Source organism: Acomys russatus, chromosome 4 (assembly GCF_903995435.1).
Source record: "Acomys russatus chromosome 4, mAcoRus1.1, whole genome shotgun sequence".
Classification (NCBI taxonomy): Eukaryota; Metazoa; Chordata; class Mammalia; order Rodentia; family Muridae; genus Acomys; species Acomys russatus.
In genome coordinates, this window is record NC_067140.1 from 28,353,041 (window position 1) to 28,425,129 (window position 72,089).

At 39.9% G+C, this 72,089-nt stretch overlaps 5 protein-coding genes and 1 non-coding gene across 7 annotated transcripts; 2 read left to right on the forward strand and 4 right to left on the reverse strand.

Moving 5' to 3' along the window:
• Window positions 1-13,800: 13,800 nt before the first annotated feature.
• LOC127188553 (olfactory receptor 4C45-like) lies at window positions 13,801-23,953 on the forward strand. 2 transcript variants are annotated; one of them, XM_051144987.1, is made up of 2 exons: window positions 13,804-14,696; window positions 23,929-23,953. In XM_051144987.1, exons 1-2 carry the CDS (start codon window positions 13,804-13,806, stop codon window positions 23,951-23,953), a joined length of 918 nt encoding a protein of 305 aa, XP_051000944.1. The 2 variants fall into 2 exon arrangements, with proteins under 2 accessions (XP_051000945.1, XP_051000944.1); XM_051144988.1 differs by lacking the exon at window positions 23,929-23,953 and having other exon boundaries at window positions 13,801-14,733.
• Window positions 20,127-20,233, forward strand: LOC127188752 (U6 spliceosomal RNA). The gene has a single exon (XR_007830597.1). It is a non-coding gene; the product is annotated as a U6 spliceosomal RNA (small nuclear RNA).
• On the reverse strand, window positions 22,398-23,339 carry LOC127188309 (olfactory receptor 4C3-like). Its single transcript, XM_051144805.1, has one exon. It carries the CDS (start codon window positions 23,337-23,339, stop codon window positions 22,398-22,400), a length of 942 nt encoding a protein of 313 aa, XP_051000762.1.
• A 13,459-nt stretch (window positions 23,954-37,412) lies between the features above and the next one.
• Window positions 37,413-38,321, reverse strand: LOC127188554 (olfactory receptor 140). The gene has a single exon (XM_051144989.1). It carries the CDS (start codon window positions 38,319-38,321, stop codon window positions 37,413-37,415), a length of 909 nt encoding a protein of 302 aa, XP_051000946.1.
• A 12,764-nt stretch (window positions 38,322-51,085) lies between these two features.
• Window positions 51,086-52,015, reverse strand: LOC127188555 (olfactory receptor 4X1). The gene has a single exon (XM_051144991.1). It carries the CDS (start codon window positions 52,013-52,015, stop codon window positions 51,086-51,088), a length of 930 nt encoding a protein of 309 aa, XP_051000948.1.
• Window positions 52,016-67,330: 15,315 nt separating this feature from the next.
• LOC127188556 (olfactory receptor 4X2-like) lies at window positions 67,331-68,260 on the reverse strand. Its single transcript, XM_051144992.1, has one exon. It carries the CDS (start codon window positions 68,258-68,260, stop codon window positions 67,331-67,333), a length of 930 nt encoding a protein of 309 aa, XP_051000949.1.
• Between the last annotated feature and the right edge of the window lie 3,829 nt (window positions 68,261-72,089).

Here is a 72,089-nt window from a genome sequence, read left to right on the forward strand (position 1 = left end):
TTTTAATTTCTTATATTTTCTTAATACATTTATTTTAAAATTTTATAATATGCAATGGTAAATTTAACTTGTTAACTTGGCAAGGTTATGGGATACAATGTTTTAACACAACAATATATATATTTATAATACAGTAAGATAAGAATGAAAACCATCACATCAAAGTTGAAAAGAGAAAACAAGCAAAAGGAAAAGAGCCCCAAGGGGAAGACATAAGAATTAGAGTCCAGTCTGGGCACCATGTTACACACCTGTAACCTCAGCACTCTGGGAGGCAGAGGCAGGCAGATCTCTGTGAGTTAAAGGCCAGCTTCATCTACAAAGGGAGTCCAGGACAGCGAGGGCTGTACAGAGAAGCCCTGTCTTGAAAAACCAAAAAGAAAAAAGAGAAATCAAAGACCCACTTACTCACACATTCAAGAGTCCCATAAAAATACTAAACTGAAATATATGCAGAGGACCTGCGGCAGACACATGTGGGCTCTGTGCTTGCTGCTTCGGTGTCTATGAGTTCATATGAGTTTTCTTCTGTTGACTTAGAGGGTTTTGTTCTCCTAGTGCCCTCTCTGGCTCCTACACTCTTTCTGTCTCCTCTTCTGTGGGGTTCCCTGAGTTCTTGAGGGAAGGATTTGTGGAGACATCTCATTTAGAGCTGTGTATCCTAAATCTCGCTCTGTGTGTGTGTCTCTGTCTCTGTCTTTCTGTCTCTCTGTCTGTCTGCCTCTGTCTGTCTGTCTCTCTCTTTCTGTGTCCCTGTCTCTGTGTCCTTGTCTCACTCTGTTTCTGTCTCTGTTTCTGTCTGTCTCTGTCTCTGTCTCTGTCTCTCTCTCTCTCTCTCTGTGTGTGTGTGTGTGTGTTTGATGTTTGTCTGTATTTGCTCCCACCTACTTCAGGAAGAAGCCTCTCTGACGATGGCTGAATAAGGCACAGGTCTATGAGTATAGCAGAATGTCACCAGGAGTCATTGTTGCTTTTTTTTTTTAAAGACCAGTGGTGTGTTCTCCTTTAGGGTCTATACTCTGTCTAGATCCAAGGCTCAATAATGATCTCAGGTAGGAGCTCCACTTTGAGGAGCCTGCCTTGAACCCAATCAGAAGGTTGTTGGTTGTTCTCATAATGTTCATAATATTATTGCCCCAGTGGCCATCTTTTACCAATTCAGTCATTACCGTAGCTCACATGTTTCATGGATTCTGTTGCATCCCATTTGTCTATGAGTCTTTTTTATGGTAGTATCATTCTGTTGTTATCACTATCACGTATCCCTGGCTCTTTGATTTAGTCTGAGGTCAGATAGTAGGATGCTTCTGACTATGTTCTATCTGTTTAGAATTTTTTGGGCTTTCTATGACTTGTAGTGTTCCATGTGAATTTGAGGATTTTTCTTTTAGTTTTGTGATGAATGTCTTGGAAATTTTGATAGGGATTGGACTGAATATGTAGATTGAGTTTGAAGTCTACAATTTCAAAATACTCTGCCAATCTGGGTTTTTTTTTATTCCTTTTTTCAGTCTATTGGTGTTCTTTTATGGTGATCTTTTACCTCCTTAGTTAATCTTACTCTTAAATATTTTTAAATTGTGAATAGAATATACATTTTTCTTGATATCTTTCTCAGAAATCTCATTGCTGGTATGTATAAAAGCAATTGATTGGGGGACCTAAGATAGTGGTGCCCAGTGCACAAGGTATCTGGGTAGCAGAACTGCAGTGACTGAGGAGCAAGAGAGAGGACCTGCAGACTCCAAAACACCAGTGTCTGTCTTTCCCAAATGAAAGGAGACCCCATGAGCGCTGGAATAAGTGTTTCTGGCCTCTGGCAACCTGGCTATTCCTACTCTCCCAGGGCAAGCTCCCAGGTTCTAGGGGCAGCTTCTGGCCACCCAGCTATTCCCATCATTGCAAGGAAAGATCTCAGGATACAGGGAAATGGGATACAGAGAAAGGGTTCCAGCCTCCAGTCCACAGTTCTACCTGTGTCCCTGAAGAGACCTGCTTGACCCCAGGAGCACAGAGAATCTCACTCCAAGATGGTGGCACCCAGAATATACTGTATCTGGACTTGAGTTCAGAGACCATGGAGCAAGGGAGTAAGGGAATCAGGGCTGCTGATTCCAAGAGTTCTCCAGCTACAGAAGGACTCCTGGGTTTCTGAGGAGACCTGCAGGTTCTCAGGAGTATACAGGCTAGACACCGCACTCTAATTCCCAGCCTGTGGGACTAACTGGGAAATAGATACCAGAAGAGAACATTCAGCTATTCTCTGAGATCTAGCAGCCAGTCCACAACCATACCCACCACCCTGAGGAGGGCTGCTCCAGAAATATCTACCTTCTTGCCCGGGGTTCTTACTGCACCTCCAAGAAATCCAACCAGCACCAGGAATAACCAGCCAATGCCAGAGAAAACCAGATGGCTAAAGGCCAGCATAAGAACACAATTAACAAAAGCCAAGACAGTTGACAGCTATCCCACTGCAAGTAGCCCTGGATACCCCTATTACAACCAAAATACAAAAAAAAAAAAAAAAAAAAAAAGACCTTAAATCTATGCTTATGAAGATGATAAAGGCTTTTAAGAGGAAAAAATAAATCCCTTAAAGAAACTAAGGAAAATACAATAAAACAGATGGAAATGATTAAATCACTTAAAGAAATATAAGAAAATACAAACAAACAGGTGAAGGAAATGAATAAATGTGAAAAATGGAAATAGAGACAATAAAGAAGACACAAATTGAGGAAATCCTGGAGATGGAAAATTTAGGGAAGAAAACAGAAACTATAGAGGTAAGCATCACTAACAGAATACAAGTAATGGATGGAAGAATCTCAGGCATAGACAATACAATCAAAGAAATTGATACATCTGTAAAAGAAAATGTTAAATCTAAAAAGTCCCTGACACAAAGCATCTGAGAAACCAAGAACACTAGGGAAAAAACTAAGAATAACAGGAGTAGAAGAAAGAGAAGATCCCCAGTTCAAAGCCCAACAAATATATTTTTTTTAATTATTAAAGAAAATTTCCCAAACCTAAAGAAAGAGATGCCTATAAACATAGAAGAGGCCTACAGGAATACCAAATAGATTAGAACAGAAAAGAAAACCCTCCTGCCACATATAATAAAAAAACTAAATATAGACCTAAAAACATCTTAACCTCTAAACAACTAAGCTTCATTGTAAAACTAAGATGCATGGTCTTTTTAGGTCTAGATAGATGTTTTAAGTTGACAATGACAAGATGTGATGGAGATTGTTTTACATTCAAAATTTTAGAGGTACCAAGATAGGAAAGATGTTTTCTTCAAGGCTGTCAAATACAAATAGCCAAAACATTAAGAATGTAACATTTATATAATTCTTGATTATGTCATGATTCTTCTTTCTATAGGCAGTTTATTATATATATGTATAACATTATAAATGTATATGTAGAAAATAAAAAACTTTTAATTAATAAAAGATATTATTACATAAAAATCTAAATGAACAGAACAAAGAAAATATTAAAAGCTATAAGAGAGAAAAAAAGAGCCTAGTAACATATAAAGGCAAACCTATCACAATCACACTTGACTTCTTAACAGAGACTCTAAAAGCCAGAAGACATCCTGGGAAGACATCTTGAAGACCTTAAGAGATCACAGGTGTCAGCTCAGACTACTATACCCATAAAAACTTTCGATCACCATAGATGGAAAAAGTAGGTTTGTGAAAAATCAAAGCCTATATACTACAACCACCACCATCAAAATAACAGGAACAAACAATGATTAGTCATTAATACCTCTCAACTTCAAGGGACCTAATATCCCAATAAAAAGACACAAGCTAACATATTGCATGCATAAACAGGACCCATCATCTTTCTGAATACAAGAAAAATGCTTCAGCAACAAAGACATATATTACCTCAGAGTAAAGTGCTGGGAAAAGGTTTTCCAAGCAAACGGACCCAAGAAGCGAGCTGGAGTAGCCATTTTAAAATCTAATAAAATAGATTTTCAACCAAAATTAATCAAAAGAGATGTGGAAGGACACTTCATACTCATCAAAGGAAAAATGAAACTCAATTCTGAACATCTATTCCCAATTACAAGAGCACATACATTTGTAAAAGAAACATTACTAAACCTTAAATCATGTATCAATCCCTACACATTAGTAGTGGGAGACTTCAACCACCCACTATTAAAAAAGGAAAGGTCATTGAGACAGAAACTAAAAAGAGAAATAATGAATCTAAGAAATGTCATGAATCAAATGGACCTAATCAATGTGTACAGAACTTTTCACCCAAACACACACACACAAAATCTTTATTCTCAGCAACTCATAGAACCTTCTCCAAAATTGGCCATATAGTCAGTTATAAAGCAAGCCACAACTGATATAAGAAAATTAAAATGACCATTTGTATTTTATCAGATCACCATGGACTAAAGCTGGACTTCAACAGCAGAAACAACAGAAAGCCTACAAACTCATCCTTACTCAAAGATCACTGGGTCATGGAAAAAAATAAAGAAATTAATGACTTCTTAAAATTCAATGAAAAAGAAAAAACAGCATACTCAAACTTATGGTACACAATGAAGGCTGTGCTAAGAGGAAAGCTCATAGCACTAAGTGCCTTTATAAAGAAATTGGAGAATTCTCATATTAGCAACTTTAGAGTATACCTGAAAGTTCTAGGAAAAAAGGAAGCAGAGGAGTAGACAGCTGTAAATAAGCAAACTCAGGACTGAAATCATTAAATTTGAAGCAAAGAGAACAGCACAAAGAATCTATGAAACCAAGAGCTGGTTTGTTGAGAAAATGAACAAGATAGAAAAAGCTTTAGCCAAAATAACTAAAAAGCAGAGAGGCAATATCTAAGTCAACAAAATCAGAACTGAAAAGTGGACATAACAACAGACACTGGGGAAATCCAAAGATTCATTGGGTCTTACTTCAAAAGCCTCTACACCATGTTGGTAGTATAGTGTGAGCACAGTGCCTTCCAAAAGCCTGTACACCACAAAACTGGAAAATCTAAATGAAATGGACAATTTTCTAAATAGATTCCACTTACCAAAGTTGAATCAAGATCAGGTAAACAAGTTCAATAGTCCTATAGCCCCAAAGGAAATTCCGCCCCCCCCCAAAAAAAAGCCCAGGGCTAGATGGTTTCAGAGTAGAATTATACCAAACCTTTAAAGAAGAGCTGATAGAAATATTCCCCCAAATTATTCCACAAGATGAATTTCAGGCAGGACTTATAGTGGTGGGAGCAGAAAACCAAGACACCTACAAAACCTTCAAACAAAAATTTATCCTGCCTAAAAGATATATAGGGATAAAGATAGAGTAGAGACCAAGGGAATGATCAACCAATGCCTGCCCCAACCTGAGATCTACTCATAGGAAAAAGCCAATCTTGACACCATTAATGATAGCCTGCTATGTTTACAGAAAGGAGCCTAGTAAAACCATCCTCTGAGAGGCCCACCCAACAGCTAATCAAATCAAATACTGAGACTCAGAGCCAAGCAATAGATGGAGCTCGATTAGTCCTGTGGACCACTGTTGTGAAGGGGGCGGAGATAGAAGGACCTGGAAGGGACAAAAAGCTCCAAAGAAGACCAGCAGAGTGAACTGACCTAGACTCATGGGGCTTACACCATGGAAGCACCAACCAAAGAGCATGCGTGGACTAGACCTAGGCCCCTTACAGATACGTAACTAGGACAGTTTGATCTTCATGTTGGTCCCCTTGTAAGTTGAATAGGTGCTGTTGATGACATGGACACTGTTACTTGATTTCAGTCACTTCCCCCTAGTGGGACTTGCCTTGCCTGGCCTCAGTGGATGAGGATGAGCTCAGTCCTGATGTGACATGGTGTACTGGGGTGGGTTGGTGAAGGGGTTCCCCTTTCCTGAGGAGTGGGGGTGAGATAAGGAAAATACGATGAAGGGAGGGGATGGAAGGAGAGGCAGGAAGGAAGAAGCTACAATCAGAATGTAAAGTGAATATATAAATTAAAAATAGATTTTATAAAAGCAAAAAGCTATTGATTCCTTGAATGTTACTTTTATGTGTTCCTACTTTACTGAAAATGTTTATTAAATATATGAGATTCTATGCAATCTTCTAAATACAGTTTCTTGTCATCTGAATATGAGATCAAATTATCTTCTATTTTGTATATTAACATCTTCCTTTCCAATTTTTATTCTATGTATATGTTCCTCTTGTCTTATTGCTCTACCTAAGACTTAAGAACTGTCCTAGTTTGGTTCTCTATTACTGTGATAAATACCATGACAAAAAAAGAATTTGGGAAGAAAAATGTTCATCTCTTCATCACAATAAATTATTGAGGAAAGTCAGGACAGGACCTCAAGCAGGAGCCTAGAGACAAAAACTGAAGGCAGACCTGGTGGCACTCAGAGGAAGGACAGCAGGTTACCGAGAAGAGACTTGATACCCTATGAGCATATACAGGGGGAGGTAATCCCCCTCAGGAACATTCGTAGGGGAGGAGAATAAGGGGAAAATGGGAGGGAGGGAAGAATGGGAGGATACAAGGGATGGGATAACCATTGAGATGTAACAAGAGTAAATTAATAAAAAATAAATAAATAAATAAAAATAGAATACAGATTTTAAAAAAACACTGAAGGCAGAGACCATGAAGAAATTCTACTCACTAGCTCTTTCCTCACGGCTCACTCAGCTTGCTTTTTTTTATACAACCCAGGATCACTTACCCAGAGTGGCCCCACTCACAGTGGGTTTGGCTCTCTATATCAAATATTAATCAAGAAATCTCCCCGAAGACATACCTACAGGCCAATTTGATGGAGGTTCCCTCTTCTTGCATCTACCTTGTGTCAAGTTGACGAATAATAACCAACATAACCAGTACCTTGAATAAAAGTGGAGAGAGTGCCATGTAGAATTTTTTAAAATTTCATATCGTCCCCTTTGACAGTCAATTGTCTCATTTTCTGAGAGACTAGAATCCTAGTCAAAAATCTTTACTTACATATTAAGGCATAGTCCCTACTATTTCCTCCAGCAGTTTGAGAGTTTCAGAACTTCCACTGAAGTTCTTCATCACTTTGGAGTCTATTTGTCTGCAGAGTAAGAGATAAAAATCTAGTTTAATTCTTCTATATGTAGATATCCAGTTTTTCCTATACAGTTTGTTGAGGATGCTGTCTTTTATCTAATGGGTATTTGTTAATTGAATTCATAAGTTTCTTTTCCATGTGCTAAATTAGTTCCTTGTCTGCTCAATCAAGTCCTCTACATTTAAAAATTAGTACTCTGAGGAACTGGAAATGGGGGAAAATGCTGCAAAGCTGGGATCTGGACATGGCGTGCTGTCACTCAAAAGACATGGCTATTTTAATGTTCATGGTTATAAGCATGGAACGAGGAGATGATCCCAATGCCCTATCCCTAGCTGATATGCTAATGACACTTGATGGCTGTTGATGGAGGAAGAGTCGCTTTTCGTGAAGACATCAGGGGAATTGTCAGGTTGCTCATTCCTCAGTATATGAGCCCAAACATATACAAGAATGAACAGCATTAGTTTGACCCTGTGGATTATTTATTTTTTAATTTTCTAGAGAGATGAGAAATATATGAATGAGGGCAAGGAAAGCAAGAGGAATGAAATAGAGAATGAATATAATCAAAATGAATTTGATAGATGTATGGAATATTTAAATAAAAAAAACTAGTTAAGTACTCTGATAGCATTTTCTTCAAGTTCAGTTTTCTTTTTTTCTTTTTTTTTTTTTTTTCTGTTTGGTAATATTTATTAAGTAAATAAATGAAAGAGGAAAAACATTATCTGTACCTTTAACTTTAGTCATAATAATACTCTTGAATAAATAATTCTTTAAAGTGAGTTAACATTAAATGGATTTTCATTCACATATTAGCAGCTTTTCAATTTTAATATGAATGATAACTATACTTTTTTCATTCATTTTTTTTTCTTTTTCTTTTCAAGACAAGATCTCTATATTGTGCAGTATTGGCTGCTCTGGAACTTACTATATAGGCCAGGCTGGCCTTGGGACTCTCAGTGGTCAATTGCCTCTGCCCCCTGAGGTCTGGGATTGAAGATTTGTGCCACCATGCCTGGCATTATACAGTCAAGTTCAGTTTTCTAATCATCTTAGTCCTTACGTATTGTGGGAGCTGTTAGTTTGTGGAGTTGTTATAGTGGAGCGCTGTCTCGTGTGTTTTGTATATCTTTGTTGTACTTTATACATTTGTCTGAGCATATATATCCTCTAATTATATATTTTCTTCTTTTTCTCTCTGTGTTTTTGTTCTCTCATGTGAGTCTTCCTTGTGGGCTGTCCTCACTTGTATTTACATTCAAGAGAAAAGTTAACTGCAGTCATTACTATGATGTATGACAGAAGTGTTAGTATTAACTACAGGAAAGGACATTGTGCTCAAGATTGGTCTTGATATTTGTGGACATGAGTAATAAAGTCATGATAGGGGAAATACCCAGTATATTTAAGTCATGAAAGGAAGATAGTGTGTGGAAATGGAAACAGTAAGAGTGAAGGGAAAAGTAATAAGCTGGAAATAGGAAAATCAGTAAAGAAAACACTGTATAATAGATTTAGGAAAAGGCATTTTTCTAACAAGCTATACTTTACAACATATTAAACACTCAAAGTACAAATGTGTACATACCTAGTCTGTCTATCAATAGTTGCACCAAGTTCCACACAACCTTCTGTGTAGCTAGCTCTTCCACGTTGTCTTGGGAGATGTAGCCATGAGTCATGCAGCTGTTCCCTTTGGTGAATTTTCCCAAGATGAGGTCAGCTCCTGCTTAACTCCAGTCTCTTCTTACAGTATAGACCATTCCTATGATACCAAGGGTCCACAACTTTCTCTTATGGACTATGACAGAAGAGAAAACAGGTGGGCATTGGGACTCTCTCTTTTCAAATCCCCATATCTCTTATTCAGCACTTTCCAGAGATTGACTGAGGACTCTGGGTTGGGTTTCTACAGTGCTGGAACCCTGTAGCATTTTCCTCTTTTGCCTCTGGAAGAGCTGGCTCCAGTTGCTAGTCTTTGCCCCAAGCTGCTCGCTGGTCTGAGCTGGCAGCTGGATTCCTCTTCTTGGCCCTGCTGGCAGGTTCCCCCTACCATGTGGATTTTGTTTATTTCATTTTGCCTTGCTTTTGTATTATGTCACTCCTTTCATGGTTTTCCAATCTTATTCAGTTTCTCACCGGGGAAGTCTCTTCATTATTATTATTTCCTAGTTACTGACTCTCCTCTTCTTTGGCACACGCTGAGAAGCTACCAATCTGCCACCTTACCCAGAGGTCCTGTTTATTTGTTTGGAGTTTTAGTTTTTCTTTGGTTTATGTGGTGTAGTGTATTTATTTAATACAGGTACCTTATTAAATATTGGCCACATCTGCGAGCAGCTTAGTCTTCATGTGGGTCCCTAAGTAAAAGGAGCAGGGGTTGCCTCTGACATGGACCCTGTTGCTTGTTTTTTTAAATCACTTTTCCCTGCCTTGTCCAACCTCAGTGGAAGAGGATGCATTCAGTTCTGATTTGACTTGATGTGGTGGGATGGATAGGTAGTGGGGGAGCTCCCCTTTTCTGAGTAGGGGAGGGAAGAATAAGAGAAGAAGAAGAAAGGGTGGGGCTTAGAGGAGAGTAGGGTGGCAGCTGTGGTCAGAATGTAAAGTGAAAAATAAAAAAGAAGAAGAAATAGCAGCCTTATTCATAATAGCCAGAACCTTGAAACAGCCTAAATGTCCCTCAGTTGAAGAATGGGTGAAGAAACTGTGGTACGTTTACACTATGGAATACTACGCAGCTATTAAAAACAAGAAAATTCCAAAATTTGTGGACAAATGGATGGGACTAGAAATGATCATAATGAGTGAGTTAACCCGGAAGCAGAAAGACTCACATGGTATATACTCACTTATAATTGGGCATTAGCCCAAAAGGCACCTCCCATGAAAGTCTTCACTTACCAGGAGGTTGGGATAGATGTGAGGCCATCTTACTGAGACTCTAGATAAGAGAAATATAGGAGATGGGGAAATAGAAGGACACAGAGGGTCCTAGAAACCTACAAAAAGAACATCATGGTGGGTGGATTGGGGCCCAGGGGGTTCTGCTCAAACTATTGCACTAACCAAGGACAATACAATAGTAAACATTGAGCCCCTACTCTGATCTACCCAATGGACAGGACATTCTCCACAGAAGAGCAGGGACTGACTTTGACATGAGTTCTGGTGCTCCATATTTGACCACCTCCCCTTGGTGGGGAGGCCTGGTGGCACTCAAAGAAAGAATGAGCAGGCTACCAAGATGAGACTTGATAACCTATGACCATATAGTGGGGTAGGAGGTCCTCCTCGGTCATAGACCTAGGGGAGGGGAATAGGGTGAAAGCGAGAGGGAGGGAGGGAGGAATAGGAGGATACAAATGATGTGATAACAATTTAGTTGTAATCTGAATAAATTAATAAAATTAAAATAAAAAATTTAAAAAACAAAAATAAAAATAGGGCCACATAAAATGAATTTTGAAGTATTCTTCCTTCTTAATTTTGTAGAAGAGTTTAAGAAGTGCTATTACAGTCCTTCTGTAAGATTTTAGGAGATTTTAATAACTAAAGCCATCTGGGTCAGGGATTTTCTTTCATAGTAGCCTGCTTCAGTCTCAAAAAGACATGAAATTTAAGCACAAGCTCCAACACAAATGAATTAAACTCATTACTCTAAGTCAAAGATGGCATACAGAAACAAGGGCTGTATATGATGCTTAGTGTTAGATTTCTTGCCTAGCACGTACAAGAATCTATATTAAATCCACAACCCAAGTGTATCTCAGAAACTACCCACTGCTAATGATGTTGGTGGTGACCAAGTGGGAGTAAGCAATGGCCTTGGCAATGATTTCAAAAGAGGCAATTACCAACCCTCTGGGTACTTGCAAAGCCAAAACCTCGCCAGACCCTCCAGACCGTGCAAATCTATTTAAATATTTCTTTAGCATCAAAGAAGGAAGAATCAAAACAAAGGGTCAAAGTGTCAATGACTGGAACAGAGCATGGATCAGTATGATGAAGATTTGTCTGAGAGAAGCTGCTCTTAATATTTGTGGCTATCTAAGGAGATGGAGCTAAAGAGGAGCTTGAGTTGAGGGAGGATAGGAATCCACATTGGTCACAGACTCTTAGGAAGCAAAAATCATGTCCAAACGGGTAAGGGGGACTAATCTAACCAATCTGATTTTTTTGTCTTGTATGTACCAGAGTTGAATATACTAATGTTTTCTGATTTGTGTAATTTGCCTTTATTCTCACCATTGTTATCTATTAATGTGATGTGTGTGTGTTTGTGTGTGTTTGCGTGTGTGTGTGTGTGTGTGCGCGCGCGTGCGCACGTGTGTGTGTACACCCGTAAATCAATAAAGTAGGAATTAAATCCTAGGAATATCAAAGTTCCTAACTAGGCTATGTCATTTTTGGATAAAATGCTGGCAATAGGGCCAATAAATATATAAATAAATAAGTATAAATTAAGCCTTATGATGCATGCCTAAAATCCAAGTCTAGGAGGCAGAGGCTGATGGGTTTCTGTGAGTTCAAGGCCAGCCTGGTCCATAAAATGAGTCCAGGATAACCAAGGCTACACCGAGAAACCTTGACTCAAAAAACAAAATGAAAAAAAATGTCTAAGTTAGAGACTTGTCTAGAAAAATAAAAATTCCAGTTTTATACTGAACACTATGCTGGATGTGCCTAGACAGAGGGATCCACAAACAACCACAGCCCAGTACCTGAAAACTAAATCTTTTTTCCCCATAATTAAAGAGATTAACTTGATTTAGACAGTTTATTCTCACTGAAGTAGAATTTACAGTTGTATGTTTGACTTGAAGTTTTATATTTTGCTGTAAAGATGAATTAGGACACAATAGCATGAAAAAAACCATAAAAATACCATCAGTCATTTTACTTATTTAGGTGCTGCTGTGAACTTCCCTTTAAAATACTGTTTATGTCACATGGTTAATTCTACATGGTTGTTTGTAGTGACTTGAAGATTGTTCCCGTCTCATGATTTTAACACTCTTGCTTTGATGTGAGAATTTGCAAATTAAATTGACTTAGAATGATTAACTATATCACTATAGAAACCAGAAGCAGAGTGGAGTCAGCCTGGGATCAAACCAGATTGAAGACCAAGTGCTTCTTGATTCCTCTGTTCTCCTCACTCATACTATGGCTAAAAGTTTGTGTTGCTGACCTCTATATCCAGAGTTTTCTTTAAAACTGAGGTAGGCTGGCAGATTTTATGGTATTTTTTGGGTGGATATTAGCAAAAGAGATAGATTTTAAAAAAGTATAAAATACTACCAGCTCATTACTAACAACTCTAATTCATACTTGGAAAATCTGAATCTGGCTCATTTAAAAGCATATATCATATTGTCAATATTTCTTAAACTTGGCAATGAAATTATAAGTTCATCTTATTTTGAGTGAGTCTACTGTTAAAATGAAAAGTCTGGTATCTTAGCTAACCCTGTCATGTGTGTCTTACCAACAAGAAATTTGGGGTACCTTCATATCTAGTTTAATTTTAGTTTTAAAAATGTGGTTAGATTTATGGTTGTGAGCCTAGCCTTTAACGGCTGACCATGTCCCCTGGAGGGGGAGACCTGGTGGCACTCAGAGGAAGGACAGCAAGTAACCAAGAAGAGACTTGATACCCTATGAGAATATATAGGGGGACGTAATCCCTCTCAGGAACAGTCATAGGGGAGGGGAATAATGGGAAAATGGGGGGGGGGGGAGGAATGGGAGGATACAAGGGATGGGATGAACATTGAGATGTAACAAGAATAAATTAATAAAAAAAATAGTACTGTAAAAAAATGTGATTAGAGAGAAGAAATTTAGCTTGATATTTGATAAAAGTTCAGCCACAGGAAAAAAATTGTTCATGAAATTCTGGGGCATTTTATGGAGACTTTGTACCACTTACATGTAAATATCTAGATATGGAGAAAAGGAAAGTTAAGGAACTGGGTCACGAGAAAGAACCAAAGGCAGAACCTGAGTTTCTGGAATGCATTGTGCTCAGTAGGCTGTAGCCCATAGGGTTCTTTGGCAACAAGAAAGAAGACAGTACCATGCATAGCCTATCATTGTCTCTAAGAGCAGATGAAGTCATATGATAGAGAATTACAGATCATAAAGGGTAAATACTTCCTGTTCAGCACACTTGCCTTTTTAGTGTGTAGGGCACATTGTTGTTCATTCAATGCTACATTATTATCAAATATGTGTGTGTGTGTGTGTGTGTGTGTGTGTGTGTGTGTGTGTGTGTAAAATAAACAAATAGGACTTTAAAATAATTGATACTGATGATATCTACCCTCCAAAAACACAATGAAATCTCAGACTGGTGAGAAGACAATTTGGAAGTCATCTATGTTATCTACTATTATAATGATAGTTGGATTTTTATAGTATTTGTAAGGTCCTGTCACTTCTCCCAAAAAATCTTTTAATAATTATCCAAACTACTACTGTGTTTTACAACTACATGGGATGTGATGCTGTCAGCAGAGGTGAGCAGAAGTGCAGCTACATCGACCTCAGGAACCAGAAGTAATGAGATGATGGAGTGTTTCAGTGTTTCGTTTTGAATATCATCACTGAGACACGCTGTGGTTTCTTTGCAGGTGACCGTATGCACACAGCCTGAACTAAATTGATGGAAAGGATGAGGAATGTCACAGAATTCATCTTCCTGGGCCTGACCCAAGACCCAGATCTGCAGAAACTCTTATTTATTGTGTGCTTAATGATCTATCTGGTCACACTGGCAGGCAACACGCTCATCTCAGTCACCATCTTCGTCAGCCCAGCCCTGGCTACTCCCATGTACTTTTTTCTGTCCTACTTGTCCATTATAGATGGTTTCTACTCTTCTTCCATAGCACCCAAAATGATCTATGACTTAATCTCCGAGAAGAGCGTCATATCCTTCAATGGCTGCATGACTCAGCTTTTTGCTGAGCATTTTTTTGCTGCTGATGAAATCATCTTGTTGATTGCTATGGCCTATGATCGCTATGTAGCCATCTGCAAGCCCTTGCACTACATGACCATCATGAACCGACATGTGTGTGTATTCCTGGTGAGTTCTGCTGTAGTATTAGGATTCATCCATGGAGGAATACAAACGTTATTTGTAGCCCAGTTACCCTTCTGTGGTCCCAATATCATTGATCACTTTATGTGTGATTTAATACCACTCCTGAAGTTGGCCTGCACTGACACTCACACTCTAGGGCCACTGATTGCTGCCAACAGTGGGTCATTGTGTTTGCTTACCTTTTCTATGCTGGTTGCTTCCTATGTGGTCATCCTTCACTCCCTGAGGAACCACAGCTCAGAAGGGCGTCGCAAAGCACTGTCTACCTGTGCCTCTCATGTCACTGTTGTTGTCTTATTCTTTGTACCTTGTTCATACCTGTATCTAAGACCCATGACCTCCTTCCCCACTGACAAAGCTGTGACTGTGTTTTGCACCCTAGTGACACCTATGCTGAACCCTTTAATCTATACTCTCAGAAATGAGGAAGTCAAAAAGATTATGAAGAAGCTCTGGGGTCAAATCAGAAAAGCTGGTGACATGTAAACCTGTGATTTGTATATTTAGAAGCAATGTCTAACGTTGTTTCATAAATATTTGTTCTCCTTAATTGAATAAAATTCTTGATCTTTGTAAAATATGCAAGTTGTTGTGAGCATGGCCAACCACTCTATTTAGAACTCACTGTTCCTGCATAACTGTATTTTCATAGCCATCACCTAACTTCATCTTATGCTTCATCTGTCCCAACCTGCTTAGCCTCTGTGGCCACTATTCTACTCTCAACTTCAGTGAGATCAAATGCTTTGACTTCCACATATGAGTGAGAATATGTAGCATTATGCTTCCTGTGTCTACCTCACACCCATACACCACGTCCATCTGCATAACCTCATTGCCACAAATTCTAGGATCCTTTTTTTTTTTAATTTTTTATTAATTTATTCTTGTTACATCTCAATGGTTATCCCATCCCTTGTATCCTCCCATTCTTCCCTCCCTCCCATTTTCCCATTATTCCCCTCCCCTATGACTGTTCCTGAGGGGGATTACCTCCCCCTGTATATGCTCATAGGGTATCAAGTCTCTTCTTGGTAGCCTGCTGTCCTTCCTCTGAGTGCCACCAGGTCTCCCCCTCCAGGGGACATGGTCAAATATGAGGCACCAGAGTATGTGTGAAAGTCATATCCCACTCTCCACTCAACTGTGGAGAATGTTCTGCCCATTGGCTAGATCTGGGTAGGGGTTTAAAGTTTACCTCCTGTATTGTCCTTGGCTGGTGCCTTAGTTTGAGCGGGATGCCTGGGCCCAAATCTGCCTATCATAATGTTCTACTTGTAGGTTTCTAGGACCCTCTGGATCCTTCTACTTTGCTATTCTCCCATGCTTCTTTCATCTAGAGTCCCAATAGGATGTTCTCCCCTCTGTCCCAGTTTCCTGGTAAGTGAAGGCTTTTGTGGGACATGCCCCTTGGGCTAGTATGCAGATATAAGTGAGTATATACCATTTGATCCTTTCTGCTTCTGGGTTAACTCACTCATTATGATCATTTCTAGCTCAATCCATTTGTCCACAATTTCGGGAATTCCTTGTTTTTAATAGCTGAGTAGTGGATTTTTTATGTTAAGGTTAAGTAATATTTCTATGTAAACTTAAGCTACATCTTAATTGGAAGTATGTTATAAGTAGACTGGACTGACGCAAAAGACAGGTAGGAGAAATGCGAAGAGGTACAATTAAGCTAGGTATTCCCACAATGCTTAATTTCTTTAAGACAAGAAAAATAAGTAAATACCATCTAAATTCAACTTAAACTATATTCATCACTTACCAACGCATTAATAAAGTATACCTTTTAATATTTTTGTTAGGCACATAGCTATGAGAGTAAAATGTTCAAACAATTATTTTATTTAGTGTGAAAATATTAAATATTATGCAATGTATTGTGATCACATTCACCGTGCTTTCTGTTCAGATCCACCCCACCTTCTGATGTTCCTAACTTCATGTCCTTAGTTTAGTAGCTCACTGAGTCAAATTTGGCTGCCTATATGTATACATACACACACACACACACACACACACACACACACACACACACACACACATACATACATATACACACATGAGTGTGTGTGTGTGTATATATATATATTCACAGATATGGGGACATCCACTGGAGAGTGTTTGACTATCACAGTCACATCCTTAAAAAAGACATTGTCCTTTCCTTTCCAAGAAGCCATCAACTGTCAATAGCACATCAGCTAGGAGTTTGGGCTTATGAACCCCTCTCCCACCATTCTTGACTATTGACTGGTGTGGAATAGAACAGCACGAATATTATTGATGCTTTCATGCTTGACACTACAGTTAGAATAAGGGAGGAAAAATCATGCTCATCAAACATACTTTATCTTTTCCTCAGTTTAAGATGTTTTAAAATGTTCTATAAAACAACAACTTTTTACTCAATTACATGAGACTGCATTTTCACAGAATGGAAACGTTCTGCTAATGTCTTACAATTGTCCTAAAGTTTTGAACTTGCCTTTATTTATTCATCAGTTCATTTATTAATCCTGTTTGTTTTTATGTACATAGATGTATTTTCTACACTTATTTCTGTCATCACATCCGTACCTGGGGCTTTCAGAGGTCAGAGGAGAACATCAGGTCTCATGAGATTGGAGTTGTAGGTGATTTTAAGTGACCACGTGATTGCTGGCAATTGATCCCTGGTCCTCTGGAAATGCAGCCAGTGTTATTAGCCCCTGAGCCATCTCGCCAGCCTTAATTTCCTTTTCGAATCAACACATTGTGTAGGTAGGCTTGCTTTCACATCATGTGTGGCTAAATATGCTGGGGCATTGAGGAACAGGGTGGGAGGGAGTAGCCAGTAATTCACATCTCTACAAGTGCTGTTCTTTGAACGCAGTTCTTTCTTTCCCACCAGTTTGTACATAAGTGTGCTGCTTATGGCGTAGGAGAACTGCTCTCCTTAGATAAACAGCAGAAGGAAAGAAATATTCAAAATCTACACTCTATTTGCGAGACAAGGACTCAGTAGAAGAGAAAATGCTGTTTTGAGTAGTTTTTCAAGCCATAAGAGTGGTGTGCATAAATTTCAAATGTGACTATTCTATTTTCATTCACTCATATTTTTCACAAAAACTTAAAAGTGAGATTTTACTATATTTCAGGTAATAATACTTTCATTTCCCTATCTAACATGAGCCAAGCTCCAACTTCCACCAGCGGCTATTGCTCTCATATCTGCTCTCCTTTTACTGGACATAGCCTAAGGATAAATGCTCAAGTTTGGACAAGAATCCAGCATCAGAAAGGTTTACATGCCTAGGATGCTCTGTTCAACTGAACAATGAAGTAATTTATTCCCACCTTTTAGGCCAGCAGAGGCTTAAACTTTTTGGCTGTTGTCAATGTTACATTAAAGAAGCAATAATCAAAGAGCAGAAAGGAAAGCTGAAAATGGTCGAATAGTAAAGAAGCCATGGAGGAGATGTGTGGGAAGGACCAGCCAGAAAACTAACTTCAGACTGGATGAGTGCAGGTGTGCTTCAGTGTCTGGAGGCACGGGAAGTTCGTGGGCCTGGGAGCGGACTTGTGACAGAATTATCTTGGGCTTTCTAACAATTTCTTTTTTAGTTTATGTGTATGTGTTAGTGCCTGAATGTATGCATGTGTAATATGCATACATATGCTTTGGATCTCCTGTAACTGGAGTTACAGCCACTCTGAGTTGTCACATGGTTTCTAGGAACTGAACCCAGGTCCCTCTTGCGAGAGAAGTGCTCTAACTTCTGAGCCACCTCTCCAGTACCAAAATGCCTTGCTTTGAGAGAGAAGATAATCATCATTTTCTGATGATCAATAAACACCATTCTTATGAGCGCTGGACCTCTTTAATTTTATTTTCCATTTGTAATAATCATATATGAATATATTTACATGTGAAAAGACCTTCTCTGATTTTTTGTGTGTCTTTTTTTTTTTTTTTTTTTTTTTGAGACAGTGTTTTTCTGTGTAACCTTGGCTGTCCTAGACTTGCTTTGTAGACCAGGCTGGGCTCTAACTCACAGCGATCTGGCTGCCTCTGCCTCCTGAGTGCTGGGATTAAGAAAATACTATGGTGAATTTGATAGCACCCTTTCGATGTTTTTTGATATACACAAATATAAACCACAGGGAAAAAATGTTGGTATTCGGTGATTTCTTTACACACACACACACTTTGTTCATTTCTTTGCTCATTTTGTGTCTGTGTTTTATTTCACCAGAATCTATCTATGTAACCCAGGTCTCCCTCAAGCTCAAGGTCTTTCTATCTCTGTTCTATGGCGCTGGCATTACAGTCATGCACCATCACAGACTATCACATCTGTCTTCAACCTATTGTTCTACTCTATGCTGCTTCCCAGACCCCGTGTCTGGGTGGATGTAAACCTGATTTAATTTTCTTTTAATGGCCATAAAAATAATTCATCATATCTGTTGTATGTTATTGAGGCATTCTCCTGCTTTATTGTTTATGTCTTAGCATTCCCCTACTTGAATTTTACTGCCATGTTACAAATATATATATATATATGTATATATATATTATTTATTACAAAGAAATAATTCTGGGGTGAATATGCTTATATGTGGTTTTGCATGCACATGCATGAGGAGGTTTTCTTAAAAAAAAAAACTTGAGTAAATCAAACAGCTGGATGTCTATGTTTAACAGATACCATCAAATGACTTTCTGCACTGACTATATCACTAGCAGAGTGCTCACATTTGGCAGCACTGACATTGTCATGTGTAGTCTTAAGCTGAGAGTGGGCATCTTTGACAATGTATATATAAACTCTAAGTTTTTCTTCCCATATTTGGCTGACTATCTATTAGTTAACTTTAATTTTTTTTCCTTCGGTAATTATTCTTTGTGTTCCATTTGTTGGCTGCAAAATACATTGTAAATACCATAATCTGCTTTTGTATGTTATTATATTTGCTGGACAAGGTGGTGCATGCCTTTAATCCCAGCACTCAAGGAGGCACAGGCAAGAGGATCACTATGAGTTCAAGGCTAATCTGGTGTACAAAGTGAGTCCAGGACAGCCAAGACTACACAAAGAAACCCTGAAAAGAAAAATATTTTATATACTAAGTAGCCACATGTCTTAAGTTATTTTTATCTCATCTCAGAAATTTTTCTCTAGCCTAGACCATGAATGTACTCTCCTCAAACATCATCTTCTGATAAGGTTTCAGAAGAAATTCTCAAGTGTAGTATACTTTAATTGGGAATTTATTTTTATGGTCATATGAAACAAGAATATGGTTTTTTTTTTTTACCTTCTCTAAATGGCTCCACAGTCTCTTATAGGGTTAATTTTAAATTTCCATTTATGCATAATTTTACATGAACTCTCAGAATGCAAGGCTCCACTCATAAGCTTAATTTATAATTTAAAATTAAATATACAAAATGAAAAAACGTAAATTAAATATACATAAACACTGTACATGAAAATATGATAGCAAAAATTAAAATTAAAAGAAAATATGTGATATCACATCATATATAATTGATTTATATCATATATGACATATATTTCAAATCATATAATTATGTGAACAAGTAACAGACAACACGTACTTTGCCTTCATTCTCCCCAACTGCTAGTTTATTTGATATACAAGTTTGAGTGTAAAGCAAAGACTATGACTATTCTATGATAACCTTGTGCATTTATTAATAAATAAATAATAATAACAAATAAAAAATAATAATAAATAAATGGGAGCCAATTGTTTCTATTTTCCTTTATAATAGAAAATTCCTTATTATTTTATTCTATTATGGAATTTGAGGTTAGTGGGAAAATGCTTACCTAGCATATACACCAAAAATGAAAGATCTCGTGCTCGCTTCGGCAGCACGTGTACTAAAATTGGAAGGATACAGAGAAGGTTAGCATGGCCCCTGCACAAGGATAACATGCAAATTCTTGTATCGTGCCATATTTTTACTAAGGACAATACAAGCAGTAAACATCAAACCCCTACTCTGATCTAGCCAATGGACAGGACATTCTCCACAGTTGTGTGGAGAGCGGGGACTGACTCTGACATGAACTCTGGTGCCCCATATTTGACCACATCCCCTTGGTGGGGAGGCCTGGTGGCACTCAAAGAAAGAATAAGCAGGCTACCAAGATGAGACTTGATAGCCTATGACCATATAGTGGGGGAGGAGGGCCCGCTCGGTCACAGTCATAGGGGAGTTGAATAGGGTGAAAGTGGGAGGGAGGTAGGAATGGGAGGATACAAGTGATGGGATAACAATTGAGATGTAATCTGAATAAATTAATTTTAAAAACCTGTGGGGGGAAAAGATCTCTGTTACAATATACTGAACCACAAATTATGTGTCCAACAAATAATAAGTTTATTACAAAATGTGGAGCCTACACAATCTTAAAAAGTGAAAATTTGGGAAGCATATAATCAAACTTTGTAAAACAGGAAAATGATGGAATAAACATGGGCCTGCCTCTAAAATTACAAGACACAAGAACCGGAGAGAGAGTGAAGCAGTCCAGAGCTCATAGTGTTCTTGCATAGACAGACCCTGCTCCCGGCCCCCTGTCAGGCAGCTCACAGCCACCTGTAGTCAGGAAGACCCAACAGCTCTAGCCTCCACAGTAGGCAGCTGCACTCACATACACTCGCGGGCATGCACACATAGTTCAAAAATAAAAAAATAAATCTTTTCCAGTAAAATATTCCAGGACACAAAATCCCTTGGTATGTATATATAATAGGAATAGTTAAAGGTCACAGAACAAAAGTTCTCAGCCTGAGAAAGGGGCTGGTGAGGAGAGGGGTAGACTCAGAGAGAGACAAGAAAGGACGGGATGAGGATCATCAGAATACATGGTATAGAAGTAAGAAATTGTCAAAGAAATGGCCTAATCAAAATAGACAGACAGACAAGCAGACAGACAGATGGTAGGGACAGACAGAGAGACAGATAGACGATAGGTAAGTTGTTCTGTTCTAGGGGCTGAATATATTTCAATATAGTGGAGGTAAGGCAGCAATCTATTTCTGACGGGAGACTGAGGCAAACATAATATCAAGCAAGTTACTAGTTTCCTATTGGTTGGAAACGGTTAAAACCATGCTTTGGATTATCTGGCTTAATTGTCAAAGTACCGTATCAAATATGCTAGGAGTTTCCTGTGTTTGCAAACTGCATTCAAAGCTTTATCTATTTTTTTTTAAAAAGCTTTATCTGGATTACTTAGTAAAATAGCACTTTGAAACATAAATTATGTTCATATTTACCTGAGTTTATTGAACGATACCTTTAAAAAGTAGAGAAACCTGTCACTCACTGTAACATGAGTAGACACAGAGAGAATGCTGCTAGATAAAATAAACCAGACATGCAAACCCGAAAATATCTTTACTCTTACTCTAAAGATATGCATCAAGGACTTATGGGCTTTTTATCAATTATTCAAGAGCATTCCAGTAATAACATAGGGACTGAGACTGTGGTCTGTCTTCAGAGCCTGAGCTCTTGGCCTGTCCAACAAGTGTGGAAGCCATGCTTCCAGTGTCACAAAGGATGGTGATGCACACAACCTCGCATGCACACAAGGCTGTTTATAGGTGACTATGCGTGAAAGTTGTTCAAACATGTCTTCCCTCACTTTTCTAGAGCACAATTGCTTATCACAGAGACCCAACTTGTCGCTCAATTGAAAGACAATAATAGTGGTTTCCTAGGCTTTGAAACTGCATTAAAAGCCTTCGCTATATTATTTAGTGAAATAGCACTTTGAAACATAAATTGTCTTCACAATTCCACGTTTATTGAGATACACAAATAGTGCCTTTAAAAAGTAGAGAATCGTGTCATGATGGGTTATAATTGGTCAAAAATCACTGCTGTTTGAGTTATAAAACTAGGTAACTCTGATAAGTCAATTAACCACATCAGACAACAGTTTCCTTTTTTCTAAACCAGTAATGATAATTCAGGTCATATATATCTTGTACAGCTAGTCTGTAAGAAAATTGTGCAACTGTCCAATAAGTGAAAACATAGTAAATCATAAGAGCCTATGAAGACGGGAGGATGGACATATGGGGTAAGGAGATAGATGGTAGGAAAACATGCTTCAGTTCTTTACCATTCGGTTGCTCACAATTTCTGGGCATGTGAAGAGCTTTCTCATGGCATTTTTCACCTCTTCATTTCTCAGAGTATAAATGAGTGGATTCAACATGGGTGTCAGAATACCATAAAATACTGCCATGTTTTTATCTATAGGTAAAGTAGTTGATGGACGCATATAACTAAATATACAGGGCACAAAAAATAAAGTAACAACAGTGAAGTGGGCCCCACAGGTAGACAGAGCTTTCCGTCTCCCCTCTGCACTGTGGGACCTCAAGGAGCGCAGGATGACAATGTATGAGGCAGCCAGCATGAGGAAGTTCAGCAGGCAGATCACACCACTGTTGGCCACCACCAGCAGGCCAATGATATATGTGTCGGTGCAAGCCAGCTCCAGTAAAGGGTACAGGTCACACACAAAGTGATTGATTATATTGGGTCCACAGAAGGGCAACTGAAGGACCAGAAAGAGCTGAGCTGATGAGTGCAGGAAGCCACCCAGCCATGCCACTGCCACCAGCACAGCGCAGAGGTGCCTGGTCATGGTGGTGGTGTAGTGCAAGGGCTTGCAGATGGCCACATAGCGGTCATAGGCCATCACCGTGAGCAGAATGATCTCAACACCCCCTAGGAAATGAGCTCCAAAGATCTGGGCCATGCATCCCTCATAAGAAAGCGTTGTCCCCTCATACAAGGAATCAGCAATGAGTTTAGGGGCCAAAGAAGAAGAATAGCAGGTGTCAATAAGGGATAGATTGGAAAGGAAAAAATACACGGGTGAAGCCAGGCTGGAGCTGAAGGTGACAGTGAGCACGATGAGCATGTTGCCACAAACTGTGACTATGTAGATAAGCAAGAAGACCACAAAGAGAATTCTCTGGACCTCTGGCCTCTGGGAGAGTCCGAGCATAAAAAATTCTGTAATATTGTGTGGTATTTCCATAGGCTCCAGGGGTACTGATTATGCAGGTGCAATGTTGCCTATAAAGTGAAAATAAACCTGTATAAGATAATTAACTCTAGGAGATGGGGATGTTGTGAGGTTTCCTTTGAATATTTCACTCTCCGCTTAATATACTTCTTTACAAAAGTCTTATACTTACTTATTCTGTTATCCATTAAATGTCAGCATATGCCCTTTGCTTCACTGGGCACTAGTTATTAGCTGCAAATAATAATTCATTAGATCAGTTTCTTTGATTACAGCTGTTATTGAACCTTTAATAGCCAGTGATTTTGTAATTCCAAATGAGTGCACTTCTGCCCGGTTTCAGGGTAATATGATGGCGTTTGAGGAAAAAGAAGAAGAGAAGGAGGGAAATGAATAAGGAGGAGGAGGAGAAAAGAGGAAGGAGGAGGAGGAGAAAGAGGAGGAGAAAGAGGAGGAGAGGAGGAGGAAGAGGAGGAGGAAGAGAAGAAGAAATGCAGAAGATCTGGAGAAAACAGATATAGGTGCATTTGGAGACTTACTTGCCTTTCTCTTTTCTTTTGTTAATTTACTCCTGTGATCCCCCACCCCAGGCTGTGGACAGCATCATGTCTAGGAAGCCAACCTAATTTCCCATCCTTAAGTTTTACATTCTTCTGGGTTTTGCTTGTCTTTGTTCTTACTAAAAAGGCTGCTATTTGCTTTCTCTACTGACTGCAAGGCCGACTTGACATTTAAATTTTTAAATTAAATGTGTTGGGGAGTCTCATTCTATTACACAATGTCTGTACTGATAACATAAGGGAAACTATAAGGACAGAAAATCAGACATGCTCTGTGATACTCTGTGCTTTGGTTTTCTAAGATAGAGTCTTATAACACAGACCAGTCTGCTTGCAATCCTCCTGTCTCAGCCTTTCTAGAGCTGAGATTGCAGACATGAACACATCACCCAGCACCCAGGCCAGGTACAAATGACAGTCTATTACATCAGAACATGCCTACATACTTCCTACGGTCCTGGCAATATTAGATCAGTGCCATCAGACCTTCACAACGCCTATGTTTTACCTAGAAGTACAGGGTTTTTTGTTTTTGTTTTGAGGGTGGTGGTGTTGTTGCTGTTTTGTTTTGTTTTGTTTTGTTTTGTTTTGTTTTTTTGACTAGTTAAAACTTTGCACTTGCAGGCTAGAGAGATGGCTCAGAGTTTAAGAGCACCTTCTGTTCTTCCAGGGGTCCTGAGTTCAATTCCCAGCAACCACACGGTGGCTCACAACCATCTATAATGAGATCTGGTGCCTTATTCTGGCAGGAAGGCACACACACAGGCAGAACATTGTATACATAATAAATAAATAAATATTTTTTTAACTTCCCCTTTGCTGAAGATATGCAATATTTAGTGCAAGAATTAAGGGAGAATCATATCAGAAAAAAAAAAAAGAGAGAGAGAGCCAGCTGTATGAAATCCTATAGGAAAAATGTGCTAATGAGTCAGGAAACATCTCTTCTCACTATCTATGCTTTATTGCAAGGAGGCAAATATAGTTTCTACAAGTGATGGGTTTGATGGAGACACTTTAGGGCAAAACCTTCTAGCTAAAAGCTCAGACAGCAGTGGCAGAGCAAACACCTGCATGGCCCTCCCCAAGTACTTTCTAAAGTGATTTTATACACACACACACACACGTATATATAATATACATATACATACATGTGTATATATACATATACATATATACACACATATACATATATATGTGAGACTTGCCCCCAGGCAGTCTTGCCACAGTGTCTGTAGGCTAGATATTGTCAGTTCATATTTCTATATTTTAATCCTGCCATTGACAATCATTCTCAGTGTAACAATGTGTAATGGACAATGCCTCAAAGTCTTAATGATTTTATCTATGAAATAAAAGCAAACATGCCATTAATTGCTATGTGTCAATATTCAAAGCTGGGCTAACATTTTAAAATGAATGATTCCTGGACTAAAACAACTTAATGTTGTATCAATAGCATGAAAGCAGTTTATAAGAACCTGGAAGTGATAAATAACTAATGTTTGTGATTATCAGTATCATCAATATCATGGATAGTTCTTCATGTGGCTTAAGGAACAGAGACATACAGAGGACTGGCATTTCAAATTTATAAACATGAAATGTAAAAAAATTCCCTAATCTTTATTCTCAAACTGAAAGAAAAAGAGAACAGAAAATACAATCACTCTGAATAATATAAAATATAGCTAAATAGTAAATTAATATGCATCAAAATAAAATAATAGGTTGGTTTATCTCTGTGATTTATATTTGTGACTATAGAAAAGTATTTGTTTAAAAGCTTTCCTATTTGGATTATCCACACAATTATTTTACATAACGTAATGAAATTTCTACTAAAGGTAACCCAGTATATTTTTATTCTGGATGGTTTTTTGCTTGTTTATTTTAAAAGTAGATTATAAGGCAGGCTGAACAACACATGCCTATAACCATGGTACTCAAAGTGTTGAGACAGGAGATTGCTATGAGTTCACGTCAGTTTAAGTGACATGATGAGTACCAGGCCAGGAAGGACGACATAGCAAGATCCTGTCTATAAATAAGTAAAGTTTAAATTATAGTAAAAATATATCATATAAAATGTACACTGACTGGATTTGCACACAGCACTGGAGCTCCACAGTTTTCTCACATCCCAGTATCATGGGCTGGTGAACCTGAAAAAGTTCATAAAATGTTATCAAAGCTAGGCCAGACATACGCTATCAAATTTCCAATTTCATATCTCTTTTAATCTTAGATGAGAGTTAAACTATTTTTTTCACGTTACTGCAAAACATATTATAGCTTTTACCAAGTAACAAAGTTTCCCTAAGCTGAAAACCTCTTATTATTAGTGAAGTAAAACAAAACTCCAAACGGGGCCGTGCATTCATTTACAAAAAGCTAGGAATTCTTTGCATTGCCACTTCCCTTTTATTTGCTGAAAAACATGACTTTGTAAAAATCTCATTTTCGTCTTGATGGATTTGAGACTCAGGAGAGCAGTTGCTTCCAAGTGGTGTGGGGATTCGAAGCAGAAACATAACTGAACCCAAAGTCCTTTCCCACAATAGGCTGTGCTGAGTCCTGAGAAGAACAGGCTTTCTGCTTCATCTGCCTTTGGCAAGTCAGAACAGCACTGCTGCTGCTGCTGTCCAGGGAGGAAAGCTTCACAGAGGGGCTAAGTGGCTTGGTCACTCTGCTTTATGCAAAGAGTTTTCATCTGCACAGTCTCCACTGAATCCTTCCCCTTCCACTGAAAAGAGTTATTTATAAGGTGGAAATAGGACTGAGGGATTATTAACCCCATATGCTCTCTGTCTCTCTGAGGACAATCACCTTATCCCCACGGAATCAACTGCAGGAGCAGCATTAGAAACAGCTTCTGGTCACAAGTTGGGACGATGTGGAGGTCGTTGTTTAATTAATCCCTGTGAAAAGTTTGGGTTCTGCCTCCTATAATTCCTAGTACCCTGCTAGTGTTGAGAGAGAGAGACTCCCCAAATTGCCTGAAGGAAAGATAGAACATTTTAGAAGCTGTTATTAGATCACTGAGAGAGAAGGGACAAAACCAACGTTGTTCTGTTCTGGGCACAGGGACTAGGCCCCTTGCAGGCAGCATCTCTTTCATCCATGCCTTACAAAACTAAGACAGAAGTCACTGCCAATACCTACATCTCTACTTCAAGTTGTGCTTAAAAAACCAACAGAAGTAAAATCAGAGCAACTTGAATTAGAACTCTACCTGTGCCACTTCCATCCTCCAGGAAATAACCCGGGTACCCACCAAAACACTGTTTGGCATTAGCACATAATGAATAGAGCAATGAAATAAATGAAACATGGGCACATAAAACATGAGTGCATCTCTCAAGCCCAATCCTGGGCCCAAATAAGCAGAAATCAAAGACTTTTGGTGGGAAAAGGATAGACTATGCAGCAGAAAGTGTCTTCGTTAAGGCTCAGTTTCCTTTTAGAACTGGACTCTAACCAGAAACCTGCTTAGGTACTCAGCGCTCAGGTAAAATGAGCACTCACGACAAAGTAGTACATCTTCACAAAAGTGGGGTTGTAATCGGTAAAATCTGTGTTCCAATATACGCACACCATGATGCCCTTCGGAACATAAATGCATTCTAATGCACAACCTTACTTGTGGGGGGCCACCCTTAGTGGCTCTTGGCTTAAAACATAGGCGATTCCACCTTGCCTGTGGGCTCCATTTTCTACACCTCCACTTGGCACATAGCAAGCTGAGGGTCAGCCTGAGGCCACACCACCTGGTCAGTCCCGGGAAGCTGCTTGCTTACCTTACCCCTGCAGCTGCATTCCTCGGGATTAACCTCCCTATCCTTGATGTCTTTATTAGCAAAACAGCCTCATTAGGTCCTAGGAACCCGCTTGCTTACCACCTTTGCTTACTTTCTTATCTTGAAGTTTTTACTACCGGGCTAGAGAGCAGAATAACTGCCATTAGGTTTCTATAGCAACCCTGCCCTTGCCCCCTCTGAAACTCTATAAAAACCCTGTGCAATTTTTCAATAAACGGGGCTTGATCAGAATTCAGACTTGCCCTCATTTCTTCGTGTCTCCTATCCCTTGTTCACTCCGGCACCCCTCTCCCAGGTTCTGTTTGAAGACCCCGCATGCCGGGGCACTTACTTAATACCAGCATACATGTATCTCCTGCAGTAAGTACTTACTACTATAGAGAAGAAAATATGTAAATACTAGACATACATAAGCTGACAAAAAGCATTCCTCAAATGTGTAAGGCTCCAGTGACTGAGTTTTTCACATAAAGACATAAGTCCCTGTAAGCCTTACATCAGCAGAAAAGCTTCTAAAGAAAGCAAGGACCATGGATAGCCCTCCTCCTATTACATGTGATGATCAGAAAATGCTGCAACTATGAGAAATTTAGATAATTCTTTAAAAAATCAGTGATTAAAACACTAGAAAAGCCCCTTTTCAGTAGCATTTGTTGGAATGCACTATTGCTTTATTCTATTGTAACTTGGAACACATAAGAGAATCTGATGCCATCATTTTAAACTACCTCAAAGAATTAGCTGACTTTGCAGGAAAAAAAATATCATGAAACTCATGCGAAACCACAAAAGACCCCAGACAACCAAAACAATCTTGGAAAAGAACAATTCTTGAGAAATTATAATCTCAGACTTTAAGATATATTATGTAGCTGTAGTAATAAACACAACATGATACTGGTAACAAAACATATCAGTAGATGGTGGAACAGAGGTGTAGTGGGGGAACAGGGAAGAGGGTGGGGACAGGAAGATACAAGTGAGGGGTTAACAATTGGAAAGTAATCTGAATAAATAATAATAAATTAAAATTTGAAAAAAAAATTGAATGCCCAAACACAAGTACAGATAATTTCAGCCACTTAATATTTGATTTATATGCCAAAAAACAAGGGCTAGAGAAAAGAAAACATCTTCAACAAATGGTACTGGCAAAGCCGGATGGCCACATGGATAAGAATAAAAATTAGACCTGTATCTACTACCTTACCCAAAAACCAACTCCAAACAGATCGAAGAGAGAAACCTGAAACGTCGTGAAGAAAACACAGGCAGTACACTGCGTGATACAGGTGTATTAAAGGGCTTCCTGAGTAGGACTCCACTTACCCAAGAACTAAGGCCTACAATTGACAGCGGAACTTTATAAAACTAAAAAGTTTCTGCACAGCTAAAGAAACGATCAACTAGGTGAAGGGACAACCCACATGGGATTGAATGAGAGAGAATCTGCTAGCTATACATCTGACAGAGTGTTAATAGCCAGGCTAGATAAAGAACTCAAAAAACAAAGAGTTTTTTTTAGTGACCTATTAAAAAACAGGCCAGGAATCTGAACATTGAGTTCTCGAAAGTATAATCAGTGATGATGAAGAAGAAGAAGAAGAAGAAGAAGAAGAAGAAGAAGAAGAAGAAGAAGAAGAAGAAGAAGAAGAAGAAGATGATGATGAAGGAGAAATATCTCAAAAATATTTATTGTTCTTAGCATGGCAATGTAAGTCAAAACAGCTTTGAGATTTAATCATATCCAAGTCAAAATGGCAAAGATAACAAAACAACTAAGAAAGTGCTTGAGGGATGGGATAGAATCATCATTCACTCCTGGTGGGATGCCAAACCGCTGCAGCCACTATGGAAATCCATGTGGAGAATTCTGAAAAGGCTGTAAATAAACTTACCATGTGATCCAGACATACCACTCCTTGGCATATGCCCACAAGACTCAACATCCTACTGCACAGACACTTGCTCAGCCATGTTCTTTGTTTTTCTATTCCACAATACATAGGGAATAAAAACAACCTAAATGTCCTACAACCAATGAATGGGTCATCAAAATATGTTACACATAAACTATGGACTATAATTCAGTTGTAAAGAGAAGAGAAATCATGAACTTTGCAGGTGAATGAATGCAACTAGAAAAGACCATATTGAGAGATATCACGCAAACCCAGAAAGACAAACAATGCGTGTTCTCTCTCATTGGGGGATCCTCACTCCAAATCTTCAGATGTGAGTACATAGCTTGTTATAAGTTGTAGTGGACGTAAACATGTTTTTGTTTCAATCCCAAGTGTGGGATGTGAAACAGACTCGTGTGAGGGTGTGAAGTGTTTTTCCTCTGGAAACAGACTTGTGAGAGAACAGGTGATGTTTGTCCACTAGAAGAGGAACTGCCTCTTGTGGGGGCGTGGTCTTAGCCAACTGATAAACATCCTCGTATAGAGACTGAGATTTTATATATATATATATATACACTGTATGACATTAGCACATAATGAATAGAGCAATGAATACCCTGCCCTCAGGCCTTGGAGCCTTGGATCCTAGGCTCAGATCACCCCAGAGCACCTGAACCCCTGCTGGCTTCTACCTGTTGTTTATGTTTCTGCCTGATCCTTCCAGGCAGTGGGGTCTAGGTTCTGCCTACCAGGGAAATAGCAGATACTGCCTTTTGATTATTGTTGGTTGGCTAGATTTCTGCCCTATCCCCTCAGGCCTGCCCAGCCTCTCCTGAGAGCATGGGAGGCCCTACTGGGCTGTGGAGCTTGGCTAGGCTGGGTCAGTTCTGCCCAATTGTGCAGGAAGTCCACTGGAGCAGATCGCTAGGTTTCTGCCTGGTCTGGTTCAGAAGCACAACTGTGACGGCTCAATCCCACTGGGTTAGGACCACTGGTTAGTTTTCTGCCCTATCCCCTCAGGCTTGCCCAGCCTCTCCCAAGAGTGTAGGAGGCCCTGCTGGGCTGTGGAGCCTGGCCAGGACAGGTCAGTTCTGGCAAATTGTGCAGGGCCACTCTGCTCAGGCAGATCACTAGGTTTCTTCCCAGTCCTATTCAGACTGCACAGCTATAGCTGGATGATGTGTCCACAGCTGCCTGAGCCCCATGTGGCACCTAGGGCTTTATGTGGATTGGCACAGGGTTGGGGGTCTGAGGTTCCTGAGATTTCCTCAGGCCAGGAGCTCTGGTGCTTCACTGAGTTTGTGCTATAGAATATGCCTGCAGTTTGCAGGAGGGTTTCAGTGCGGAATTTGAGGACTGGGCCCCAGTACTCCATGGGCCATTGGATGACCCGAGGCCAGACCCACCTGTGGTGTGTACTGTGCGGATCCCTCTCACCTAGTGTTCTCCAGGTCTTGGGATCTGTAGCTCCCAGTTGGGTCCATAGTATCTCTCCTGTAGATCATACACAGTGCTTGTTCAGTCCTGCCATCTTGGAATCTCTCTAAATCTACATTTATTTTGGTCTATTATATCTCTTTTACCCTTCTCCACCCCAATCCCTTCCAGTACACCAACCCCAGGTAAGAGAGAAAGAAAAGGAGAGGGGCACAGTTCTCTTTGGCTACTTGCTGCTATTTAGGGCCCTTGGGGTCTTTGAGGCAACAGCAATCCTCATTTCAGTATTATATCCAACTTATTCTCATCAAACTGCATCAACAGCAGCCGGAAGCAGCAAAGGAGATGCCCCAGCCACCTTCTTCTTTCTCAGAGGCCCCATCTCTCTCTCTCTGGGACCTAGCATTTATCCCCTCTCCAGAGTCCTCAGAATTAAAATAACGGCAGCTGGCAAAGACCACACCCTTCTCAGAGCCTCACAAGGCCAACAGTCTGCTCCCATATCCCATACCTGGCATTAAAACAAAAAACATGTCGACATAACAGAACCAAGAAACCAAAAGCTCCATAACAGCATGATAGCCATACAGGTGCCATAGTGGTGTGTATACTCTCTTATTGAACTTAAGACTTGCTCAATAAGACAGAAACCATTCCTGGTACTGAAAATTTTGCTAACTACTCGGGGTGCTAGTGAAATCATGGTTATTGAAAGAGAATCTACCCACTAACTTACTAAACCAGCAGAGCCCCTCACAACAGTCTATAAACGTTTGTCCTTATAGCTACACTTAAGTGCACTTCTCTTTGCAACAGATAGTGACCATTGCAGACAGCCGTAGACAATCAAAACGTGCAGCCCCACATCACAAAGCCCTCAGACACCTAAAGCCCAGGGAACATCACAAAAGAGGAGGCAGAATGATTTTAAGAGCCAGAAGATCAGGAAGTTTACTATGAGATTGTGTCTCCTACTAACATCAGAAGTTATATTCATAAGTCTCACCAAAATGACTACTTAAACATAAGCTGAACAAGAAAGACATATATATACATGACAAAGTGGAGAGGTTAAAGACCATGAGGCCTCAACACTACAACAAGAACTATAGGCAACTGAGGAAAGCTGAGACCAAGAAAGGTGGTCCTCCCAGAGAACAGCACACCACCTGATTATCTGAAGCCAAATAGTCTACCCTAAAAACATACATAGAACCACCATTATATGACTGAACATGTTACATATATACATATATGCATTCAATAAAAATTAGTGGAAAAGGGCCATGAATATGAAGGAGAGCAGGAAAGGTATATGGAAAGATCTAGAAGGAGGAAAAGGAAGAGAGAAATATTGAGATTATAATCTCAAAATTATTTTTAAATTAAGTTGAAAAATAATTTTTTAAAAATCTACCTTCTTGTTAATCTGTCACTCTTCCTCCATTTTCATAATAAATAGCTTAATGATAATCTCATTAGTGTTAACTCATATAAAAATAGGAAGCAATAAAATATTAACTTTGGTAAATTTGCCAAATTCTCCACTCACATATTTCCGCTCTAGAAAACTTGTAGGCATTAAATCACTCCTATTTGTAAATTATATCACATCCTGTTTTTATTTTATTTTCTCACTTTATTAGATCTCTGAAATTTTCAAACAACGTATTTTGATCATATTCACACTCTCCTACTCTTCCCAGGTCTACTCACCTTCTATTGGCACCCTTATAAAAAAAAATAAGTAATGTAAATATACTACTATGGAAGTATTTCGCCATTAAAATTTTTATTTTAAAAATATAATCACACCCATGATTTATTAAGATATTGAAGAAGATATCAGAAACTGGAAATATCTCCCATAATCATGGATGGGTAGGACTAACATAGTAAAAATGGCCATTTTATCAAAAGCAATTTACAGATTCAATGCAATTCCCATCAAAATTCCAACATAATTCTTTACAGACCTTGAAAGAGCAATTCTCAACTTCATATAGAAAAATAAAAGACCCAGAACAGCTAAAACAGGCCTGTACAATAAAAGAACTTCTGTGGGTATCACCATTCCTGATTTTAAGCTATACTACCAAGCTATAGTTTTAAAAAAAACACATGGTATTGGCATAAAAACAGACAGATGGTCAATAAAATCAAACTGAAGACCCAGAAATAAACCCACACACCTAAGGACACCAGAATTTTGACAAAGAAGCCAAAACCATACAGTGAAAAAAGAAAGCATCTTCAACAAATGATGCTGGTCTAACTGTATGTCTGCATGCGGAAGAGTGCAAATAGATCCGTATTTATCATCCTGTACAAAACTTAAGTCCAAGTGGATCAAAGACCTCAACATAAAACTAGGTGCACTAAATCTAATAGAGAAAGCGGGGAAGAGCCTTAAACTCATTGGCAGCTTGAGACAAGTGCTCCAAGAGGGAGCCGAGGCCTGACACTGCCTAGAGGGCCAGGATCCAGAGGCTGGATGATCAAGACACCTAGGATGAAACCAAACATGACTGGCAAATAAATAAATAGACAGTCAGGTATACAGAAAACAAGCAAACAAATAAATAAATGTCAATGAAGTCGTTCCTAGTGCTATAGTTGTAGACAGGTGCCTAGCATAATCATCATGAGAAAGGCTTCATCAGCAACTGATGGAAACAGATATAGGAGACCCATAGCCAAACATAAATCAGAGTTTGGGGAATCCTGCAGAAGATTCGGGGAAGGGTTGTGGTAGCAAGAGTGGAAAAGGACACCACAAAAAAAAACCCCACAGAATCAACTAATCTGGGTCCATAAGGCCTCACAGAGACTCACTCAACAATCAGGGAGCCTGCATGGGTCTAACCTTAGGCCCTCTGTGTATAAGTTATGCTGTGTCGCTTTGACTTCTTGTGGGACTAACACAGTGGGAGTTGGGGCTGTCTCTTATTCTTTTGTCTGCCTTTGGAACCCTTTTCTTCCTACTGAGTTGCCTTGCCCAACCTTAATGTGAGGGGAGGCTCGTAGTATTATTGCCACTTGATATGCCATGTTTGATTGATATCTGTGTGAGGCTTGTCTCCAAAGGGAAAGGAACAGAAGTGGGTCTGAGGGAGAGGAGAGATTGGGGGAGGGACTGGGAGGAGACGAAGAAGAGGGAACTGGGATTGGCATGCAATATATGAGAGAACAAAATGTTTAAATCACCAAGCAAAATAGAACCCAACCATGGAATCAAGAACTATTTTGACACATGTAAACAGAGACCTAGTTATGCATAGATGCATAGATGATAAGACACAGAAATTTGCATCAGTGGGAAAAATGTTATTGCAACATGCCTTTTAATCTCAGCACCGTCACAACACTCTTTTTATGATAGCAAATTAACAAAAGTACTAGGTTTTGAGTAGATTGTTAAAGTCACTGTACCACAGAAAATAAAATTGCAAATGAATGTGTGTTACTATTCTACATATGAAACAGTAAAATTGTGTAATTAATAAAAAATAGGAAAAGTGTCTAATAACATTGCACAGGAAAGATTGCTGCATCTAATTAGGTTTTCACTATGGCTGTGTTATCATCCTCACCAAAGGAATATGAGAGATACACAGACAGACAGACCAACTTTCTTGACCATGGTTATTAACAAAATTCAGTCTTGAAGCAGTTTCCATGGGATCCCTGAGGAGAGAACTCCAAAGGCCCATGTCAGAATGAGACAATGGGAGGGCAGCCAAAGGTTCCTTAAGGTGGCAAGTCATTGATTACAGGACTGGACACTTTATGTGGACACATGTGCAGGCTGAAGAGATGGCTCAGCAGTTAAGAACATATGCTAGTCTTTCAGAGGACCTGAGTTCTGTTTCTAGAACCCATGCTGGGTACTCACAGTCACTGTAACTCCAGCTCCAGAAGATCAGGGACTTCCTGGCTTCCACAGACAACTGCACATACATGCACTTACCAACACACAGACACACAAAGACACATAGTAGTAAAATCTACTTTTTAAAATTGAACACATCAGAACACCAACAGCCCAGGCATTAAGGTCAACAATTAATAAATGGGACCTCATGAGGCTGAGAAGCTTCTGTAAGGCTGGAGACACTGTCAAGAGAACAAGGCGACGGCCTACAGACTGGGAAAAAATCTTCACCAACCCTACATCTGACAAAGGTCTAATATCCAAAATATATAAAGAACTCAAAAAATTAAACACCACTAAACCAAATAACCCAATTGAGAAATGGGGCTCAGAACTAAACAGGGAATTCTCAACAGAGGAATATCGAATGGCTGAGAAACATTTAAAGAAATGCTCAACGTCCTTAGTCATCAGAGAAATGCAAATCAAAACAACTCTGAGATTCCATCTTACACCCATCAGAATGGCTAAGATCAAAAATTCAAGCGACACCACATGCTGGCGAGGATCTGGAGAGAGAGGAACACTCCTTCATTGCTGGTGGGAATGCAAACTAGTACAGCCACTTTGGAAATCTATCTGGTGCTTTCTCAGAAAAATGGGAATAGGGCTTCCTCAAGACCCAGCTATACCATTCCTTGGAATGTACCCAGAAGATGCTCCAGCACACAACAAGAAAATTTGCTCAACCATGTTCACAGCAGCCTTATTCATAATAGCCAGAACATGGAAACAACAGCCTAAGTGTCCCTCAGTAGAAGAATAGATGAAGAAACTGTGGTATATTTACACTATGGAATACTACTCAGCTATTAAAAACAAGGAATTCTCAAAATCTGTGGACAAATGGATTGAACTAGAAATGATCATAATGAGTGAGTTCACCCAGAAGAAGAAAGACTCACATGGTATATACTCACTTATAATTGGGCACTAGCCCAAGAGTCATGTCACATGATAGTCTTCACTTACCAAGACAGTAGGACAGAGGGGAGGACATCCTATTGGGACTCTAGGTGAGAGAAGCATGGGAGAATGGGGAAATAGAAGGATCCAGAGGGTCCTAGAAACCTTCAAGAAGAACATTATGATGAGTAGATCTGGGTCTCAAGGGTCCTGCTCAAACTATGGCACCAGTCAAGAACAATACGTGCAGTAAACTTCGAACCCCTACCGAGATTTAACCAATGGACAGAACATTCTCCACAGATGAGTGAAGATGACTTTCACATGTACTCTGGTGCCCCATATTTGACCACACCCCCTGGATGGGGAGGCGTGGTGGCACTCAGAGGAAGGATAGCAGGCTACCAACAAGAGACTTGATACCCTATGAGCATAGGGTATGAGCACAGGGAGAGGAGGTCCCCCTCAGTCACAGTCATAGGGGAGGGGAGTAAGGGGAAATGGGAGGGAGGGAGGAACAGGAGGATACAAGGGATGGGATAACAACTGAGATGTAATATGAATAAATTAATTTAAAAATGCTAAAAAAGAAAGTGAAAGCAAAAAATAAAATAAAATAAAATTGAGCACGTGTATTAGAGATTAGCAAGTTTTTAATGAAAGGAAACTTAACAGAAGAAATGTGAACAAAATAAAACACATAAAAGAAAATCAACAAATTATGAACCATTACAGGTTCAGACAAAATCATACTTGAAGGCAAAAAAGATCTTTGCATAGATTCTGGATCAGTTTTAGTTAAGTACTCTGCTTCTACTCATAACTGTTTGTTTTTAAAAGGAAACCATGTCAATTTCTTGTAGGAACAATGTGTTAGTCGGCTTTAGTATGATGTGAGCAATGTCCTACACTAAATTAATACTCATCCTTTGTATGCGATGAGGACTCACCTACATACACCATATAGAAATGTATTTCACTATTTCACATATCATTTATTATAAATAGCCAGGTCCATTTTTATTTTATTACAAAGAAGCTTTGTTTGCTTTCATAATTTGAACTGTCATTGTTAAACTCCTTTGCTATGTGGTCAGTTTCCCAGCTATAGCTTCTTCTGTTATTACTGTAGATAGAAAACTGATGCAGGATCTGTGGCCAAAGGGATGCATAGTACAGCATCCAGAGCGGAAGAGCAGCTTATTAGTCTTCAGCAAAGTCACTCTGCTCATCTCAGATGCTCAGTATCCCAGGCTGGAAGAGATTCTCTCTTAAGCACAGGTGAAGAAAATGAAGGTTTCTCCTCCATACTCTTGAATTTGGGGTAAACTGTTAGGAAGAAACTGAACTGTCATGTGATCATCTGCCTGATAGCTATGAGTGCGGATTTATGCATACATTCAAACGACCATGCAGTTTCATCCTGAAATTTTTGACAGTCACTCACGTCCCATACAAAATACAAATTCTTACCACCATGATTTATTGCCCCACTGTAACTTGTATCCTCCATTCACAATTCCTCATTTTCTCCAGAGATTCCTCATGGCATTTTTCACCTCTGCATTTCTCAGAGTATAAATCAGAGGGTTGAACATGGGTGTCAGAATACAATAAAACACGGCTACTATTTTGTCTACAGACAGAGTAGATGATGGCCTCATATAAATAAATATACAAGGCACAAAGAACAAAGCAACAACGGTAAAGTGGGCCCCACAGGTAGACAGAGCTTTCCGTCTCCCCTCTGCACTGTGGGACCTCAAGGAGCGCAGGATGACAATGTACGAGGCAGCCAGCATGAGGAAGTTCAGCAGGCAGATCACACCACTGTTGGCCACCACCAGCAGGCCAATGATATATGTGTCGGTGCAAGCCAGCTCCAGTAAAGGGTACAGGTCACACACAAAGTGATTGATTATATTGGGTCCACAGAAGGGCAACTGAAGGACCAGAAAGAGCTGAGCTGATGAGTGCAGGAAGCCACCCAGCCATGCCACTGCCACCAGCACAGCGCAGAGGTGCCTGGTCATGGTGGTGGTGTAGTGCAAGGGCTTGCAGATGGCCACATAGCGGTCATAGGCCATCACCGTGAGCAGAATGATTTCCGTTCCTCCCAATAAATGAGCCACAAAGAATTGGGCCAGGCAGCCCTCAAAAGAGATGGCTCTCCCCTCATACAGGGAGTCAGAAATCAGTTTTGGTGTCATACAAGAGGAATAACAAGTATCAATAAAAGACAAATATGAGAGGAAAAAATACATAGGGGAGCTCAGGGTGGGGCTGACAGTGATAGTGATAATGATAAGCAGGTTGCCCCCGACAGAGACCAGATAGACCAACAGAAAAAGCACAAACAACATCCTCTGCACCTGAGGGTTCTGGGAGAGTCCCAGCATGAAAAACTCTGTGACGTTGCGTGGGCTATCCATGAAGTCTCAGCTGCGTCCAGAGGCTTACCCAGGAAGTTCGGTTACTGTCTCTTTGAAACATTTCAAGAAACTTGGGGCTGTAAGAAAACAGTTGTTATAGAGTATAATTCATCCAAATTCTGACCCCTAAAAAATGATCCATGTAAATCATGTTATTTCCAGTTAGTTATTTCAGGTAAGTGTAGAGGAATAGACAAAATAAATACCTTCCAATCTATTGGGATTTTTGTTTTGTTTTGTTTTTGAGCACTTAAGAAATAGTACTTTGTGTGTGTGGGTGTGCGTACATGCATGCACGGGCGCATGCGTGTGTGTGTTTTGATGCATATATGGGTGTTCACATATGTGCGCAGTTGTGCATGCATATATATACAGAGGCCAGAGGTTGATAAATCGGGTGTCTTTCTTAGTCACTCCTGACCTTATATATTGAGGCAGAGTTTCTCTCACTTGGACTCAAAGTTTGAAGATTCAGCTAAATTAGCTAGACAATTTCTCCCAAAGATACTGGAGTCTCTGCTTCGTGCATGCTGAGATTACAGCTGGTCTGTAACACCCTCCGGCTCTTACTAGGCTATCGGGAATCTGAATTCTGAACCTCACATTCACACAGAAAGCTCTTTTCAAGACCTCAATCCTCTTACATATGTATATATGATTTTTTTAAAGAAAATAAGGCTCAATTCTTTTTCTCAGATTAAGAATATCTTCAATAGTTCTCCTCATCCTCACCCCATCAGTCACTGAACTGAATTTCAGAGTGATTCATTGGTGAAGAAAGCATCAATGTTTCCATTCAGGGCAGATACCAAATATACAATAGTCCTACTCCCTGTGAGATGAGAGTGGAAGTGAAGGTCACCACAGCTCCAGGTGTCTGTCAGGAGCTCCAGGTGTCAGGAGCTCCAGGTGTCCGTCAGGAGCTCCAGGTGTCAGGAGTTCCAGGTGTCCGTCAGGAGCGCCAGGTGTCAGGAGCTCCAGGTGTCAGGAGCTCCAGGTGTCTGTCAGGAGCTCCAGGTGTCAGGAGTTCCAGGTGTCCGTCAGGAGCGCCAGGTGTCAGGAGCTCCAGGTGTCAGGAGCTCCAGGTGTCCATCAGGAGCTCCAGGTGTCCGTCAGGAGCTCCAGGTGTCCATCAGGAGCTCCAGGTGTCAGGAGCTCCAGGTGTCAGGAGCTCCAGGTGTCAGGAGCTCCAGGTGTCAGGAGTTCCAGGTGTCCGTCAGGAGCGCCAGGTGTCAGGAGCTCCAGGTGTCAGGAGCTCCAGGTGTCCGTCAGGAGCTCCAGATGTCCGTCAGGAGCTCCAGGTGTCCATCAGGAGCTCCAGGTGTCAGGAGCTCCAGGTGTCAGGAGCTCCAGGTGTCAGGAGCTCCAGGGCCAGTAAACAGGACTCTTTAATATGGAGAAAGAGGTGGTCGCTCCAGCCCGCTCCTCTGTGGCATACCCCCTTCTTCACACTGACTCTGCCTGCATTGTTGCCTGCTCACAGGAGTTGGCACCAAGTGCTAGGCCAGGGAAGTGGCTACCAATTAATGCCACTTACATCAGCTTCCACAGTTCCCCTTCCGTTCCTAAAAGAAGAAAAGAGGTTCTCCTTGGTAAGGAAAGGAAGAAAAAAAGATACCCTCTTCCCTGTTCAAAGCCTGTTGAAGATTCCTGTTTTGATGAGTACAAACTCGAGAGTTTAAAATGGATGCTGATCCAACTATTGTTAATATAGGTAGCCATATAAAACCTGTGAAATTCAAGTCAAGGAATCTTTTGAAGAAACCAGACAGAACTCAAGGTCTAGCTTTTACCTAAACAAAATGAATAGGTAAATTATATTAGTCTTTTTCTTATAATAAAAAATACCAATTTTCCATTCTCATAACTGATAATAATCATCTTAGGTCTATATTCCTTCTTTCCTGTGCTGATAACTGCATTCTTATTGACTTTTCTGTCAAAAAGTTTTGTCTCTGTCTTAATAAATCACCGGTAATTTAATCACAGAAAGGTACTTTAAGTGTTGTGTTTTCCTAATTTATAAGATATGATAGATATTGTTTTACAGTCAGAATTTAAACTCACCGAGATAGGAAAGATGTTTTCTTCAATGCTGCCAAATACAAATAACCAAAACACTATGACTGTAACATTTATACAACTCCTGATTGTTTCATGGTTCTTCTTGCTGTAGGTAGTTTATTGTATATATGTGTAATAATATAAATATATATGTAAAATATTTAATTAAAAATTGTAAAAGAAAACGGAATCAATTTACTTACCCATCAGCGTGCTTTTTACTTTTCTTCTAAATCAAGCAGAACAACTTCGATTCATAACAGAAATAAAATACAGTTCCTTAAAACAATGCATGTCCCTGTGATAAAGATATGCAAATGCCAATTGTTTGTAGAATAGAACTATAAAGACTATTATTCTGGTTGTCTCTAATTCCTGCCCTTGGAAGAGTGGACAAAAGGATGAGACATTCATAGCCAGGCCACTTTACTTGAGACTTTATTTCAAAAACAAACCAACAAAAAATTAACCAAAATAACAACAGCTTTTTAGCATCTGTATAGAACAGATTTTCTATTCACCCAGTGTCTCTAGATGTGCTACTAACCTTTACAAAGGGATGCGGGGGCAGCTGAGGGTTAGAAACTTGAAGTGATAGAGAACCCTGCCCTGGGAGATGCGACTCAGTGGAAGACTGTGTGTTTCAAATGTATGAAGCCTGGGATTTAAACCCCAACACCAAAAAAGGGGTGGTTACATGATTTTCTGCCCTTGAGTTGCTTCAAGCCTCCTGAAAGAAACAATATTCAAAACATAATAAGATAAATTTTATAAAAGAAATTGATATAAAATGTTTTGGTACACACTGTTGAGTTGAAAGTCAATGAAACCATAGATCTTTAGACCTTTTTATAACCAAGTTCTTTTTCTTTTGAAATAAAACAAATTTCTTCATAGAATGACTTAAAATGACAAAAGAGGGTAAACACTGGAGTTTGGCCTGAGTTCAGTGTTGCTTCGTTTATGAAACATTTTATCAAAAAAGAAAGAAAAAGAGAAAACACTGAACAAAATTGTAGTAATGATAACCTGATACTTGTGGTGATGAGAGGGGGAGATCCTATTAACAGAATACTTAAATAACTCAAATATTACACAACAGTTGACATCCATTCTCTGACCTCTGCATATCCACATGTACGTGTATGCATTCCCCATACAAATATATATGTGCACACATACATAGATACATACATACACATACACACACACACACACACAGAGAGAGAGAGAGAGAGACAGAGAGAGAGAGAGAGAGAGAGAGAGAGAGAGAGAGAGAGAGTCCATTTATTCTTGATTTTATTCTAAAACATTGCACAATCTTTTCCCAAGGACCAACTACGCTCAGCATTTGATTTTGATCAGTTCTTGAAATAAGAGATGCCCCAGACAAATAATTGTTAATCTCTTCCATCTCAGAGCTCAACAAAATCCTGCTTAGTAGTACACATGACAATCATGGTGACATTAGTCAGTCATCCAATCATGCCACTACACATTTTAGTTACCTAAAGCTCTTTGTAATGAAACTTAAGCATTCTGGTCACATCATCTGGCTGGTAGTAGTAACGTGCCCACACAATTCTTCATCTTCCATCCTTGAACACTTCCATGTGCTACAGTCACACTACACAACTCTAAACTCCTTCATTACATCATGTTCAGTCATGATTTTCCAAAGACAGTGTCAGGGAAGTGGCCCTGGCCTTATAATCTTTCTATTCTAGTAGTTTCCTTCAAAACTAGGCATCAATACCATTCATCTCTGTAGGGAGTTCATCTCTTCCCCTACCCAGCTATATTATAAAGCCACTATGCTCCCCTAGCTGCCAGATTGTATCCCCATCCTAGATCTTTGTATACTGTGCATCTTGAAAACATAAGGAATTCTGTGCATTAAATATATAGAGATAGATAGATTGATAAATATAGATATAGCTATTGCTGGACCTTCAATGGTTCCTAATGAAATGGATACTGACTGGTTGAAAACTAAAACCAAAAGATTTAGGGAACTTAACAAAACCAGAACTTAGTAAGCAATTGAGACCTTCTTACCAGAACTCTTTCTGCACCCTGACAGGTCATCTGACAAAATCCACTGGATTCCTTCCTTGTCTTCATCATTTGGTCTTCCTTCTCCTCTGTTGCATGGCTCATTCATTCACTATAAGTCTTATCTGGAATTAAAGCAAGTTCCCACAAGGAGAGAAATCCAGTGAGAAACCATACTTTAATGATCTCTTCTCTGGCTTGGAAATCTATTACAGTGTAAGCAACCTTATTCACAAACTGAAAAAAAGGGGGGGGGATCTCATCCATATGTGAACTACAGGATGTCTCTTAGTCTGTCACTTCCCAGGTTATCATCTAAAAGTGCATCAAGGAGAGGATTTTTATGACTGTGATGGTAATTTTTGTTTGTCAACCTGACTACATCTGTAATTAACTAAAACCCAAATGACTGGGTACACTTGTGAGGGGTTTTTTTTCCTTAATTAGATCATTTGAAGTGGAAAGGCCCACTTCTAACCCAGATCTCTGAGGTAGGAAAACCCACCCTTTATCCAGATCTTTTGAGATGAGGAGATGCACACGGAAGAAGAAATCTTTCTTTTCTCCTGCTTGCTCTTGCTCTCACTAGCAATTCCACTCTTTCACTGGCAGCAGAACCTACTTCTTCAGGATTCCAGCATGTACTGAAGACTAGCTGAGACATTTAGCCTTGTGGACTGAACAGCTACTAGATTCTTGAATATTCCATTGCTAAACAGTCATTATTGACCTAGCTGGACCACCGTCAGTAAGCCATTATAATATCTCATATGCTTATGCATGTTTGCATATGTACATTATATATGTGTGTATATATATATTTATTTATATGTATATATATATATATATATGAAGGGGGTAAGGGAGGGAGGGAGGGAGGAGGGGGAAGATTCATTCTATAAGTTCTGTTCTTCTAGAGCGGTGCTCTCAGTCTTCCTAACGCAGTGACCTTTTAATACAATGCCTCAGGTTGTGGTGACCACCAACCATAGAATTATTTCATTACTATTTCATAACTGTAACTTTGCTACTGTTATTCATTGTAATGTACTGTAAATATCTGATATGGAGGATATCTGATATGTGACCACTAAGAGTCAAGACCCACAGGTTGAGAACCACTGCTCTAGAGACCCTCTCACTCCACTTGACTAATGCAATGGTAATCTTACAAAACTCTTGATTTTTAAATGTCAGAAATTTGACCCAGAATGACCAGATAGCCAGCCAAACTCACAAACACTGCTCCCATGCTTTCTGACATCCCAGTTTGAAGCCCCACTTACATCACACCATTTCCTTTCAGAACCCAGTTTACTAACTCCATAGGCGGACAAGGGGAACAGAAGGCAAAGAAAGGTTCGAGCCCTGGTTTTTTCAATGATACACATCAGCTGAGCCATTTAGGGGAAAGGAGAAAAAGCAACGGTAATCACTGAATGGCTACCCATTATTATTAGATGGAATTTAGAAAACAATTGAAAGAAGTGGGGAATTTTACTTTACTTGATAATTTTTAAAAGTACTACTTCCTAACGCATTTTTCATTTGCCCTTTCTTCTACATGTATCTTTTTGTTCATTTATCACTTTTGCTTTTTAAACCATGCTATACATTTCATATTTTATCCCAATTAATGTTATAATATGCAAAAAGTTATAATATACAATGTTTAATAATAGTGCAAAGGCCTTTGAGGCATCTCTAACTTAGATAGCTAATGCCAAAACATAAATTACCTATTTCTATCACCTTGGCCAGTAATAGAGATCAAGAACTTTTCTAAATTTCATCATTCTTGTTTTAATTCACATATCATTATTAATATGACTATTTTTGTGTGAGCATGAGCATACACACGTGTGTGTGTGTGTGTGTGTGTGTGTGTGTGTGTGTCCATGCATGCATTTGTGTGCAAGCACAAGCTCCAGAGACGGCAATCGCGTATCCTGTCTTGTCACTTTCCACCTTATTCCCTTGAAACAGGGTCTTTACTGACCCTGGAGCTCAGCTGGCAGCCAGCATGTCCAATGACATGACACCTCCTCCCCATCTCCAACTCCAGGGTTACAGGTGCTCACACAAGCGTGCCTAGCACTTTTGCCCACTCCGCCACTCTCCAGCATTTAACTCACATTGGTTTAACCACCACTTTTACTGAACAGCAGCCTATACTTTTCTATGTAGTGTCTTCTCTTTAGAAAATCATTAATATGGTGGAAATTAGAGTGTGCTCAGTACTGGCCAATTTCAGCCTCTCAGATGACAATCTTGAAATTTCTTACCAAATATCTGTGGAAAAAAGAGGTTTTTACCATTTGCATATTTATGATTTTATATTTGATGAAATACACAATCAACACCTTCATAAACATTACATTATGATAGAATTATAATATATAAATATACAGGCTTAGAGTATAGCATCCCTGCATGGTTCAGCTACATATCCGTGATGTAGAAGCAGCAAATTTCGTATTTATATTGCAAATACCTTCTTGAGGTGGGAATCATAATCATCATAATGGAGAATAATTACTTGGAGGGAACATTAAATTAGGAAAGATGTCAGCTTCTGCATGGCGGTGGGGTGTGTACATGTTCTCTTGTGAGTATGTGTATGATCCTCATTGGGTGTCTTATTTTTTGAGACAGGGCCTCTCACTAAACCATCAATTCAGCTAGAAAGTCTGGGCAATAAAATCCACGCATCCACCTATTTCTGCCCTACCAAGACTGGGGTTACAGACATGTGCTGACACACCTGGATTTTTATGTAGCTTCTGGAGATTCAAACGGAGGCCTCATGCTTGCATGGCAAGTTCTTTCCTGACTGAATCATCTCCTTGGCCAGATCTCTGTCTGCCTTTCTGTCTGTCTGTCTGTCTGTCTGTGTCTCTCTCTGTCTCTGTCTCTGTCTCTCTCTGTCTCTCTCTCTCTCTGTGTGTCCCTTTCTGTCTCTCTCTGTCTGTCTCTGTTTGTCTGTCTCTCTGTCTCTGTCTCTGTCTCTCTCTCTCTCTCTCTCATTATATTTTCATGTAATTGGACTATTTGAATGTGTTATATTATTCCATCATTGTAATGAAACTGAAAAGTAAGTCTATCCTCCACCATGAACATTATCCACAAATGGTAGCAAAGCAGGATTTTTCTCTGAAGGGAAGAAGCATTCCTGATACCTGTCATGTAAGCTTTCCATACTAAGCAACACTCCAGTTCTCTACAGATGCCCATCACCTGCTCGACATTGATTCCAGTGCAGCTACTACACAGAGCTGGCCTAAATTCCACAAATCAGAAATTCAGAGCCATAAGACAGGTCCCAACACACCGAATAAGTAGCGGCTTCTCAGGTTGCTCACACGCGTATCTGAATCAGAGGTTCCGACAGGCTACTCTTCTGGGTTATTAATTTAATTGCTCTCTTCACCTGCATGTTTTACTGGTTTGCTATAATGCATACAGCCAGGTACAGCACTGTGTGGGGTGAGGTCCTGAATCTGTCTGTGCTTCCTCTCCTTCCACTATCCTTTCAGTGTGGCTTCTTCTTTCCTCTCTTGTCTGTCAGACTGCAAAGTTTTCAGAAACCAACTACAGGATAATCTTTAATGTTTGGTCTTATATGTGTGAGTGAGGCCTTCTCATTTCAAGTGACATTCTTCTGAAACTTTAACCAAAAGTTACAGTTTTCCACGGCTATAATATGTGTGTGTGGAGCCCTGGACACACCACATGGTTACAAGCTTCTGAGGAGAAGAGACAGAATTTGGGGGGAAATAGTTTGTGGACTTAAAGCCTGTGTTGTGTTTAGATCACTGCAATCTCTTCCCATACATTACTGCATTCAACTCCACAGCTTATTTGCATAAAGAGGCTCCCAACACTTGCACTGGGGAGTTTTAGAGAGTCAAATAAAAAAAAAATATGCGAACACACTGTGGCCACAAAAATCCTTCCAAAGAAAGTTTAAGGTGTTATTTGTTGTTAACTTCTTCCCTCTGTCTTCCCTCAGTTCAAAGCCTTAGATCAAGTATAGAAGACAATTTCAGAAACTTCAGTCAAAATTCAGAGAGAAAACTAAGCTGAGAGTCATTTTAAAAATCAAGTAGTGGATCTGGGGAGATGACTTAGTGCAAGTGTTTGCAACCTGAGCATGAGGGCAGGAGTTGGGCTGTCTGGCACCTGTGTCAAAAGATGAACATCACATGTCTGTAATTCCAACATGAGAGGCGCAGACTGGGCAGCCTTGCAAAAGCGGGGAGCTCCAGATCCAGGGAAAGAACCCGACTCAACAAAAAGAATAGCAACTGAGGAAGATTCCTAGCATTGACCTCTGCCTTCCACAGGCACATGTGTTCATGCACACATGCACACATGCATGCACAACACATGCACATGCATGGACACACACATACCTTATTTCACACATATATAACACACACACACACACACACTTTTCAAAGAGATTATTTTGCTGCCTTATAACATAAGAACAAATATAAAATTTGAATTTGGCAAAAAAAAAAAGTTATCAACAATAGAGAAAAACTTACTTGTGTGGCCAAGTTGAAACCTGAAAGACTTAACTGAGGTGTGGTTTGATCCCCTTGCTGAATGTCTGAAATCTTCGGAAGCTCCAGTTGTAGTTTTGATCTCTGACTAGAAGGGCAGTTCCTAATATGCTCCATGTTGCAAGTACCACACCTTCATCTCACTTATAGCTCCCCTACATCCTGGCCCCTGCTTCCCTGGCTCTCTGGGGTCAGAAGTAAGAAGACAATTAGGGAAATATATGGCTGTTCATCCTCCCTAAAGATTCCACCTCCGAAAGCCCAATGTTTGACTTCTTGGAAGAAGTCGCTAAATAGATGACCAACCAGAATAAGAACACTGTAGTCACTCCACTTTCTTTCCTGAACCAGAGTAGGTTAAGGTGTCTTCCATGAGTGTCTAAAATGAAGACTCAGCTCTTAAAATAAAAACAATCTCTTCCACCTCCTAGCTGGAATAAGTTGGCACTGAGCCAGTTAATTTAAACACCAGAGTCCTCTGAGGCACTGTCTTGGTCATAGCCCAGGTGTGTTAATTCAGAGAGGTGGACACAGTGTGGAAGGGCCTGTGACTCCAGATTTCCCAGATTTGCACAGTCCCACTTTACCATCCACATAAAAAGTTCAGTACTCAACTCAGCTGCTTATGGGTTCACTCTCACCCAGATCTCAGGTTTTCCCTTTGGGCAAATAATTCAACCTGCATCCCTGTATCATGAAGCAAGCCCTTAGCACACACCTAATCTTCTGGTGCCCACACTTCAAGCTGGCAAAACAATAAATAAATATTTGTGTTTGAGCTATTTCAAACTAGTATTCTTGTTGTAGCATCTCAGGTAAACTAAGAATATACATTGCACATACATTCAAAACTGCCGAAACTAGTCATGGTGGTACACATGTTGACAAAGATGTACAGTAACAGAATCTCTTAAACCACTGCTAGTTGGAGTGAATATTTTTTCAATCACTTTTTAAATCAATTAAGCATACCTTGCAATAACAACAATTTCACGCCTAACTGCACATGCCAGAGAACCTTTCCTCACATAAGAGAAGACTTACAACATCTATATATAAGAGAGAGAGAGAGAGAGAGAGAGAGAGAGAGAGAGAGAGAGAGAGAGAGAGAGAAACAACTAAGACACACAAGAAAATGAAAAACTAATTATACAATATATTGACTCAAAATTTTATTATATAATAATAAATGATGAAATATATGTATGACTCTGAAATATATTAAGTGAAAATTGCAAGTCATAAGACTGTGTGTATTTTATATTTTATAAAATTAGGGACAGGAAAAATCAACATGTTACTTACATATATATTTAAGCTATTTTATTTGTAATATTTTATTGTACTTATTTATTTATTCTGGGTATGTGTATGTATATACAAGGCCAGAAATTAACAAGGGACCGTGGAAGGAAAGTAGAAGAAAGGGGGTAAAAAGCATGCAGTATGATAGAGGATGGGAGAACAATGGAACAGAAGGGGTTAAATAAGATGGGAGATGGAAGGACAAAGTGGAGGAGGAAGTATGAGGAGGGAAACCTTAACACTAAAGACATTTGAAAATACCGTATGGAAATGTACTACTGTCAAAGCTTCTTAAAATACACGTATCATCTACACACCTATCATGTACATATACCAAAAGAGTTTAAAAGGAGTCACCCTATAAGGAGGTGGCAATGCCTCTCACAGGCACCACTGGTTATCAAATAAAAAGACAATTGCTGGTATGCGTTACCACTTTCTGAAGTCCCGTAGGCCCCACCCCAAGCATTGCAAGTCATTATCACCGCTATTAGTTATCCACCAGAACTTATTGCTAAAGGCACTGCACACTTGTGTCATGGAATGTGGAGAATTTGTACTGGCATGGAAGCTTTATCCCTGGAAGCTAGATTTTATAGTGCTAGAAGGTGCTATGCACTCTAGCTGAGGGAAACTGTAACAGTCTTACTCAGCTGTGAGCCCTGAAAGCTACAGTAACAACTAGCCTTGCAACACTTGCCCACTGGTGCAATAATGGCATGAATGCTATGAGAATAGCCAACCACCTTCTGCTTGGACTTAAGGTCTACTCCATAAGCTGGAGCACACTCCTGGCACCAGCAACATAGTAAAAAAAAAATGGCTAGGTAGGTCATAGGCCTTAAGGAAGAACCTCTTAATATTAATCTGCTGAATGGGCATAGTGTTAAAGGACTCCTTAACTACTTTCTCTTATCCTCACAGATTAGTACATTTCTCACTCCTCATTGGAGAAGCTTCTTTGTACAGCTGTGGCACTCACCTCTTGGAATTAACCAATAGCCTCTAATTTGACTTAGTACCTACGTGCTCAACAAGAGGGAATCCATGCCTGGTGCTGGAAATCTAGCCAACCACCCAGGGCTAGTGAAACCATGCATCTTGGAAAAGAACCTACAGTCACCACTTTACCAAACCAGCCAACATCTAACTACCCACATTCTAAATATTTGTTCTATACCCACGGATGTAAGTGAGGTCCTCATCCCTCAAGAAAGACGCTTCTCTTTGCCGCACAGAGCCCATTACAAAAAAGCACAACCAACCAAAATTCAGAGTTGCAAAGTCAGGTCTCAACTGATACATCCAAGGCTCAGGAAATCATTGTAGAAGTGAGTCCTGAAGGATTGTAAAAGCCAGGGGAACAGGGAGCTCGCTATGAGATTGTGTCCTAGAACTGTCAGGAGTTACAGCCAGGAAGTCTCACCATCACAACACAACCCAGAAAAAGGTGATACCAATGGACATTCCAACATAGGAGAGTGAAAGCTTGCTGGACCAACCGTCAACAAGCACTGCAGGCAACTAAGGAATGCTGAGAGCAAGACAAATAACCTTTCCCTAGGAAGAGCACACCACTGGATTATCCAAAACCAAATAGCCCTGAAAACATAAAATACAAGTAATATTATACAGAGTGAGAAGGATGTATTTATGCATTTTAGAATGGGTGTGTAACAACAATTAAAGAAAAAGAGGCCACACATTTAAAAGAGACTTGGGTATGGTGCTAAATGGGAGCGTTTGGAGGGAGGAAACAAAAGGGGTAAAAAAAAATTAAAGCAGTGCTAAGACACTATTGTGTAAGATTTCACTTGCTTTTCCACAGTCCTCTACCAACCTGCCTCTGACATTGGACCAGAATAAATCTCCTACAGTTATTGATGTACTCTGAAAACAAGTGTCTTTCTTGCTTGATTTCTTTCTTTCTTTCTTTTTTACAATTTTTAATTTATATATCCAGAAGTAACTCAGCCTTAGGAGTCAATGATTGTATTAATATTCTCTCTCTCTCTCTCTCTCTCTCTCTCTCTCTCTCTCTCTCTCTCTCTCTCTCTCTCTTTCTCTCTCTCTCTCTCCCTTGCGCCAGCCCCTCTCTCTCTCCCTTTCTCTCTCATTTTACCACTACAAAAGTCAAGGTAAGAGGAAGCATTTGACATGGGCCTGGTTCAGGGCACTTACTTATAATCATTTATTCACAGTTACTTAGAACCCATGATATTTGTTTAGTCTCTAATATATTCATTCACTTAACACGACTTTGTTATTTTCTCAAGGTTTTGAATTCTGTTTGTATTATAGTACTACACAACTTCCAAAATTAACACTTGAATGGAAACTTGCAGTCCTAAGATAAGAAAATGCTTTCAGGATAATGTTTCTGGAACACCTGGAACACCTCTAAATTTCTTCATTGTTTCATCTCTGATAACTGGTATTCACTCAATCATTCACTCAGTAAATATTAATGGAATGAAGTGCAAAGCAGTGAACCCTGCCTCTTGTTCTTTATCCCCAACTTGCCCAAACTGACCTGGGATCCTGAGAACGTTCACTTTCTCCAGACTTGCCATCGGCCTCAAGGCTACTGTGACACTAGAATATCCCTCTTACTCCATTCTAAATATTTTCACTCTTTTTATATTGTCATAAAGATGAGGAAATGGAAATTTCAATAAGGCCACTGCCAGAGGAGACAGAGAACAAGCAGGTGGGATCTGAGGTAGCCCCAACTTCTCATCTCTATTGTCCCTGTTTTGCCCAGATTTTCTATTTCTCTTCCCAAGCCACCTTCCTCCACACAAGTCTCTTCATGGCATTTTTCACCTCAGTGTTTCTGAAAGAGTAAATAATGGGGTTCAAGAGAGGTGTGACAACCGTATAAAAAACCGCCACAACCTTGTCCACAGGGAGGGTGGTGCAGGGTCTCATGTAGACAAAAGAGCAAGGAATGAAAAACAGCCCCACCACGGCCATGTGAGAGGCACAGGTAGAGAGAGCCCTAAGTCGTCCTTCGGCCGTGTGGCTCCTCAGGGAAAGCAGAATCACCACATAAGAAGCCAGCAGCACCGCAAAGCTGATCACCGAGATGGAACCACCATTGATGATAACCAGCAGGCTAATGAGGAAGGTGTCTGAGCAAGCCAGCTTCAACACCGGGTGGACGTCACAAAAGTAGTGGTCAATGATGTTGGGACCACAAAAGGGCAGCTGGAAAATGAGGAAGGCTTGTCCAGCAGAGTGCAGCAAGCCCCCACTCCATGCTGCCCCCACCAGGAAGCCACACACTCTCCGGTTCATGATGGTGACATAGTGCAAGGGCTTGCAGATGGCCACGTAACGGTCATAGGCCATCACTGTCAGAAGAAAGATTTCAGTGCCACCAAAGAAATGGAGGAAAAATATTTGTGTGATGCAGCCCTGGAGGGAAATTACTTTTCTCTTGAGCAAAGAGTCAAATATGAGTTTGGGGGCTGTGACAGAACAGTAACAGAGTTCTACCAGTGACAAGTAGCTAAGGAAGAAATACATGGGAGAAGAGAGCCCCCTGCTGGCCACGACAGTCACCACAATGAAGCCATTGCCCAGCACAATGGCTATGTACGCCAGGAGAAAAAGCACAAAAATGACCTTTTGTACGTGCTGACTCTGGGAAAACCCCAAGAAAATTATTTCTGTCATGTTGCTTGTAGATGCCATGTTGTAAGGAGCAGTTTCTGAGAGCCTGGAATCATAGAAATTAGAATCAAAACTGGCTCAAAATAAGAGGCATTGTTTTGGGGCTTTGTGGTCTATTGTGTCCTCTCTCTCTCTCTCTCTCTCTCTCTCTCTCTCTCTCTCTCTCTCTCTCTCTCTCTCTCTCTCTCTCTCTCTCTCTCTCCCCAGCCCACTCCCACCTTGTGTCAAGGATTACATGATATAAGTGGCTAAAAGAGCAATTATGTACTCCTTGATATTAGTCTCAGACTGCAGCCAGACTTTGTAGTGATATAACTGCAAATAAATTACCTGACTCTATCCTCACAAATGAAAGGAAGATAAGCATGATGCAGCCCAGAGGAAAATGAGAGAATATTTTGGAGATAAGAAAAACAAGGCTTAAGTTCAGCCACGTACCCAAGGTCACAAATTTCATACTTGGACACAGTTGTTTGCATTTTTCAAAGTGTCTGCCCTGAATCTCCTACTCATAGTGACTTAACAAAAACATATTCCTGCCTGCACCAGAAGGGGATCAACAATTCTACAAGGACTGGATTTCTCAACTCTACTTTGTCTGCAGTTGGTAAAACTTAGCAAGCTCCTGAGTATGTACATGCTAAAACAAAAGTATAAAGTATTGGGGCATAGTTGAGTATTCTTTTATTTACTTTACCACACAATTCATGGCATCTGGGCAAGAGGGGTTACTTAAAGTACTCCCTTAGTGGAGGCAGGTATAGCACCACCTTTAGAGATACGCAGTGTTCCAGGATTCTGCTGCAAAAATCTCCCACTGACACATAGACAGAAGAGGTGGGTGCATGTGTCATATGCAGAAGCCAGAGGGAACGCTCAGATGGAATTCCTCAGAAGTGTCATACACACTTTTTTTTTTTTTTTTTTGAGACAGTGTTTCTTACTTAGCCTGTAAATTCTTCTAGGCTGGCTGGCTAGTAAACCTGGAATGACCACATTTCTCTGCCTCCTCAGCACTAGGCTTAAAAATAAGCACAATTTATTCTTTGTTTGGTTGTTATGGATCAAATTCAAGCCCTCATTCTTGCATAGCAAGCACTTTACCAACTGACCTAGTCCGGTTTGGCTTGAGTTAGGTTGGTTTTAATTTACACTTATTAATATTTAAGGTGTCTCTACAATGTTATCTTTAAAAGCTCAAAATTAAACAGGTTTAGGATAGAACAATAAAGGAACCAGCATCTTCTAAGAGGAAATGAAAAGGTGTTTGAGGGAATTTCATAATGGAGTCATCAGACAAGTTAAGCATGGACAACGATGATGCCGTCTTAGCTGTGGTGTCTAGATAGGTTTAATTCTAAATTAGTATAAATTGGAGAGTAAAGAGTAAAAGACTCTTAAAGATAAGTGCACATTTTTATCAGACAGTAAGATACCTAGACATTTCTGGGATATGAAGTTAATGAAACTTTAAATAGAGATACACATAGGAGCTTTAATTAACCTTCTTCCAACAAACAATTTCCTTGAAAAACCTTTCAGATTATTCCAACACCTACTTTGTGACTTCCTATGGGATATTTCCTATCATATAATTTCATGTACTTTGTGGTTCTGAAAGGTGAGATTGACCCAGCTGCTCTCGTCTGGTGTTCCTTCGTTCCCACTCTTTCTCCAAATATGTATCACAGGAAGGATAGATAAATCCGGCACAGGGGCCTCTTCCTCCACTTTCTTTTACTCAATAACTATAGCAATTGGTTTTGGAAAGAGGTTCACGGGCTTCTCGTCTTACTGAGAGAGACTCTGAAGCCCAGAATCTCATGGTAGATGGCATGGAACTGGGATTAAAAACCAGTTTCACAGCTTATGCTCAATAGTATGTCATCAGCCCACTCCTCCTCTGGTGCTGACCCAAACATGGCTCCATTCTGGAGGCATGCCATAAAGAGCAGAAGAAAAAAAGGCAAAGCCAAGAAAAAAAGGAAAATTTTAAATGACAACAGTGAGAAAATTAACAGTAATGTGCTCAAATTCCAGGGGGCCCCTTGGCCCAGATGTAATGCCTACTGAGATAACCTGTCTCCACAGCTTAGAGGTTCTGATGGGGAAAGCATATTTCTGGAGTCAGACAAGCTTGATGCCAGAAGAAAAATGACCTTTGCAAGATTTGCCTTGGAGACCATGAAGCTTATCACCAATACATAGCCACCAAGAGTTAGCTAAAACTTTAGTGTTTGGCATAGACCCATCAGGTCTCACCAGCAAAACTGCAAACGTTTGAAGGCACCTAGAGCATGCCTTCTATCCTCTGTAGCACTCTACACAGATGTGAGAACAGTACATGGTAGAAAGCAGCTTGGTGTGATCACTGAATCCTCAGCCTATTACTATATATATTAGGAAGCCAAGGCAGCAATGGAGGAGCTCTCAAAATGGACCAGAGACACAGGGTACATGGCCTCAAAAAGCTAACTCTTTGAAAATAAAACTCCAAGCACACCCCAGGAGAAGCTACGTGGCTGAACTTACCTTGGAAATATTTAATTGCCTTGATTCTTAATCTTATCTTCCATATTTTTGTTGTCAGAAAATGGGTTTCTTTTCACAATCACTCCAAGAGAAAAAAAAGGTTTTATTTCATTAGCCATATCTGAAAACAAAGTGGTCAAAGAAATATACACTGTGTGTTACTGTTTGTGAGTCTAAAACTTAGAGGTCTTGGTTCAAGATTATTCTTCAGCAAAATTTGGGTTTATTTTTTTTCTTTTATGTAGCTCTGAGGATTATAACCAATGTTCATTAAGATTACATAAGCATTCAACCGCTGCACCCCATGCCCAGACCCAAAATTCAGATTTCTGCATAGGCTTATCTCCATTCAGGCTCAGATGGACTTGATACCTTTATGTCCTCCAGAGAATGTCAGGTATAAAAAAGTCTTAGCCAAGTCCCTTGGGTTTCTTTAAAGACTATTTCCCAAAAAAAAAGTACATAACAGCAATTAATTTGTAAAGCCAACATTGCAAATTTTTCCTAGCTAGCCATGTTACCAGAAGCTTAGCTAAAAGTGACTGATTATATGACCTTCCCTGAGGCAAGCTACAATCTGACTTTCACCCCTTAATTTAGCCAGACAGTAAAGATTCTAACAAATTGATATCTAAGGCCATCCATCCCATCAGCTGGTAGAGAGCAAATCTGAGAAAGGCTCTCTGCTTATGGAAGCATATGAGGCAGAAGTGTCAACAATGAAATGAGCCAATATAGAGACTGGGTTGCTGCTCAGCGTGCTTACCTGCCATGCAAAAAGTGCCAGCATCACAGAAGACCAGGTATGATGACACATGCCTATAATCCCAGCACTTGGAGGTGATGTCAGGAAGATCAAAAGTTCAAGATCATCCTCGGTTACTTAGCAAGTACAAGACCAGCCTTGAATACATGAGACCTTGATAGAGAATAAAAGAGAGAGGACTAGGAGAATGAATGTGCCAGTGTGTGAAAGGCCCTGTGCTAGTGTCCGTCCATCCACGAAAGAGCTCAGTGAATGCAATGGACCCAAAGGGAGCAATTGTCATCAATGCTGATACCTCTGTGTGCCAACTCCAGTGTTTAACAACCACCTCATTAGGAAAAGGTCAAGAGAATACACTAAAATCATTCTACCCAAAAACCTATGAAAATGAAGTTGGAAATATTTGCCGGACCAAGGATCCCTGACGCATTTAAGAGGTGACAGATGAAGAATTATATCAGAGGGCTGGATTCCCTGAGCATCCCCTGCCTGGGGAGTTTTTGAGAACAGCAAAAGTCAATTTCTCACTTGCTTCATTCAGGGTTAAGGCATCTCTCTCTAATTAATCCAATTAGAAAGCCAAGATTTCTATTTGCTCCCTCATGATTGGCCCCTACTGATATGGTCCCAAAGGATCTCCTTCCTCTATACTCAGGCTAGTGACAGAGAAGAATCCAACGTCACAGCCCACTTGGACACTCTCAAGGGGCTCCAGGTGGCCTCTCCTGCCCTCTCACACCTCATTGTGCCTATGATATATCAACAAATTCCAGGAAATGTCCAGTCAAGAAAATCCAGGTTACCTCACATAAATACTTTGAACATCTCTGAATTATGGAAAGATCTTTAAGTTGATCTTGTCCACCTCACTCATTGTAAAGATAAGAGCATAACCAAAGTGAAAATGGTAGAAAGGATACCACAGTTCTCTTTTAACATCTGTTGTAAGAGCTTTCCAATTGTTCATTCTTGCAATTATAAGCACTTTCAAACAAATTCTCAGAAAATGGTGGAGGGGCATCAGAAAGACCAGAGCTCCTTCACTACAGGTGTAATTTCCAAAGCAACAGTATACCACACTTGCATTTCTGTATCTTTCTGTGCTTTAATGCCTCATATGGTGGAAGTGACACTCTTCCATAGTATCTGGCATTCTTATTTGACATATTAGGCAACTAGGGTTGAGAAAAGTGAGGAAAATTGTTTAAGCCTATAAAGCTCACAAATTATTCTACTGAATCAAATTACTAGGTATTATGGAATCTACCCACTCACAGTGTGACCAGCAGCTGCCATCCTGTAAAAGAGCTAGTGGAAAATTCATCTAGGATATGCACCTCCCATTATCTGCTTCTTTGAAGTTCTGAGAATTGTAAACTAGTGCCCAAGCTGGTTTCTAACTGCCCCTGTGGTATATTTACACTATGGAATACTATTCAGCTATTAAAAACAAGGAATTCCCGAAATTTGTGGACAAATGGATTGAACTAGAAATTATCATAATGAGTGAGTTCACCCAGAAGCAAAAAGAGACAAATGGTATATACTCACTTATATCTGGACACTAGCCCAAGGGGCATGTCCCATGAAAGACTTTACTTACCAGGAAAGTGGGTCAGAGGGGAGGACATCTTATTGGGATTTTAGTTGAGAGAAGCATGGGAGAATGGGGAAATAGAAGGATCCAGAGGGTCCTGGAAACCTACAAGAAGAACATTAGGATGGTTGGATCTGGGTCCTGGGGTCCTGCTCAAACTATGGCACCAGCCAAGGACAATATATGCAGCAAACTTTAAACCCCTACTCAAATCTAGCCGATAGACAGAACATTCTCCACTGTTGAGTGGAGAGTGAGGTCTGACTTTCATACAAACTCTGGTGCCCCATTTTTTACCATGTCCCCTTGATGGAAAGGCCTGGTGGCACTCAGAGGAAGGATAACAGGTCACAAAGAAGAGACTCGATACCCTATAAGTATATACAGGGGGAGGAGGTCCCCCTCAGTCACTGACATAGGGGAGAGGAGTAGAGGGGAAGCGGGAGGGAGGGAGGAATGGGAAGATACAAGGGATGGGATAACAATTGAGATGTAATATGAATAAATTAATAAAATATTAATAACAAAATGATACCCTATGAGAATCCCCCTCAGGAACAGTCATAGGGGAGGGGAATAATGGGAAAATGGTGGGGGGAGGAATGGGAGGATACAAGGGATGGGATAAACATTGAGATGTAACAAGAATAAATTAATAAAAAAATACTACCATGTAAAAAAAACTAGTGTCTAGATGTTGCATCACATCCTCCCATTAGCATCCTACTAGAAACACTACACAAAAACTCAAACTCCATTTTTCTTACTCAGAAATTCTCATTATTTAAGGAAGTTTGCTAATCCTTCTAGATTTTTTTTATTATTTCCAAACTAAATAATATCTGCTTATGTTTAAAGACCTTTTTTTAAACTTCCCACTACATTTTAACTTGAGAAGAGAAAAAAAATATTGAAATCCAACAATATCAACAAAAAAAAGCCTGGAAGAAATTATATTGCAGGATATTTGATCACACTCTAAACCCTGAAATTGTGTACTAGAAAAATCTGTTTTAAGTTTTGTGGTGTAGCTCATTAAATAAAATCAACCATAGAGCAAAAGGCAAAACAAGCAACCAGTTGACAGGGAGTAAACATAAGAAAAAAACAGAGAGTGAGCAAATCCAGAGGATGGATAGAGAGATACACAGTAAGTAGAAAGGAGGGAAGGAGGGACACTCAGTTTGAAGGGTTTTTAAGACAGAATGGAGAATGAGAGGAAGCCTTTTCCTTCTTGATGTCAGCTAAGTAGAAAGGTCAGCTGGTTGTTTTCCCTACCTCTCAGAGCTAGTAGGCTTTCACTCCAGCATCTTGCTCCTGAGTCTTTATTAGTAAAATTGAACATTTGGGGTTTTGCTTGAAAACATTTTGGTACTCCAACACATGGCATTATCATATGGACATAGAAGTCACTTTAGCTGTGGGCAAACTGAGAATCCATCAGACTTGGTAAGTCACCTGATAAGTCCTCAAGGAAAGAGTTAAAGATGAAAAATACCCTAGTACAAAGCACTAGAACCCTATGTGGTGCTACTTTAGATGGCTTGAAAATGGAAGCAGAAAAGGAAAGCCAGATGACAGCTAAAATTGGCTAAATACTGATTATGATTATCAGCATTTTGGTATTTTATATTTTATCCTTAGTAGCCATGGTGGATTTCTGTACACATTAAAAGAAAAAGTTTTAGAGATACAGAGAAAAGAAAAATATGAATTGAAATGAGAAAAATACTCAGACACAAACAGAGGAATTTAGACAAGCCTTTAAAACATCTATAAATCAAAATAAGAAAAACACTCAAGCACAGAGGAGCTTAGACAAGAACCTGAACCTGCCACATGATGAAACTGAAGAGGCACACTCTAAGGTTGCTAGTAAGCCAACCTTCCCTTATCCAGTCAGTACAAAATCTACAAGGAGACAGTAGACACCCCAGGTTTATGAAGAAGTTAAATGGAATCCAATAGACAGATTAAATTTGAGGAGAATTCATATGGCGTGCACTCACCCTATGTGAAGCAGATACTAAATTCATGGGCAACTCAGCACAGAATTAACCAACCAAGACTGGAAAGATTTGGCAAGAACAGTGTTGGAAGCTGGTACTCAGTTACCCTGTGGTTATCTTTGCAACATTTGAAGAAACATAATATGGAGGGGTTTGGGTTTTTTTTTTTTTTTTCAAAAAGACCCCAGTCTTCTGGAATATGCAGAAGGTGTGGCAAAGGCCAGCATTGGAATAATGAAGGCAGGACAACAAGGGACAGGCAGAGTAAACCTTTGCCATTGAGAACTGCCCAATTTGATTCACTTTTTTGGACCAAATTTGATTCACTTTTTCCCTGTCAGCAATGTAAAGCTCCTAGTCCTTTTGATGTCTTCTCTTTCTTCAATGCCTATTATCCTCAGATTTCTTCTTTTCATGGTGTCCTTAATCTCTTGGATGTTTTGTGTCAGGAGTTTTCCAGATTTGGCATTTTCTTTAATGGTTGATTCAATATCTATGATTGTATCTTCTAGCCCTGAGATTCGTTCTTCCATCTCTTGGATTCTGTTAGAAAAGCTCACCTCTGTGTTGCTCGCCTTCTTCTCTGAGGTCTCACATTCTCGTTTTTCTTCTGTCTGTGTGTTTATCATTGAATCCATTTTCATTTTCAGATCTTGAACTGATTTTTTGATTTCTTTCATCTGATTTTTTGTATATTCCTGAGTTTCTTCCATTGCCTCTTTATAGGTCTTCAGAGCTTGAACCGTTTTATTTATTTCTTTCATCTGGTTGTTTGCATTTTCCTGCAATTTTTCCAGTTCCACTCTATGTGCTTCTTTATGTCTCTCACCTGTTTGTCTGCATCTTCCTGCATTTGATTACGAATTTTATTTGTTTCCTCCATTATCATCCTCATTACTAAGGATTTGAGGTCATTTTCTTGTATTTCCGTTGTATTTGAGTTCTCTGGGTTGTTTTCTTTGGGATAGCTGGAAACTGGAGACGCCATGTTGTTTTGGGGTTTTTTGCGTATGCTTTTTCGTTGTCCTTTAGACATCTTGCCATCTTTGCTTTTGTTGGGTAGCTTCCAGAGTTGAATGGAGGGTGTCTGATGATAGATTCACTTGTTTTCTCACGATTTCCCTAGGCTGCGAGCTCAAAGCTTCAGTGGTGTGGACGTTAGGAGGTTAGCCCTGTTGTTCTGGTCTCTCACAGCCAGTGATCCTCAGTCCCCCTCTGCTGTGGATCCTGCAATTGTTCTGGGTCTCTGAATGAGCACTGGGTCAGGCCAAGGTATCCACAGCCTTCTGTGTTCCCTGCCAAGTCCAGCCAGGAACACTGGGCCTGAACCACGGGCAGAACTCAGCTAGATTCTCAGGGCCTGAACCGTCTGCCAAGCTCAGCTAGGGATTTTGAGCCCAAAATGCACACAGGGTCCAGCCAGAATTTTTGGGCTGGGACTACGCACCAAGCTCCGCTAGGGCCTTTTGGCCCAAAGTGCGTGCTGTGGTCAGTTATTGACTCAGGGCCCGAACTGACCACCAATCTCAGCCAGGAATTCTGGATTCAAACTGCACACTGTGTCCAACCAGAGTCTTAGAGCTGGTGGAACTGAGAGCTCTGTCCAGCCTGCGCCACAGCAGGAGAACTACGGCTGCTCTGAGTTAGCGCCAGTGGTGGAACAAGTGCTCCGCCCAGACTGTGTCACCGCAGGGGAGCTGCCGCTGAGCTGAGGTGGTGCCTAGGATGGAACTGAGCACGTCACCAAGCCTGCGCCACAGCAGGAGAACTGCAGCTGCTCTGAGTTAGCGCCTGTGGTGAAACCAAGTGCTCCGCCCAGACTGTGTCACTGCAGGGGAGCTGCCGCTGAGCTGAGGTGGTGCCTAGTGTGGAGCTGCGAGCTCAACTAAGCCTGCGCCACAGCAGGGGAGCTGTGGCCATGCTGAGTTAGTGCCTCGGGCAGAATTGCTTGCTGGGCCGGGCCAGTACCCGGGACTCTGGAGCCGAACTGTCTGCCAAGTCCAGTCTGGGTCCAAAGGCTCCACACGACCCAAATCCTGCCCTGAGTCCCCTCTCCCGCAGCAACTCCCACCAGCCACCGCACCAATCGCCTCCACCGGAAGGCTATGAGCTGCAAACCTCAGCCGCCGCTGCTGGTGCCGCTGGTGCTGCTGCCTCTGCCGCTGCCGCTCCGATCAGAGAAAAACCACGCTCCTCCCGTGTGCCGGGGCACGCAGGTCCTCTGCACCCTGGTCCCTCCGAACCGTGGAGCACTCCCGCTGCCGTGATGTTCGGCCCTCGGTGTTCCTGGCTCAGAAATCTGTGCAATTCCCTGAATTGTTCACTGGAGCCTCCAAACGCGGTCCACACTGCTCGCCGCCATCTTGGATCTCCGTCCTTTTGAAAGCTACTATTACAAACTGCTCAGGATAACTAAGAAATGCAAGTTAATAGTCTGTCAATCAAATTTGTGCTCTTGTTAAGTAGTAGTTTAGCTAATTACAGATAGTTGACTAGAGGGTAAACAGCTAGAAATGAGCAATTCAGATATACTAGAGATAAACGAGTGGTCTTCAGAAACTTCAGAGATCTACAGAATACGACATTTAAAGACGCTTTATTAATTTAAGGCTTTTTTTTTTTTTTTTTTTTTTTTTTGTACATTAAGTCCTCTCAGCTCCTGTCAGCACCACCATACTACTTCAAAAGAGATGATGAGAATAAAAAAAAAAAAAACCCTCCACATTATGTTTCTTCAAATGTTGCATAGATAACCACAGGGCAAAAAAAATTCCCTTGCCTCAACTGCTGACAGTGTACTGTTCAAGATGTGGACAAACAGAACACAAAGAAAGTCAAGTGCTGAATTCTGCCAGGAAAAGGTAGCCAAGTCCTCATGATTCCTGTTCCACAGAAAAATCTGTCAGATATTCTGTGCCAGTAGGCCAAAGAGATGGCTGCTCCAATGTTGCAGAGAAACCATGCAGGGGGTAGTACTGTCTGTTGCTTCTATAGTTTTGGAAGCTGCTTGCTCTGCACTTCCTGTTTACTCAAGTAGTATTTATCCTTTTCAGATCTCTGATGGGTTGGAAGACTATATAGGTATAGTTTCACAATTAAGCTTAAGTTGTTTAGGATATAAGAAAATGCTTTAAGGTCTAAAAAAATATATTTCTAGGTTGACAGATGCAAGTTAAAGTGATTTCAGTACACAACTTGCGACGCACATGAAAGGATAGATAGAGGAGCACTTTCTCCAAGGTTGCCCAAATAATAATGGACTTAACATTGTGACTGTAATTCTTACCAGATAGTATATAGTTTATTGATGTTAGAGAAAGGAGTCTTTTATTTAGACAAAAAATAGGGAAATCTTACAAGATATTTGATCATCCTGTGAACCCCAAGACTGTGTGTTGGAAAAACCTGTTTCTGGTTGTGGTGTGGTTAAGCCCTAGCACACACCTTTAATCCAAGATCTTTCTATAAGTAGTATTAAATAAAATCGACCATTGGTCAGCAGGTGGAGCAAAGCAACCAGTTGACAGTGAGTAAACATGGGGGCGAAAAACCTTAGACAGTAAGAGGAAGTCCAGAGGATGGATAGAGAGATGCACAGGAAGTAGAAAGGAGAGAGATTCAGTTTGAAGGGTTTTAAGACAGAACAGAAAAGGAAACAGACATCGGCTGAGTCGCTGGGGTCCTGACCAGGGATGAGGGAAGGGCTTGATGACAGGTGGATGCTAAAGGGACAAGAAAAGAAAGGGAGGAATGAGTGGGGCACAGGGATTGGGAGGAGTTTACAGCCTGACTGACTGGCAGTCAGAGTGCTTCTTTATTTATACAGAACCCAGCAGGCAGGGATAGATGCATATTGTTCTAAAACATAGATCATATCAGTGTGTGTGTGAGCGCGCGCGCCCAAACATGTGTGAGCCATCATTAATAAACTATGATAGATCAGAATTATCTTTTACAATCATTTTTCCTCATCAGCCTGATAACCCAGTTTTTAACATTGAAGATTAACATTTAATATTGAAGATTCAACGGTGTATTTTGTCAAAGCATGACAGTTCTCACACTGGTAGCTCTTGGGGTTTCAAGGGCACTAGACAGAAACAAAATCTCAAAACCAGCCTGGGCAGATTGTCACGTCCCAAGCAGTATACTATTAACTGTTAATAGTCAGAGTGCAAATTGTCACTAGGCCCAAGAAAAACCTTCAGGCCAAAGTTGCTGCAGTTATTATTCAATTCCTGCCATAATACAATGTTTTTATTTTATGTATTTGTAGAATTTATTTATATATCTAATCTTGGTATTCTTTGTTCCTTGGCCATACAACACCATAGTGGCCCTGTATGAGTTAACTTTTTCTAAGAAAGGGAGGTTTTAATATTTTATTCTTTTATCATTTACCCACACCATTCTCTGTCCATTATTATATATATATAAAAAAAGAGGCTCTTAATTTGTCCTGCTGCCAACTTCTCTAGACTACCACAGAATAATTTTTACCTTTATAACCTTACTCTGTTTTGATTATCTTGTTCCTGAGTAAGGAACATCCAGGGGCAGATATGCCAAAGAGTATCTTTGAGTCAGAGCCTCAGAAGGAGGTCTCTGGCATAATTATTTGAGTCGCAACCTCCAGGGAATAAAGAAGATCTTCAAGTGGGAACAGATAAGGAGGGGAAGCTTAGAAGCCATGTTTCTGGGAGAGGAAAGTTTTATCAGTCCAATATCCCCAAGTTGTACAATAGAAGCCCCCTAAGCATGTGACATGTAGAGATCAAGGCCAGGAAGTGGGGGGAGGGGGTGGTACCACAGTGATTACATCACTCAGCCCAGCTTTACTGGAGTTGGCCTTATGACTATCACTGTTCCCATTAGATATGGCTATGGCACTGAGTAAGGACAACTGGGTGCTTTCTCTGCCTCTCTGAGCTAGTAGGCTATCACCCCAGCGTCTGGCTCTTGAGTCTTTATTAGTAAAATTGAACATTTTGGATTTTGTTTAAAAACAACAGACTTGTGTAAGTAAACCAAGGCTGATGGAATAGAGTAGAGGAATATAGCCAATGGTTACTTTCTTCCCAACTCCACACACAGGTGCACACACGCAAACACACTACTGAGTACTTAATGGAGCACACATCCTCTGAAAGAAAGAAGACACCTGTCTAATTTACAACAGTTTGACCATTTTACTACAAAATAGTTTGTCTTACAAGACAGTCAAGAAGTATAAGGAATTTATGTTTACTCTTATTCTCAGTTCCCTGAGGATCAGCATTGTGTGTGTGTGTGTGTGTGTGTGTGTGTGTGTGTGTGTTATTTATCATTCTTGGACTCATTGAGTAAGCATAAAAAGGTGGCTAGAATTTTTCTAATGCAGAGGAAATAAAGGAGAGCAGGCCAAAAAAATACAAATACAATACATAGCTCTATGACTAAGTCTAGAGACTGGATGTAAAGCATAAAACTATGTATGGCATGTTAACAATGCTATAGTATCTGCTGATATTTTATTATAATTATTAATTTTAGCCAGAAAAAAAGCAGCAAATTCTGGAAGGTGATAGCTTTATTAATTTTCTTCACTACATGAATATTATTTTTAAACCACCCAAATTTAAGGCTACTGAAATAAATAATGGCAAATCCACTTGGTAAATACAAGAAAACTATAAGAAAAAAGAAATATTATCTTGAATTAATACAGAAAAATTTTTAAGGATACTGTTAATAAAGATGATAGATATCTTTATTTTCTTCACTGTACAAAACTTTACACTGGGTTTATGTACATCAAAAGAGCATGATGGGTACCTTAAGCAAATATAATTGAAGTAATTTTTTATTTAATAGTCTTTATATTTTTTGATAATTTTATACATGAGCATATTGCACCTACTTTACTCCTGAACTTTCTTTTTCACATTCTAAGTACTCCATCCCTCCCAAACCCATGATCTCCTTTTTGTTACATGTGTAGACATATACATAAGTAATGTGTGTATACAGTACATACGTGTGTGTGTGTGCATGCACCTGTGCACATGTATATATAACCTACTGAGTCCATTTAACTTTGCCCATATGTGCATGTGCCCAACACTAACCACATTGAATTGGATGGTGTGTGTGCAAATTTGCCTCTGAAGACCATTGACTCTTAGCAGCTATTAACTTCCTATAGCTCTTCCTCAAGAGTTGGAACCATGTGTTATTTTCCTTAGATGCATTGGCATATCAAACAACAGAGAAATTCAAAATAAATGAACTCTGTCCCTACTATGTACAAGATTCTATTTAAGAATCCAGTACCCTATCCCCAACTCACCAATTATACAATAAACGTGTGACTTATACAAATTTAATATTCTATATTTATATTCAAAATATCATGTAAATTTTGTATGTTTAATTAGAAAGTTCCATGTTTTAGAATTTCATACTCTACGTATGATTTTAAAGTGCCTAGTAATTATGTTGGCAAAGGAGCAAGTATGGAATACAGAAGCACCACAAAAATATTTATTATTTGATATTTAAGGTAGATTGCTTAAAATGTTATTAATATAGATTTCAAATATTGATTTTGAGGGACTTTAAGTAAATATGTCAAATGTATATATATTGTAAGAGCTCACCTGGTTTAATTATGCTAACTCACAGGACCATAATTTGTGATTCAATTATAAATGCTCTCTGTCATTAAAAAGATAGCATATCTACAGTATTCATATTAAATCATTAAAATATTCAATATCTTCATCAACTATGACTAATAGTTTGTTAAGTCATAGTGTTATATTGTCCTTCCCCTAGTTTCATATGTTTTAGAATAAAGAATCCAATAATCACACCAAATGTCAGTGAAAATATGTTGTATTTCCAAATATTTGATTAGATTTATTTTAAATGTAAATTTTTTATTTTGATGTCTTGAATGATTTGTTTTTATCTAGATAGAGCACATAAACCACAACTTTAATTTTTGCTAATATCCAACCAGATAATTATACAACTCAATCATAGTCATTTTTCTTGCTTGCTCTACTTTGTGTTACTAATAAATTATTTAGACAAAAATTTTAATGCATATATTCTAAAAACTTTTAAAACTGCTACCTACTATCCAGTTATCCCTATTAATTTAATAAGAAATTCCTAAATCCAAAAATGTTTCCTAAGATGAATTGGTGTCATTTTCATAGTTAACAAACTAGCATTTACACAATTCCACTACTTCATCTAGAAAAATCTGACCCAGGAACATACATTTCATTCAGTTGTCATCATCAGTTCATTAATGGAAAAACTCTTTTTTTGGTGATAACAGGCCTTTTATTGAAAATATTTTTTAATGAAAAAGACTCAGGAATCATCATAGGAATTCATTTATTTGCTTTCCAGAATTGGAAAATTAAATATGCATTTATTCTGAGGATTGGATCCCTAAGTGGGAAGCTAGCTGGAGGTACTGGGAACACGGTTGACTGCCAACAAGGAGAACAAGCTGAGAGGAACAGGGAAGACAGAGAGAGCATTGAGGATGCTGGAGAGCAAAGAAAAGAATAAGAGTACATGAAGAGTGGAACGCGGGCTAGGCTTCAAAGGAGAAAGGACACAGAAAGGGCAACTGACATGAAGAGTGGAACAGGGGCCAGGCTTCAAAGGAGAAAGGACACAAAAAGGGCAACTGACATGAACAAACATTGTAAGCTTTATGCAAGACACTCCTACTAAAAGAACAAAGAAAGGGCTACCTAGCAAAACCTCACCCTTCATCAAGGTAATTTTTTTCTCACATAATATGTGCTTATGATGGTTTCTCCTCCCTCTATTCCTCCAAGTTCCTCCCTATCTCCCCTCCCCTCCATAGTCAACCCTCTTCAGTCTCTCATTAGAAATAAAGAAGGTTTATAGGGGATAATAATAAAAATAAAATAAAAATTAACACATTGGAATAGGACAAAACAAGCCAACAGAAGAAAACAAGCCCATGAAAAGATAAATGAAACAAATATTGATACAGAGCCCCACTCACTGCATACTCAGTAATGCTATAAAAGCACTAAACTGGAAGCCCTCAAATACAGGGAAAGGGCCTGTAGCATAAAAAGAAAGAATAATATATATTTTAATATATTTTATATAAAATACATATTTCATATATTATATATCTGTCAAGATACAATGAAATAGCCAATTAATTCATTTATTTCTTTGCTACAATATCATAGATAGTCACAGGAAGGCAAACAATCTAAAATACCTAATTATGTAAGAGTATTTTGGTAACAGGAACTAATTTATAAATATCTTAGTTATCAGTTTAACTTATCAGTTGAAATAATGTTAAATGAGCCTTCCTTTCACTCGCTGTGCCCATCAGTTTGGACTCACCACCATTCCAATACCAAATAGCTAATATCCAGTCTCTATTTCTCCTCTACTTTCATTGTTCTGATCCATAGACTCTTCATGGCTTTCTTCACTTCTGCATTTCTCAGGGAGTAGATGACAGGGTTGAGGAGGGGAGTTATCACTGTGTAGAACACAGCTACCATCTTGTCTACAGGCAGGGTAGCAGACGGCCTCAGATAGATGAAGACGCATGGACCAAAGAACAACATAACCACAGTGACATGGGAGCCACAGGTGGACAGAGCTTTGCGCCGTCCCTCAGAGCTCTGAGTTCTCAGATGGAACAAGATGACCACATAGGATGCTAAGAGGACCACAAAGCTGATCACGGACAGTGTTCCCCCATTGGCAACAATCAGCAGACCAATGAGGAAGGTGTCTGAGCAGACAAGTTTAAGCACAGGAAGCAAGTCACAGAAATAATGGTCAATGACATTGGGGCCACAGAAGGGCAAGCGGAAGATGAGAAGGATCTGGGCAAAGGAATGCACAAAGCCTCCCATCCATGCTGTTCCCACGAGGACTGCACATACCTGTCTGTTCATGATGCTGGTGTAGTGCAGGGGCTTGCAGATGGCCACATAGCGGTCATAGGCCATCACCGTGAGCAGGAAAATCTCAGCGCCGCCAAAGAAATGCATGAAGAAAAGCTGTGTCATGCAGCCCCACACAGATATGGATTTCTTTTCAGCTAGGAGATCCAAGATGAGTTTGGGGGCTGTCGTGGAGGAATAGCAGATCTCCACAAAGGAGAGGTAGCTGAGGAAGAAGTACATGGGGGACCCAAGACTTCTGCTGGCTGCCACGGTGACCACCATGAGGAGATTCCCCAGCACAATGGCTGTGTACAAGAGCAGAAACATCACAAAACAAACTATCTGTACCTCTTGATTGTCAGTGAGTCCCAGAAAAATAAATTCAGTCACATTGTGTACGTTAGCCATGAGGGAGCAAGTCGGGTGGTTTGTTCTGAAATGATACAAATGGCTTTATGAAATAGGTAAATTACATTTTAAAAATCTTTTGCAGGAAGCCTGTGGACTAAGTGTTAAAAGATGAGGAGTTAATAATTAAAATAAGAGCATACCAAAAAAGACAGAGAAATTGTGGATGCGTTGTGTAATTGTGCAGAAAGTAACTAAATGTGAAACTGAAGAAAACGGATACCCCTGATATGTGAAGAGGTGTCTAGAGACTTTGAACTTTACTACAGTCGATAAAGAATCATCAAAAATGTCTCAACCTAGGATCAAATAACCTTGTTTGCATAGAGTGGAGTCAAAGAGGGGTGCCCAATCACAAACTCAGTAAATCCACCACACGGCACAGCCGAGAGAGTGCTGTCGTATCCAAGCTTTCCTAGGTATTCTGAACATGTTTACTGTGCTTTCCCCTACAAGTTTCCTTTTTTGCCTTTCTCCTGGCTTACCGGGCGTGGTCTTCAACCTCTCATGCTCTTATTAGTGTCTTCTGAAGACGTGTCTACGAGGTACCTCTGTTGACATTCAGCACTCTGAAGAGGATAAGCCTGTACACAGTGATAGTCTGAGATCTCAAGGTTTTCACTGTCTACAGTTGCTTACTTGATGACATCATCATAGTTCACCTTTGCTGGCATGCTCTTTTCCTCCATACTTATGCCCCCAGTGTCAGGAGTCTGACATCCTTTCACAGTGCCCACTCATGTTCTGGGACATCCTTTCCTAGGTCCTCAGGAAATCACCCAGACTGCCATTGACTGATCTGAAAACTATCCTGGTACATGCTAGACTTAGACCAAAGTAGTTGAGAACTATCTGCATCCACAGAGCCTCTCCTATAGCAGAACTGCAGAGTGCCTGACAGTAGGAGTCATATGACTTCCACTCATATCACAAAGCTCCCCCTCCTTCAGGCATCAGACTGGTGAGATGATTTAGTTTGTCGTGGGCCAAGACAGATACACTGCTACAAACACAGAAACAAGAAGAGGGTGGGGACCAAAAGCCCATTTATGAAGGAAGGCACTGCTCAGAGGCAGGACTCCTGGCCTCACACAGTCAGGTTTTCTTGAGTGGAAATTGTGGGATATTCAGAAGGTTCATTAACTTCTTAGAGGCTATTATTCCAAGCAATAATATACAAATGACATGTTCTTCAGGGCCTGAGACCATATACCCCATCCCCAGGCTCCTGGTACAGGTTGAGTTCTCCTTACATAACTCCGTGTGTGTGTGTGTGTGTGTGTGTGTGTGTGTGTGTGTGTGTGTGTGTGTGTGTGTTTCAAAGATAGGAACTCCACAACCTGGTATCTCCACAGGTCCTCACAGTCACTGGGCCCTCTTCCCTCGTGGCATTTTTGGAATCATAGCACTTACTGAATCATAGTTATTTATGTAGTCATCTCTCTTAACTATCGTGTGAGCTTCCATAAGGCAGAGACTATTTCTTTCTCAACACTTCATTGCTAGTACTTTCTGTATCCCATGGCACTACTCCCTTTTCTTTGAAAGTAGGCATCACATACTCAAGAAGCCCATGAACACAAACTAAATTTACACCAGGATTCTTGTGATTTTGCTGCTCTGAACATACAGATGGAAAAAAAAAAGCGTCTGGGCTCACACTCTTTTCTCCGTGAGCCAATGGAGAAACACTAGGGCAACTATGACCTACCCGTCTCCCTGGAGTAGCAGGATAGATCTGCTCCCCTTGCAGCCTTTAGACATGGAGATGCAGAGAATAGATATAGATATAGATATAGATATAGATATAGAGGGTCTAGGACCTCGACTCTACCTGAGTTTTAAGTAAAAGAAAAAGTGACTTGCCTCCCAGGTGTTCCATAGGAAACTGGGCACTCAGACAGCTCAGCCTGAAGTTCATTCTGCCTACATTATCAAGGGAGAATCCATGATCAGGTGAGAGGGAGGAGGTCCCCAGAGATCTGTAAATGTTCCCCTTCCTAATAAGATGGAGTGTCTCTTGGGAAGCAGGACCTCGAATTCATCTATAAGAAACAACATCAGAAATCAGAGAGAAATACAACCCAGTTGAATTCCGCCAGTGTTCACAGAACACTGACCTACAAGGTTCTGTTAGAAGGTTGAGAATTCACCTACCCATCCTAAATTTAATCTGGTGGCTTCACCTAAAATGACACACCTGACAAAAGAGGCCCAAGGTTTAGGAAACATACATGTCAAGAAATTCGAAAAGCATTGCCTGTGGTGGAAAAAAAAAAAAAACAGACAAAAATAGTATGAAACAGAGACTCTCAGCTAACGATGGCCTTGCCTCAGAGGGGGTCTGGTTCAGTCTAATGGCACTTTCCTGTTGTCCAACCCAGTTGAGAAGAAAAATTCCAATGACATTTAAAAAGTAGAGACCAAGGATGCAGAGAAATCTCTTACAAGGCGGAAAGCACACTCCTACATAACAAAGAATAGCCCAAACTGAAAAGGCCATAGACCTCCCGTTGAGATAAGCTGGAATAGAGAAATTTAATTTGCTCTAAACTGATAATCATTAAAGATGTCATGTTAGTAGATTGCATGAGAGTCCATTATTCTGCTTTGAGCATGCCTTACATGTACTTGGTTTTCTGTGACAAAACATCTTAAAGATGCTATAAAAGCATTTTTTCAAACAAAATATCCTCTATGTAAATGCAACTCATAAAAGCTCAAACTTGAATAAAGATTAAACAAAGTGTATTAAAGTTAAACTTATTATTCATAAGGAAAGCATAAGACCTATTAAGAGTGAAGAAAAAGTGAAACTTCCTTTTGCATGTTTAACTCCTGAATAAAAGCAAAGACTCACAGAAACGAAGGAACTTGAATAATCAGGGTTGTAACAGACCCATGGTAAACAGCACTGGCTGCTCTTCCAGAAGATTGAGGTTTGATTCCTGGCACACACACAGCAGCTAAAAAAAAAAAATCATTAACTCAAGTTGCAGGGAATTTGATGCATTTTTTCAGGTCTTTTGGTCTGGCTTGGTTTGCTTTGGTTTGGTTTGTGGTTTGGGGGTTTGGTTTTTAGTTTACATTTTTTTCTTTATTTGAGGTCGTTTTGTTTTTGTTTTGTTTATTTTTGGGTTTGGTGGGTATTTTTTAGATGGGGTCTCTCTACATAATCATGGTTGTCCTGGAACTCACTATGTAGACCAGGCTGACTGCAAACCCACAGAAATCCACCTGCCTCTGCCTCTAGAGTTCTGGGATTAAAGGTATACACCACCACTTTGTAGGTGTAGCTCCTGATATTACTACTTGACACAATTTTATGGAAACAATTTTGCAGATCCCTCTTCCATAATGTTCCCTGAGCCTTAGGTGAAGAAGTGTTAGACAGACAGACAGACAGACAGACAGAAAGACAGACAGATAGATGATAGATATTGTGGTTGGGCTCCATGGTTGCATTTTGATTGGTTATGGTTTTCTGTTGTGGCCTCTCTCTTTTGTAAAAAGAAGTGTCCTTGATGATGATTAAAGCTATACTTACCTGTGAGTATAGGGACAAATGTTTATAGATTGTTGTTAAAGATTGTGCCAGTTTACCGCATTAGTAGCTGTAGACACTCCTACAGTTACCATTATTTCATTAGCAGCACTGAGTAGTTAGCTAGGCTCCCTTTCCAGGAGTGGTTTCTCTCTTCTTGAACAAGTCTTAAGTCAAATTATGGAACTATTGGCTACTATCAAGTTGTACATTGCCTACTACTGAACCCTGAGGACTATCATGCCGTGTTTCTCATTGACGTCATTTGTGGGCATCATAGCTAAG

Coding starts and splice junctions, on each gene's coding strand:
- LOC127188553 (XM_051144988.1), top strand. CDS start 13,804: ATGGAAAGGATGAGGAATGTCACAGAATTCATCTTCCTGGGCCTGACC.
- LOC127188309 (XM_051144805.1), bottom strand. CDS start 23,339: ATGGAAATACCACACAATATTACAGAATTTTTTATGCTCGGACTCTCC.
- LOC127188554 (XM_051144989.1), bottom strand. CDS start 38,321: ATGGATAGCCCACGCAACGTCACAGAGTTTTTCATGCTGGGACTCTCC.
- LOC127188555 (XM_051144991.1), bottom strand. CDS start 52,015: ATGGCATCTACAAGCAACATGACAGAAATAATTTTCTTGGGGTTTTCC.
- LOC127188556 (XM_051144992.1), bottom strand. CDS start 68,260: ATGGCTAACGTACACAATGTGACTGAATTTATTTTTCTGGGACTCACT.